Source organism: Ips typographus, linkage group LG15 (genome assembly GCF_016097725.1).
Source record: "Ips typographus isolate SLU linkage group LG15, UJ_Ityp_2.0, whole genome shotgun sequence".
Classification (NCBI taxonomy): Eukaryota; Metazoa; Arthropoda; class Insecta; order Coleoptera; family Curculionidae; genus Ips; species Ips typographus.
In genome coordinates this window covers 6,362,323-6,434,411 of record NC_138436.1, presented here as the reverse complement: position 1 = coordinate 6,434,411, position 72,089 = coordinate 6,362,323, and the positions used below count along the sequence as shown (strand labels likewise).

General features: G+C 36.0%; 1 protein-coding gene and 1 long non-coding RNA gene across 2 annotated transcripts; both read left to right on the top strand.

Moving 5' to 3' along the window:
- Positions 1-16,446: 16,446 nt before the first annotated feature.
- On the top strand, positions 16,447-17,633 carry LOC145738244 (protein 60A-like). The gene has a single exon (XM_081993086.1). The coding sequence runs from the start codon at positions 16,474-16,476 to the stop codon at positions 17,578-17,580; it is 1,107 nt and encodes a 368-aa protein (XP_081849212.1). The 5' UTR covers positions 16,447-16,473; the 3' UTR covers positions 17,581-17,633.
- Positions 17,634-34,318: 16,685 nt separating this feature from the next.
- Positions 34,319-46,582, top strand: LOC145738252 (uncharacterized). Its single transcript, XR_014180660.1, has 3 exons — positions 34,319-34,596; positions 34,734-34,936; positions 45,142-46,582. It is a non-coding gene; the product is annotated as an uncharacterized LOC145738252 (long non-coding RNA).
- Positions 46,583-72,089: the final 25,507 nt, after the last annotated feature.

The following is a 72,089-nucleotide window of genomic DNA, read 5'->3' as shown; positions in this document are numbered from 1 at the left end:
TTTGGCTGACAACGCTATTTATATTCAATTATTGACAATCACTCAAAATAGAGTTGATGACAAAATTAAGGAAATAATTCCTCATCCTAATAGGATGAAAAGAGGCTTAATTAATATGTTAGGTTCAGTCTTCAAAGCCATAAGCGGTAATCTAGACGCGTCCGATGGTGAAAGATACGACAAAATTATCAGAGAAATGCAAACCAATCAAAAAAGTTTAACAGAAAGTATGTCTAAACAAGTTTCAATTTCTCTGGGAATTGTCTCTAAATTCAATGAGACCATCAATCAGGTTGCCAAACACGAAAAAGTCTTAGAGTCTAAAATCAAACAAATCTCCTGGATTGTGCAAAAAACTACTTATACAGAGAATTCTAACTATATCAGGAATTCTTTAATTGAAATCATTGAACTTTATACTTTTCTAGATTCATTATTACAAGATATAGAGAATTCAATTACTTTTTGCAAACTAAGAACAATACATCCAAGCATAATAAAAACCGAAGACTTGTTTAAAGAGCTGAAAGCTCTAGAAAATCGCATAGGCACCGATCAAATGCCGTTAAAACCGGAACTCTATAACATCAATTTATTCCTTAATTTCATAGATATAGAATGCTTTATCTTGAATAATAGAGTGACGTATTTGTTGCATGTTCCTATAACTCTAAATGAAAAATTTGAACTTTTCCATCTATACTCTGCACCAATTTTCAAAGAGAGTCAGTTCAAGGCGATAATACCGCGAAATAGATTTTTAATTAAATCAAAATTGCACTATACATATCGAAATAAAGCTTGCCATGAGATCACAGCACAATTATATTTATGTGCTAACAAAGATTTAAAGGAAATCCATGAAGAAAGTCCTTGCGCTGTGTGCCTACTATCGCAAATTAAAGAAAGTACTGCCTGTCAACCAATCGATATCCAGCTCAACGATCCAGTGATCAATCAACTATCGAATTCTGACAAGTGGTTGCTGATAAGTCCTAAAAAGCAACTAATCAAACTACAATGCCCAACACAAATGGAAACATTGAATTTGATTGGTACTTACATCGCCGAAATTCCCAAGGGTTGTCAAATCATGATGAACGACCGAACAATTTTCAACGACCAGAAGGCAGTCAGCGCTAGTATACAGCCCATATTTTTCCCGGACAATAATGAGTTGCCAAGCTTCATTCCCTCCATGGAAATTGACTTCAAGCTAGACGATATCAAGTTAGACGGACTTCAAGATCTTCAAGGTCAAATACGATCTTCGAAACCTGCCCAAATAGTGCCTATTCCATTTGTGTTGGGCATTGTAGTTTGATTAGTTGCTTTTTAGGACTTATCAGCAACCACTTGTCAGAATTCGATAGTTGATTGATCACTGGATCGTTGAGCTGGATATCGATTGGTTGACAGCAAGTACTTTCTTTAATTTGCGATAGTAGGCACACAGCGCAAGGACTTTCTTCATGGATTTCCTTTAAATCTTTGTTAGCACATAAATATAATTGTGCTGTGATCTCATGGCAAGCTTTATTTCGATATGTATAGTGCAATTTTGATTTAATTAAAAATCTATTTCGCGGTATTATCGCCTTGAACTGACTCTCTTTGAAAATTGGTGCAGAGTATAGATAGAAAAGTTCAAATTTTTCATTTAGAGTTATAGGAACATGCAACAAATACGTCACTCTATTATTCAAGATAAAGCATTCTATATCTATGAAATTAAGGAATAAATTGATGTTATAGAGTTCCGGTTTTAACGGCATTTGATCGGTGCCTATGCGATTTTCTAGAGCTTTCAGCTCTTTAAACAAGTCTTCGGTTTTTATTATGCTTGGATGTATTGTTCTTAGTTTGCAAAAAGTAATTGAATTCTCTATATCTTGTAATAATGAATCTAGAAAAGTATAAAGTTCAATGATTTCAATTAAAGAATTCCTGATATAGTTAGAATTCTCTGTATAAGTAGTTTTTTGCACAATCCAGGAGATTTGTTTGATTTTAGACTCTAAGACTTTTTCGTGTTTGGCAACCTGATTGATGGTCTCATTGAATTTAGAGACAATTCCCAGAGAAATTGAAACTTGTTTAGACATACTTTCTGTTAAACTTTTTTGATTGGTTTGCATTTCTCTGATAATTTTGTCGTATCTTTCACCATCGGACGCGTCTAGATTACCGCTTATGGCTTTGAAGACTGAACCTAACATATTAATTAAGCCTCTTTTCATCCTATTAGGATGAGGAATTATTTCCTTAATTTTGTCATCAACTCTATTTTGAGTGATTGTCAATAATTGAATATAAATAGCGTTGTCAGCCAAATATTCACTTTTAGAATGTTCGTAATATTTGATGCTTTTAAATGCAGCTTATTTATTTCACTAATTAAAGGATTTAGGTCATAAAAATGGATTAGAGTGTATTTGTAATCAATTAATTTTGCTGGTCCTAATTTTATAGGAATTAACCCAACATTGTCAGTTAATTCTCGTAGGGCAACCTTATCCTGTAATCCGATACTGCTACGAAGCAAAATGCTGCTGGCGACCAGCCTGAAAGTAAAAATATAACTTCTGTACACCTATAATGATATTTTGTTAACTACTAAGTCAAAAACTTAATTATATACTAAAATCTAAGGTTAACTAATATTTGCAATGATAGTATTTAATCAAAGCTGTATGTGTTTCGTAAAGGTCTCTTTACGTTTGCCATATGGATTTTTCCATGGGCATTAGTCATAATAGTTTTACGTTTTTTGTTAACCCTGGTAATTTTTTCTGGCTTTGTAAACTTTTCAGCTAGTTTTTGTCTAGTATGCTTTTTTAAGTAGACATTTTGACCAGCTTCAAACAAGTCGGGATTCTCACGGTTCTGATTAATTTTGCTGACACGTTTTTCCTTACTTTGTGCAAGTTTCTCGTTAATCGTGGAATATAAGAGTTTTGTTTGTTCTTTATAGTTTGTAATATAATCCGATAGCAACAGTTGTTCTAAGTTTACATCAAACGGGTCACTGTCAGTAATATGACCGTTGATGATATCAATCGGTTTCATCTTGGTTGCGGAGTGAATTGAATGGTTATAAGCCATAATTGAATAAGTCATTTTTTGGTTAATACTTGAATTATTGAAATTTTGAGCATTCAATAGCTTTACATGTTCGCTAATCGTTGAATGTAATCTTTCAATATTTCCATTAGATTGAGGATGGTGAAATGAAATGAATTTTGACTTTATGCAATTGCAGCAGTTCAGTGACAACAGAATTTTTAAACTCAGTCCCGTTATCCAAAATTATCTGTTTTGGAACTCCGTGATGAGAGAAAAACATTAATAGATTATCAACAATTTCTGTAGCCGCTAATGATTTGAGAGGGTACGCTTGCGCGTATTTCGAAAAACTATCCAAAATAGTTAAAAATTTTGATTGTTCTAATGTGTATGTGTCCATATGTACTATTTCAAATGGCTTTGTCGCAGTTGGGGTGACATTCATTTCAATATTGACGGGATGTCTGTCATATTTTGTTCTGATACAAATATCACATTGATTGATATACGTTTGGATTGATTGTTTTTGATTAGGCCAGTAATACTTTTCTTTAATTCTTGAAAGAGTTTCATCAATTCCTCGATGGTTACTTTTACCTTGGTGGTAGCTTTCAATTATCTCTTCAATGTCCCCTTTATTTGTGACGTCAAGAAGTTTCTTTAAACACCTTTTTAGATTTAATGAAGGCCACCTAAAGTATCTTCTTACAACTTCACAAAACTCTTCGTATACACCCTGTTCCTCAAAGTATATGTGATACTGTTTTTCAGGAACTATGTTTTCTTTAATAAACTTTAAGATATCATCTTCAAAGTTATTTTGACTAAGTTGAACTATCAATCGGCGTTTCTTTTCGAATAGTAGTGTTAATTTCGGTTTTGCCGGTGAATGTAAAACTTTAGAAATAATTACCTGGTTTGCACCGTAATTGACTGGTATATCGATGATTGGTATTCCTACAATTGGGTCTTGATCATTTGTGTGAATTGTATCACTGTCGTCCTGTTCGTTGAGGTTATTTAACTCTTCAGTTTGTTTTTTATTAAAGTCAGGTTCTTCGTTGTCAGTATGAACAAACATTGAAGCTTTGTCTATATTCTCATTTTCCTGTTCTCGTGACGTCGAAGGTCGTTGTAATATTGATTCCTGTCTTGTTTCTCTCTCTAATTCTCTATTAAATTCTTCCATATATTCTTTTAGAGAAAACTCTTGATCTTCTTTTGTATGCAACTCAATGCGTGACAGTGCATCAGCATTTGTATTTGATGTCCCTTTTTTATAAAGGATTTTATAATCATACTCTTCGAGTTTGATTCGCCACCGTAATAATTTAGAACTAGGATCCTTAAGTGAAAATAGCCACTGTAAAGGCTTATGATCAGTAATAATGTAAAATTTTTGACCAAACAAATATGGACGAAAGTATTTTGTTGCCCATACAAGACAAAGGCATTCCTTCTCAATTGTGGAATAATTCCTTTCAGAATCATTTAATGAACGCGACGCGTATCATGCTCAATTTTTGCTCCTTTCTTTAGACACTTTGTGAGAGGTTTCGTAATTTTTGCAAAATTATTTATAAACCTTCTATAGTAACCTAACAATCCGAGAAAGCCTTTAATTTGTTTCGTATTAGTTGGAATAGGATATTTCTTTATGGCTGAGATTTTGTCCGGGTTTGGTTTGACACCGTCAGGGGTGACGATATGTCCCAAATAAGCAACTTCGCGGCGCAAAAATTCGCTTTTGTCCAGTTGTACTTTAAAATTGGACTCACGTAGCCGTTTGAAGACTAATTTCAAGTTTGTTATATGCTCTTGTAAAGAAGTAGAAAAAATGATTATATCATCTAAATATACTAAGCATTTTTCATTTTGAATACCTCTCAAAATTGAGTCCATGACTCGTTGAAAAGTCGCCGGTGCGTTCTTTAAACCAAATGGCATTCTTAGGTATTCAAAGTGTCCACTTTCGGTACTAAAGGCTGTTTTGGGAATAACTTCTTCTTTCATTTCGATTTGATGAAATCCTGAAGCCAGATCCAATGTCGTGAAATATTGACATTTACCTAATTTATCCGACAGATCTGTAATATTAGATAAGGGAAATTTGTCATCTATTGTTTTCTCATTCAACTTCCGGTAATCTATCACTGCACGCCATTTTTGTTTACCGGAAGCGTCCATCTTTTTAGGTACTACCCAGATAGGACTTGACCACGGACTATTTGATGGTCTGATTATATTTTGATCAAACATTTTGGCTATTTGACTTTCTACTTCCTTTTTGTGTATGAAAGGGTACCTATAAGATTTTGTATAGATTGGAACTTCATCTGTTGTTCTAATTTGATGTTTTATTTTGGTTGTAAGTGAGTGGTGTATTTTCTTGGTAAAATACGTCCGAAAATTCTTTACACAATTTTAAAATTTCTTCTTTTTCTTCTTCATTTAGGTGATTTAATCTTAATTGGTTAAAATCTAGTCTTTGTTTTGGAGAGTCGTCAAAATTATTAAGGTCTATGTTTTGAATTTCTCTGTGATTAAATTTTTCTACGGAAAGGGGTTCAGAAAAGTCGAAAGTTACAGGCGAACATGAGTTATTTAAGATAGTAGTTAATGCATATCCCTCTTTTGCTATTGTTAAACATTCGGGTATCTCACAATTATGAATTTTTTGATGTGGGATAATTATTTCACCTTTAGTGATATCAGTTTTCACTCTTATCACTTGTTCAGTGCGAGGTGAGATGGTTATGCAATTTAATACTGATTCTGTTTTGTAAAACATAAGTTTTATCTTTGCATACGGTGTAATTAAATATCCGCTGTTAAAGTCGATGTTTGCTTGTAGTAACTTGAGATTATCTAGCCCGATGAGGCCGTCGAACACGTTGTGGAACTTGAATAAGTAGAATTTAAGATTTTGCTTATTAGGAAGTTTAAAAATGCTAGATGCTGGAATTAAAGCACTGTAGCGATGTGCTGACTTTTGAAACACTGTACTAACAATGAACGGATCATCAATTATGCAGTTATTGTAGTACTTTTCAGCTAAATTAGGATTAATAAAAGATTTTGTGGAACCAGAATCGATTAGAAGTTTGATGTTAAATTCAGGCAATGAAATATAAGATAGTTCACTAGTATTGGTAGAGTTTAAAGATATGACTAAGTTTGATTGTCCTTTTGAGGCGTCATCGAAAAATTTATATTTTTCTCTTGCGAAACTGAGTCACACTCATTGTCAAAAGTAGGGTTTTCTGGTGTCTCTTGTGAATATGAATACTCAGCGTATTCTGGGTTATATTCGTAGTAATTTGTCATATTATTTATATTTGCATATTCGGGGTCAACGCACGCTTCTGGCAATGCATATTGATCAAATTGATCGTAATTTGAATTGGACTGCGTTTCAGCGCTGTACAATTCTTCAACAACGTACTTAGGTTGATTATTTTGGAAATTTCCTTGAAAGTTTTGTGAATTTCCTTGAAAATTAGGCCTTGGAAAACGATTATATTGAGACAAAGGTCCTTTTGGGCCTGAAGTGCATACACTCATCGGTTGTGGTGCTGGAAGTGATTTGTTTTGATTGGGCTTAAATACGTTTGATTGATTTGGCCTTCCAAAAACTTGAGAGTTTGTTGGAAACCGTTGCGGCATTCTATTGAAATTTGGCCTTACATTGAGGGGTTGCGAAGGAAATCTGTTGAAGTTACTCCTAGGCATAAATAAATTATGCGGTGTCTGTGCATTGAATGATGCAAAATTTTGTTGCGGTTGTGCAACAAATGGCATTCTGAATTGCTGATTAAAATGATTAGCTTGGGGTTTAGAATTTGTTTTCATAACCTGCGTGGATTGGTGTGGTAATCGGTTAGACATATTTTGGAAATAATGATTATTATATTCCTGCGTAACGTACTGAAGGGCTTCAGCTAAAGATCTGGGTTTCATACAACGAATCGTTGTCCCTATAGGTTCCTTTAACCCTGATAAGAAAGTTTTTAAAGCTAAATCGTTATATAGTGATTTCTTTAGCATTTTTCCACCATCGCTAGATTCGTGGCAATCTATATAAGAACATAGTAAGTTTAATAAGTGTAGAACTCTGTCATAAAATTGGTTTGGATTTTCATTTTGATTTTGTCTTAACATAACTAGATCCCCATTTAAGCAAGCTTCATCCCTTTGATCAGCGAAATTTCGGTGAAGAATAGATTTTAAGTCCTCCCAAGTGGATATATTTTGAATGTTTACAACAATTTTTCCGATCAAACTGTTTAACAGAAAAGTATTTTGAAAATCCACTGGATTTGATACATTATAGAAATTATCAATTAAACTTCGGAAGGTTGTCAAATACCTGTTTAAGTCCTTCCAAAATTTCATGAAAATCCATTCATTAATAACAAAGTTATGACAAATTAAAATTCAAAAATCCTCTAAGCTAACGGTCACAAAAGAACACCCTGCATCAACTGTTGCCATAGAAATGGTGTTACTATTTACTCGTTTATTATTAATTATTACTTGATTATGTATGATTATGATTAATTTCTAAAAAAAAAAAAAAAAAAATCAAAAAAAAAATCAAAAAAAAAAGAAAAAATTTTGGTCAGAGCTATTTGAAAGCACTATAGATCCAGTGGCGTAGTAATTTTTTCAATAAAAAAATCGCTAATAAAAATTATCCATTTTCTATCAAGAAAAAGTATCGTAATATGACCTGAAAACTGAAATAAATATTTAAAATTTTCTCCCGTAACAGACATTTCATTCCTAATTATTTCAAAAAAAAAATCATTGAAATCGGTTAATAACCTAAAATTTTATAGGGGTGTTTCCATTCTAAATGGGTCACACTGTATAAAACTGGGACCAGTTTTTCTGGGGCGGTAATCGACAGTAGTGCGACCAGCTGAACCAAGAGGTCGAGATGTCGACCCTCCTCGAGGAAAGAAGATCAAGTTAAGTAGTCCATTCTCCAGAATTGTTTCAACAAGAAAGTGACCAAGCCGGCCGCCAGAAAATGCTAAGTCCTTAGCGTATGAATTTATGTAAGTACAATTGTTGAATTGTTAATTTTTAGTGTGCTTATGACCGTATTGTACAGACCCATTTATGTATATTATACCAGGTGTCCAAGAGCACCCTGAACATAGGAGATTAACACGGTACGGTTCATTTAATGGAAAAACGCTTTAGATAAAAGTTGTAGAGCACCTTTTCGGCTATCAACTTGTAATTTTTTCAATACCGTAGATTTGACCGTTAAGACGAAAAACGGATCTAAAATTCGGAAATTTTAAATCTCGCGCCAAGCGGTCGTTAAGGAAAGTTTACATCCGGTCGTGCTACCAACCTTTCAAAATCATAACAAATCGTTGTCAGTCATTCTGTAATCAAAACAATGCAATTTATTGACCTATGTGAATGATAGTTTTATTGTATCCTTCTGTTCTGTAGTGTTATCAACACACCATAATGTTTAAGTGGTTTTACATTTTATGATGTTAATAAAAAGGCATTTTTTATAACTGATTGTCAATGTTTTTTCCCATCTCTACAGGGTAAGGTAAGTATTGATATTTAATTAGCTCCATTAGTTAACTTGAACATCACTCACCTACAAGGATAATTGTAAAATGTCTACTAATCAAAAATAGTTTATTTGCAAGTAATGTGTAACTCGAGTTCACATTTGATTAGTAAAGGTATGTCCTGTGAAATGGTGTATTGAATTAGAAGCAAATTGTTTCTCTTTAGAGACTTTCAATCACTACATTTCACCTACCTTTGCTAATTTGGAACTCCACTATTATCCAAACAAACATTAGGTTAGTAAGACAAAGTTGTTTTTAGCATAGCTTGTATGGTGACAGGTTCACCCACTCACACTCAATCTGTGGAACAATCACTGTTTATGTGGTAAGACCAGTTTTCTTTGCCACCTATTGTACCTAAGCTTTTCACATGAAGAAAATGTATACTGTACCTTGAACTGTGAATAAATAATTAATACAAACGTTCAGTGTACAAAGTTTTATTTGGAACAATTGAGTGTGTGGAAAAAAGAACACAATTATAATGTTAATACCTAAACCTAGAATAGAACAGCTCATGTAGATAGCTCAATTGAAAAGTTGGTTTTTCGACAATACCTACCCATATACAAAAAGTTTTGTCACCTAACTGATAATTTGACTGTGTAAGTCCATATTCTCTTCTTAGAAGGGGTTTCTCAGAGGTTTTATAGCCAGTTTAAGATTATTCACATTTCACAGGCACATCAAATTTTGAGATTTAAGTCAGATATCAACACTGAATCATTTTAAGTTTTAGTTGCAACACTGGTGAAGACCCTCGCTGATGATAGTCCATGAAGTTAAGCACATTGAAACTAAATCACACCACTTTTGAAGGAAGTATTTGGCTCCTTTGTTGTTGTCCCTGTACAGTAGGAAACTTATCTTCAAAGATCTTCATTGTCCACTGTTTTCATCACTTTAAATTGTTTGGTAGTGTTATGAAGAGGCTTGAGATAGGTGATTCGGTCATCCTCATTAAATATTTGCAAGCAAAACCAGTGTTTTCTTTAAGAATTTTGCTACAAAGTAAATAAGTTTAATAGAGACATTGAATGAGGTTATGAATGCAACTTACCAGATTTTTGGGCTGTGGCTACTGATAAAGTGTTTTTATCACGATTTATTTGTATTTTCTTCGCAGTATGTGGGTAGTAACTCAAAATTATTACTAAATAAACGTGTTTTGAATGTTTTGAATACAGAATGACTGACAGCGATTTGTTATGATTTTGAAAGGTTGGTAGCACGGCTGGATATAAACTTTCCTTAACGACCGCTTGGCGGGAGACTTAAAATTTCCGAATTTTAGATCCGTTTTTTGTCTTAATGGTCAAATCTACGGTATTGAAAAAATTACGAGTTGATAGCCGAAAATGTGCTCTACAACTTTTATCTAAAGCGTTTTTCCATTAATTGAACCGTACAGGCGCAAAAAATTCAAAACCATTTTCCCATGTTAATCTCCTATGTCCAGGGTGCTCTTGGACACCTGGTATATTATTACATATTTGGATTCCAACGCTCAACATATTTGTGTACTCTGTCAAAACCGTAATTCATTTTGCAATGAAACTTTGGGTTATTGTAAATAAAGGATCGTTTTATTAAACTGAGGGTGCGTAATGACTCATTTGTATACAGGGTCGTCAAAAAAATATCATAAATTGGTTCTAAAAAAAATGAAAAATTTCAAGTTTTTTAAATAGAAACCCACATTTTTCATGACGGAATCATTTTGAGTATTAAAAATTACTATACGTTTCAATTTACTTGCCTATACCTAAATCCAACCCATTTCGTTTTATTTGAGAATAAACATTGTGTTTGAGGGATTGACGGATTTAATAAATAGTCAACCTAAATACAAAAATTTAAACATGAGTTGCGGAAAAGATGTAAGTATTTGAAACAATTTAATTATTTTATAATTTCTTCACATCACAACTGTATTAAACCAAATTCTTATTAGATAGCAGAAGCTTGACTTTTAATAAATCATTTTTAGAAACAATACTGCTTTACAAGAGATCAAACAAAATTTATTATAGCTGCTTATGAACTAAGCCCAATCTTATATGATGTTAAACACATGGACTATAAGAATAAAGGAAAAAGGCTCCGCATTTTACAAGACATAACAAAACAGTTTAATAGCAAATTTAAAGCCACAAACCTTGAAGATATGAGCAAAAAGATCAATGGTCTAAGAACTCAATATGCCAATGAAAAAAATAAAGTAAAAAAGAGTATGGTTAGCGGAGCAGGAACAGAGGAAATATATAAACCCACTCTTTGGTGCTATTCGTTGCTGTCCTTCCTTGAGGAGAGCAACCCTGTAAGGGAAAGTCAGTCCAGTTTAATAATAGAGAACCTTGAAAGTCAGAATTCCGATTCAAACTTTGAAATTATATTTGATGGAGATATCCAAAATCTGAATGAAACACCAGCACAAGAAGCAGTACTTGTCAACTTAGACTCTCCCTTGGCTTCACCTACCACACCATCTAGAGACTCTCTACTAGTCAATCTGGTGAAATGAGGCAAACCAGAAAATCCAAGGCAGGGAAGACTTTATCTGAGTCAACAAAGATTTTGGAGAAAGCCACAAGGGCTTTAGAATTATTGAATGTTCCACAAACCACATCACCAGCTGAAGTGACACTGCTAGATGCCTTCACTTTGTAAGTAAAAAATAAATTACAAATGGAGGTAGTACTCACCTCCTTTTGAATTTTTATACCTCCACTGTGTGAATATGGACTTTAAGAAAAAACATAATGAAATTAATTTACAAGGCTCAAGGGGAAGAAGATTGAATCTAAAGAATAAATATTCGCATTTTATTTTTAATTATTACTTGGTTTAAGACTACTACTTGGTTTTAATATACGTTTAATTACCTGTTAAACTGAAAGAAAACATGTAATGCTAATTTGAATAAATAAATTTATAAATGTACATGCTTACAGTGTACTACACTAAAGGCCAGATAAGATAAGCAATAGCTTTTGCTAATGATGAGTTTCTAAGTACTCCTCCATCTGATACTCTTCCATTTACTCCTACCTCAATGTACGTAAAATTGTACTTAGCATATACTAAAGCCAGAAGGACAATGCTGTGTGATCCCTTATAATTATAATACATTGACCCTTCATTTCTAGGGGCCTGAAAAACAATGTGTTTTCCATACAAGGCACCTAACACATTTGGAATATCCCATTTATCTTCAAACTCCTTCGCAATATTGAGCCAATCAGCAGGTGTATTGGGCATCTAAAGAAACAAATAGAGTGAAAAATCAAATAAGCCTTTTATATATGATTTGAAATTACTTACCTTCAAATACTCATCCTTTAATAGGGAATAAATTGCTCTCGTTCAATTTGACCTTTCCTTCCTTCCTTTTTTGGAAAGTCGCTTTATGAATAAGTTTCTCAAACTTATTTGAATCAAATGCCCGGTGTAAAGCCCGCATTACTTATTACAAATTAACTTTATATTTCATTTATTTGTAAGAGTAACTATAGACTTATATCGTAGTAAATGTTTAAAAACAGACATTTTTTCAAAGTTATATTCAATTATGAGTTTCATTTTAAATAATAACGTTATGTCAGTTATTGAAAAAAACGTAGTGCCTTGCGAAATTGTTTGTTTCACTTCGATATTTTAATAAACAAAAAAGTTGTGAAGAGTTTTCAAAAAAGGCGAAATTCGAAAAACGCCTTCTAGCGCCGCAAACTGACAAGATATCTAATTTTTTCAAAAATTGAATATAAATTTTTAAAATTTATTTAAACTTTTAATTCTAATTTTCGCAGATTTTCAGATATATTTGTCAAAATTAGAAAATAGGTTACGTTGTAAGTCTACATCGTTTAACGTACCTAACAGTTGTCAGAATGTACGAAGTGATGTTTTTCTGACGGTAATGTTTCCTTTAACCACCGCGGACTTTTTTGTGGTTTAGAGGAAAAAAGTTGCAATGACAAAGTTCAATTAATTATTTGAATTAAATTCTATCAACAATAAAAACATAATTTTTATTATTTCCTTAAAATTGCAAGATCAAACCATACCATATGATACATCACCGTAATCAGAAAAAAAAGCACTAATTAAAAAAATCCAATAAAATGCTCATAAGAAAAATTAAAATTGATGATGATAACCAAAAACCGAAACGTCGGATCTAAAGTATGATATTGCCATGTTGTAATGGAAAAGATTGAAATGGTAAAGTATCATATTTTTTTGTTAGTTTCAATAAATCAATAAAAAATAAAAACAAATTTTGCGACGTTCGTTTTTTTCATAAGTTATATCCCGAGACGTTCAAGTCTTTTGCAAAATTTTGTTTGGAAAATGATTGAGAGTAAATAATTCGACGATTTCCAAAGAATTATTTAGTAGAAACTATTTGCCTAAAAGAAACATTTTGCAAAAAGAGTACCAATGCACATTTTACGTGACATCATAGAAACGGGGAATTTTCGTCCAATCAGAACAATTTACTACTGACAAAAGTGTTGTTGACATCGATAAAATCCCAGTTTTTTATCAGCGTTGTTATGGAAATATGAGGACTTTGTTTGATAACCGTCACCACATACTTACAAAAATTAATAAAAATAAGTTGAGATAATAGACAGTTTTTGAAAACGCACAGACAAACGATCGGTAACCATATACGTTAACATAAACGATATTTGACAAATTTCAAAATAGTTTTCGTTTTTTAGATCGATCACCGCTACCGCGTTACGAAACGAATGCCCTGGTAAGCAGGGTTAAAAACAAATAACAAAACAACCGTAAACTTTTTACTACTAACTATTTAAAATTTGTATTTAAACAAATTGGTCCAAATAGTTAATGAAAATATTGTTTTGTTTCAATCTTCAATTTTTATTACTGAAAGCTTTAAATCCCAGTGGAAATGAGATTAGGGCTGAATTGTATGCCGTCTTTGATTTAGAAAACTTATTTGACGAAGAATGTAAAAGGTATATTCGCTTTAAACAAGGTGATATTCCATCTCTCCTCATCAAAACAGCCCAAGAAGGATTCTGCATTCTCTTAAGGAGACTTGCATACCCAAACAGACTGATTTGAAACGCTTGTTTGGCAGATGTTCGGCTTTAACAAAAATAATTGATTTAGTAGTAAACCACACATAATAACTTTAGACATTTATTATAAAACTTAAGAAACCTGCAATAACTTAATCTGGAAGCTCATTTGGATGCATCTACATAGGGATTGTTTGCTACAATTTCCACTGAATGTAACTCTGCACCTTTTCGGACTGTTTAAGACGGTAGTCTTAAAAGAAGTGTGTCCAGCCATATTAAAAGTGTTTATTTATAAATTAAAAAACATATTTTGAATAAATTTTAAATATTAACAATTGGCCGCTGAAATTGACAGTCGAGCCAAGTCGTTTCCGTAACTGATTTGACTATCGTCCATAACGTACCGGGTAACGACGGATCAGAACAGATGAATCAGACTAATCTGACAATGACAAAACTTCCTTTTTAATACCAATTCACCAAATAACAATTCTACAAATAAAATTGCAATGAAATAGGGATTATTAATTTAAGGGACAATTAATCTTTGAAATACACTTTAGTGGCCAAATACTCGTAGTTATTAGCAACTTTATTAGCAGATGGAAATACCGACCTTTATAGTAATATAATATAATTATCATTTAGAGTAATATAACGGTTTTTCCAGAACCTCTTTATAGGGGCTATTGAAAATAGTACAGTAAAAAAGAAGAAAGATAAATAGAAGAAGTACAATAAAACGTCTAGCCATTTATGGAACCCAATACCTGGTCAAGTCCAGGTACTTTTTATTACCGGGACGTGCCGGTACTAGAATATAAAATCACTTGGAAGGCGTCTGAAGTCTGAACTATCTTAGTCTACGTGAAATATTGGAAGAGTAAAGTGACTTCTATCTAGTTAGTGTTTAAAACGTGTTTGTCTTTTTCCATACTATTGACTCGCCTGGTAAGTTTTTCCAACTTTTTCGCAAGCACATGAGTGCAAAAAGTTAGCACTGGTGCGGAAAAAAGTATTTTCCGCACTCATTTTTTAATTCAAGTTCAATGCAACATTCTACCAAATAGGCGTCATGTGACTTACCTACGCCGTCAGTGATGTTATGAATTTATCATAGTTAATTAACTTGTTCGTGAAACTCATCCATCCTGGCAAATTTTAAGAGAATTCTATTAAACATTTATTTTTCTACAAACATTCAATAATGATGCATTTTTCGAACGAAAAGTTACCCTTTACTGATGAGTTTGCACAATGCATGCCATTATTGGAAATGTCAGTGTCACCAGTTTGGTGTCAGTATTCAATTGTGCATAGTTTTGATCCTGTCTTTGAGAATCTACGCAGTAAGTTTAGTGGTATTAAAATATTTAGCATTGTTTGTAGAAAAAATATTGTATGTATTACGCGCACAATAGGACTTTAATGCGCTCGAATGATTGCTGCGCTCCGCTTCGCGTCGCGCGGCAAACTTCATTTTCAGCGCATTAAAAGCATATTTATTGCGCTTAATACATAAATAACTATTTCGTTTGCTGTCCAGGGAAACGACTACTATGCATGCCATTATTGAATGTTTGTAGAAAAAATTATTTTCAATATGTACCAAAAGTAAATCCTAAAAGTAAAAAAAGTATCAAACTTGCATTTTTTAAAAGGAATATTGAGTATTTTACTTTATTTAAAAAAAAAATAAGCGATAATTTTATTAAGGTTTAAATATGTCTGAACTCTAGAGTTTCTCAGATATTCGTTATTTTCTAGAACAAATTTTAAAGTTTAATCACCAAACGCCTGTATGATTTTTCACTAACGAAAATTGGCTTGGAGTCTGTTAAAAGATCAAGTTTTATGATTCAGGAGTGATAAATTGTCTAGCTCATACAGGATGTCTCACATTTTTTATTCAATAATGCAAATTTTTAAACTGTAATAACTCGACAAAATCAAATGAAACACCTCTTATCTTATGGTTACAGTAGATCCAAAATTTAAATATCTATCGAAAATTATTAAGGTCCCCTATAGCTAACTGTGCGTGTTTTCTTGAAAAATCGATATTTCTCGAATTTCAACTGATTTTTGGTGCCGTCGTAAAATAGCCCTTGTTATTTTCGAAATGCATAATTCACCTAATTTACATAATTACCATTAGAAGTAATAATATCAAGATTTGTCCAAAGACGTAAAATCATGATGTATTTAAATAAAAAATATTGTATGAATTACGAGCAAAAATAATATCACTTTACTTAAGTACTTAAAAAAACAGCAGGTTAATATTTATAAGATTTATTATTATATATATTAACTGTCATTTCAATTTAAAATAATAAGGTTAGGTAAATTTTTGAGAAAAAGGTAGACATTTCAAAATAGGCGAAATTTTAAAAACGCCCTCTAGCGCCGCGAACTGACTAGATATCGAAATACGGTTTTTGCCATTAATCTTTTCTCAAAAATCGACCTCTGGACATGTACCTATACTAGTTTTTTTTTTATCTAGCCGGGAAATGGGGTTTTCTTGTCAGATCAATCTAAATCCGGACACCCTGTATATAACGTATACTTATTAATTTCAATCTTTGAAAATCAATATTTAAAAACTTATTATATGTATTTTATTTTTGAGCGTTATATGACAAATATTTACTTCAATAGTAATTTAAAAGTAAAATTTTTTTTCATTGCAGATTACGATGAAAAACTCATTAGCAATATGGATTGTTTTAATGATGACAATTCGGCAAAGTACCAGCCATACACAGCGAGTATGCACACTCGCCTCTTTATTTACTGGGAAACATGACAACTTTGAAAAAGAGTTGATAAATGACAGCGATCCATCGGCCCAAGCCGGGAAAAAACATGTAAAGTACAGCATCAAGATCATGATGGATTTGATCAAAATTCTTAATGAGCAATCAGGAGAAACGTCCACAAGGCCAAAACGTGGCTTATATCCATTAACAAATGAACTAAGAGAAGACTCGATCCTCAAAGCTGAAATGAGTGACGATATTATATCAATGTCCTGCATCAACAGAAAGGCTGATATAGTGGGAAAAAAACAAAAACTCATATTTTCAATGAAGGAAATATCTGACAATTTTGAAGTGATTGGGGCTGAGTTGAATTTATACCAGAAAAAAGTACCTACATCGACTTCTTACTTGTTGAAAGTGTTTCAAAGACCACGGAACCCAAAAGAGGGCAACAAAATGAAGAAAGTATCTCAGAAAAACATTTCTGCAGATTTCACTGGCTGGATTTCAATTGATGTGTCGCAAGTCTTCAAGGATTGGCTTAAAAACCAGAGTAACAACCAAACGCTCTACATAACAACCCAGAGGGATGGAGAGAACTTACATCCAGCTACTACGGGCATAGTTTTTCAAAACCAAGAGCACGAACCGTTTTTACTAGCTTTCCTTCAATCAAACGAAGCAGCAAACATCAGGATTCCTAGATACTTACTAGCACCAAAAACAAAAGACCTTCTCACCGATAATAATAAAACTTCTGAAAACAAATGCATGTTACGGCCCATGGAAGTTTCATTCAAAGATTTAGGATGGCACAAATGGGTGATTGCTCCAGACAAGTTTACTACGGGATACTGCGAAGGTAGCTGCGATTTTCCTTTGAAGTCCCCTACTCAAGCTACCAATCATGCGATAATTCAGAGTATGATGGCTCTGAAATATCCGGATCAATTCCCTAAACCGTCGTGTGCCCCTTATGAAACTTCCAGCTTATCTGTATTGTTTAATGTGGACAGTAATACAATCTTGAAAACGTATAGTAAGATGATTGTGAAAAGTTGTAGTTGTCAGTGATGTGTGTGTTATTTTAATAAATTGTTTTACTGTTTCTGTGTGAGACATTATAATGCATTTTTTTTGTAATATGTGAGCTTGTGTTTAATAATGTTATTTCGATAATAAAGGGTGTCAGGTCTGACAGTTATGACAGTTAATTTGACCGGTAAAAGCAGATTTCTGATCAATTTTACTATTTCATCAAGAATCCTTTTATGCCAGAACAACGCTTGCAAATTGTGTACCTAAATATATTTTGAAAAATGTATTTATCCACGACCGGTATATTATGAAGGTTTAATACGTCTGTTTGGCGTGGATTAAAGACCTTCTAATACATGATAGTGTATTAAAGGCCTTCTAATACACTGTCGTGTATTAAACTCATAACAGTAGGTACGCTTATTTGCAATGACAGTATCTATTTTTTTCCTCCTGTGCTCACTCATCCGCTTTCACATTTCTATAATTGACCAGTTTAGGCTATAGTCGGTATCACAATAAATACCACCCAGTAGGTACTTTATTTGGAATTATTATTCATTCAGTTATTCAACATTAACATTTATGTCAAAAACAAATTTATTTTGGTCAGCAGTTTTCGAATCCATGTGGAGTTTCTGAAGAACTGGAAAGGCCAACAACTTTGCGGTCTTTAGGTAATACAATTATATAGTATATAATAATATATAATAATTATTGTATTAATACTTGATTTTTCCAGCAATTGCCATTTTGCTGCACAATGAGTTTTCAATATCTTTCCGCTACCGTACTCGACTTTCAATTTCCGTGGCGATTGAGAGTGTGATATCGCTTCCAGCATTGACCAATAATGTTGCCGAAAAGCGTCTCATTCCATGTCCGGTAAAACTTTCTAGATCAGGAAGTCCAAGAAACGAAACCACTTTTGAAAAAGCTTTCGAAATTGGGTTTACGCTTATAGGTTATGTAGTACATTTTTTATCCACATATCTCAAGAAGAACCTCCCATTGACTGAAAAGGCTTCTTCAATAATCGTCGTAAAGCTTCTTGAAATGTTTGTTTTCGTATTCGGAATGCGCACATGGAAGTAAGTTCCTTTGTCTTGGACTTGGCTGATATCCAAAAAGGTTAATTCGTTGCATCGACAAGCACCTGCGACTCCCATGATCGTTGCAACCTGTAAAAGGTTAAAAATAAAACATTTCATATGCAAATTGAAATATTAACATCGTGAACTTCCTACCTTAACTTGTAAAATTCCTGATCCAGTGCTTTTCTCAGTTCTCAATTCTTCAATTTGCTCTCTCTTCAGTATCTCTGCCCTCTTTGGTTTGTAATTTCTTGATGAGGATTTTAAATATGAAGTAAGTTTACCATACTTCAAAATATCAATACTTCTATGTACTTTTAATATAGATTTTAACATCGAATATTTTGTCCACATTGAAGCAGCAGCAAACCGTTTCTTCACATTAAAAAATAGGATAATAGAACCTCTTCTGTAATTGCTCCTTCTGCGATACCCCTTTTTTTCCCCAGTTGTTGAATTCCACCAATTCCTTCTCGTATACACTTTTACTTTTCGCTAGTAGCAGACATGAAGTTGCTTCTTGAGCTTCTTGCTGGATTTCAGCAGGAATAAGGAGATTCTCACTCATTTTTTGATGATTCCGATTTTGTAAACTGTTTCGGTCGCTTGTTGACAAGTAAACAAACACTTATTATAGAACATCGACATAATCGTCTATACGAGCAAGTTATTCATATAAAAATGGTTCTTTTTTATACGAAGGCGTAGAAGGGCCACAGACGTAATTTTTCTTAAATTCCGACTTTAAACTCTGAAGTTAGTTAAATTATGACTTTGAACTCAAACTGGCATTATTAATGTCAATTTAGACAAGTAAAATATTAAACAACACACTAGTATGTTATAATCTATAATTCACTCTTGATTTATGGATTATAACTTACGTTCATATTTAAAGTAGTATTCTATACAGTGCGTTTTTTTTAACGCGCAACATAGGATTTCACGTGTTAAATTTTTAAGCCCATGTTAGACCATGTTATTTTGGAACTACAAGTATAAAACTTGACGGGTGGCTGTTTCGTACCCTGAAGCTTAAGTAAGTTTACCAATTCGGCCTAAAAAGTGTTAAAAAGCTTGCAAAAAATCATCTTTTTTCGAAAAGGTTTTATTGTTTCATACTCCCTGTATGCATTGTTGTTCTTTGTTGTTTTTGATACTGGCACGGCAGGTAGCAGGTAAAATTTGGCGTAGAAAGTAAAACAGGGTGATCATTAACTTTATATCAAGAAAGCTAAGAACAAAAGAAGTATTTTTATAAGTGAATTGTTCAAAGTGACCTCCGTTTGAAGCCAAACAGTATTCCAAACAATCATAAAATGCCTTTTTGACGTTCAAAAGATGTCGGGTCGTGATGCAGTCAAAATATGCCACTTTACCTGCTACCTGCCCTGCCAGTATAAAAACAACAAGGAACAACAATGCATACAGGGAGTATGGAACGATAAAATCTTTTCGAAAAAAAATTATTTTTTTCCAGTTTTTAATCACTTTTTAGACCAAATTGGTAGACTTACTTAAGCTTCAGGGTACTAAAGACACACCAGTCAAGTTATAGACTTGTAGTTCCAAAATAAAATGGTCTAACATGGGCTTAAAAATTTAACACGTAAAATCCTATGTTGCGCGTTAAAAAAAACGCACTGTATATTTATTGCTATTACAAGCAGAATTCACATTGATATTAAAAGTAAAGGAAACCGCTAACGATTTATTCTATTTTGAAGTCATTGTACAATTTGTTATTGGAAGACGCCGCCGCTTTATAACCTTGTATTTTTGCAATTTATATTATGTTATGCATCTTTTAGGTATCCTTCTGCCATGGTCGAGAACTTCTATCCTTCGTGACGTTTCAATGTAGTCATGTTAGTCCCTGCATTAGCCAAAAGAGTCGCCGAAGACCTTTTCAGGCAGTGACCGTTGTAGAACGCTGGTTCCTCCAATTTCAAAAACATTACAATTCTTCAAGATATCTTCGACAACGTATTTATTTCCACACACCGGCTGGTACACCTCCCATTTTTATAAAAAAACAAAAAAGGGGATGGAACTAGTAGGTATTCTTTGGTCTCAATAACATGTATTTTTTACATAAATTGATCGGGTTGATTGGAAATACCTCAAATATGCTGAAACGTGAAAATATTTCTCTTTGTCTTGAATATTTTCTTTTTTCAAATTAACCAATTCATCGTGTTCAGGCTGAAGAGTTGAAATAAGTGTGTGTGCGTGTAGTAAAATTGGCCAATTGCCAGACTTATGCAAATGGATTTAAAAGCGTCGTGACAGTTGATAGTGTAGACAGTTGACAGAACCTTAACCTAAGAGACAGAGACAGAACGTTGCGAAGGTTTATTGAGATGCATAAAAAATATGTAATCCAATATGTACAATTCTTTTTCTTAATTTTCCATGCTAAATATTGTTACGATTTTCCCGTGGGTTTACACAAGTCCATTTAACAACAAGAAATAAATTTATTTACACTTCAAAACACTCTGTACAATAATTAATTCAGCTACAAAAAACACTACTACAATTCCACAATTATTCTACTATTTAAACTTTACCGCGTTTCCAAATCCACTACTCTTCACCGTCGAAACTTCACCGCTTCTTTTATATTCGGTAAACCACGTTCTAGAACTACTACAAAATGCTTCGCGCTTTGCGTCGAACATCGAAGATGCTTCTCGGTGCATCGCTTTCTAACGGTGGCCTACTTTAACACGCGCCCGGCCAGATATTGCGGCGCATCGAATCCATCCCGAATCGAGTGCGCGTTCAGTAAGTATCGAGCATAGTAGGCCCAAACCGTAACAATATACTTCCTATGCTTATATTCATCTAATCTGTTTCATTTGAAGTGGTACCAGCGAATTATCTATACAGGGTGTCCCACGACGAAAGACATCGATTGATATTGGAAAAAGTATAAACGGGAGAGTTTTGAAAATTTGGCAGGATACTAATGTGGGCATGCCCAATCCAACTAAAATATTTTCAAGATGGTTGCACTTCCGTTTATACCGGAAGTCGATCACAACTTTCTTATTTTAAATAGAACACCCTATATATTATTACATATTTGGATTCCTCACAAAATCTGACCAACTTTTGTATAGAATGCCCTATGCCTATCTCTAGCCGTTTTCGAAATATTTGATGTTTTTCCAAAAAAGTGACAGTTGCAACGCTCAACATATTTTTGTACTATGTTAAAACCGTATTTCATTTTGCAATGAAACAAGCGGAAGTGCAACCATCTTGAAAATATTTTAGTTGGATTGGGCATGCCCACATCAGTATCCTACCAAATTTTCAAAACTCTCCTATTTATACTTTTTCCAATATCAATCGAGGTCTTTCGTCGTGGGACACCCTGTATATACCAGGTGTCCAAGAGCACCCTGGACATAGGAGATTAACATGGGAAAACGGTTTTTATTTTTTTGCGCCTGTACGGTTGATTTGATTGAAAAATCGTATTAATGAAAGTTGTAGTACCTATCACGGATTAGTTTTCTGCATTTTTTTCAGATCTCTAACTTGAGCCTTTTCGTCGTAAAACACGAACAAAAATGAGAAAATTAAAACTTTTTACCAGCACACAAAGAACTTTTATCACTAAGAACGGTGTATGCAGATGACACTAACCTCTTAGTAAGCGGAAAAAATTTAGGGCAGTTATGTGATCGCGCTGAAAACCTTTGTTTCGTAGCAAATTCGTGGTTCAGTAAAAACAACCTATATCTAAATAGCGAAAAAACGAGTACTATTTTGTTTAGAACCAAACTAAATAGAATGGTAGTACCCGAATCTCTCAATATTAATGGAAATCAGATAGAACTTAATATTGCTACAAAGTTTCTAGGTGTCACTATTGTCGAATTCTTAGATTGGAGTGAAAATATTGAGAGATTAGGTGGGAAAAAGCACACCCTCAGAACATTGTATTTTGCAAACTTCGAAAATATAATGAGACATGGTATAATTTTCTGGGCGTCGAACAGTTCAGCACAGAGTATTTTCGTAATTCAAAAACGAACTATCAGAGTGATTTATTACATGTCTCATTTGCAATCCTGCAGAGTGTTTAAAAAGTGAGAGTGTAAAATAAAATACTAACTACTTTTGCGTTATATAGTATATTTGAGGTAATTTTGTTAACTTATAGGAACAAACATAATGTTGCAAAGCGAACTTTTGATTATTAGTTAGGATTTCTTTAGTTATTTGTTGTTACCCCTGTATGTTACGTTGCTTTGTTTACGTTCTACATTCTTTTGTCTGTGTTCTAGAAAATCCTAGCTCCGTTGCTTATATAGAGAGAGATTTATGTTATAGCTTAATGAGTGTGAGAGAGAAAGTCAATTTCATGAATATTTGGGAATTTTCTAGAAACCATGGAAGCCTATATAAGCAGCTGAACCAGGCCTGGTAGTTAGTTGTTGAGTTGATGGTTGTAGTGAAGTCGAAGTTGACAGTTAGCGAGGTTAAAAGTCAGTGTCAGTTTATTGTTTGTAAACAATATACAGTGTTGTGCAAGAAGTGTGTTATTAAGGAGTACGACGGTACATTTGGTGTCAGAAGTGGGATTGGAGAATCGAAGAAGAGATCCAGAGGAAGACAGAAGCAGAAGGTGTGTTGAATGCCTGTGAGTACACGACAACAAAGCGCCAAAATGGATGAAGGAATGAAACAACTTATGGAGATGATTCAAGCGATGAAAGCAAGTCAAGACCAAAAGTTCAAAGAAATGAAAGCGAGCCAAGACCAAAAGTTCGAAGAAATGAAAGCAAGCCAAGACCAAATTAAAGACCAGTTTCAACAATAAGATGAAAAATTAGACCGAGTAATAAATGAAATAAAAGGAGAAATGGACAACAGGATGGAAATTTTGGAAGAAAAGGTAAATGAGAGGATAAGCGGTATGGAGAGACCGTTCAGACCTTGCGAGAGGAATTTGACAAACTACAGGAAAAGTCTTCAAAGCCAACCGTAGTCGCCAGTTCTAGTGTCTGCTCAAATATTAAGCCACCAGTTTTCGATGGTAAGACCTCATGGCAGGCTTACAAAAAACAGTTTGAGGCTGCCGCAGAGGCCAACAATTGGACATCAAGTGACAAAGCCACTGCCTTGGTTTTGTCACTACGAGAAGAAGCACTGGAGGTTTTGCAGACTTTGGACGAGAGCCAGTACAAAAACTACGATGACTTAATCCAACATTTGGAGATGAGATTTGGAAATAAGCACCTAGAACAAGTATACGAAGCTCAGTTGTCTAGTAGGACCCAAAGAAGCACGGAAACACTTCAACAGTATGAAGCCGACATTGCTCGATTAGTTTGTCTGGCCTATCCAACGGCCTCTCACGACATTAGAGAGCGAATGGCAGTACGGGCCATTCGCTCGAGGTCTTAAAGATTGTGACACAGAGCAAGCAATACGATTAGCGAGATGCCAAACATTGCATGATGCTCTTGCCTACGCTTTGGAGTTTGAGGTGGTCAAGCAAGTATCACGAGGACATACTCGAGTGCGTCAAGTCAGAAGCCTTACACCGGAACCGAGAAACCGATATTCCAATTCAGATCACACAACTCAGTCAGACTTGAGTCGTCAGCTGGAGACATTTCGAAAAGAACTAATGGGAGCGTTAAATAGAAGAAGTCAGAACAACCGAAACGCTCAAACCACCACGTTTACTCGGTCATTGGAATGCTGGAACTGTGGAGAAAAGGGCACATTCAATCGCAGTGCCGCAAACCTAGAAGAATGCAGAACCAGGAAAACGAAGAGTAGCCAGTTTTCCGGGGCAAAAGCTGGCTATCCAACACTGTCAAGCCCCACCAACCATAATTAAAGTAGCCCGTCTTCAGCACGAAAACACCAGCTTAATAGTGACCGGTAAGATTTGCGGCCGGGATTGCCAAATGGTTGTTGATACCGGTTCTTGCCATACTATCGTAAGGCCGGACATGGTGAAACACTGCAGTGTTCCGTTCCCAGTGTAATCCTGCAGGATTAGCGACACTGGTACAAAGTTTATATTGGAAACTGCCGCTGGTGAGTCAATGCCTGTTCTGGGAATCCATGAAGCTGAAGTGGAGCTTGGGCGACATGTCTTCAACCATACCGTTTTTGTGGCCAACATAACTGATGACGTCTTAATGGGCTTAGATCTTATGGAGCAACACAAGTTCCAGCTGGATTTGGAGAATAGACTGATCAAGACTGGACAAGACGAGATTGTTATGATGACACCCGAACAAGATATGCGTGTGAGGAAAGTCACGTTGCAGGAAGATGTCAACTTACCTGCAAGATCAGAGACCATCGTTAAAGTTAATTTGGACAGAAAAACGGAATTGAGCAAACTTCAGCTGATAGAACCGAGTTATGAAGAGGAAGATGATGCTGTGAAGAAGGGAGTTCTTGTAGCCCGCACCCTAGTACAGCAGAAAAACGGCCAAGCATACGTAAAAGTCGCCAATTTGAAAGAATGTGGTCAAAGATTAAAAAAAGGCGATATAATAGCCAAATCCGAACCAGTACTTATGGTGACTAAGGAGTCGCACGAAACAAAACCAAACCCCGACAGTGACCTTCCTGAGTGTTTGGTGCACTTAATGAAAAAGACGAGCTCAATTTTGACTGATCAAGAAAAACAGACTTTTGGCCGTTTGCTTCACGACTACAAGGACGTGTTCGCCTTAAATGAAACGGATTTGGGAAGAACTCATTTAGTGAGGCATAAAATTGAAACAGGGGATTATTTGCCCATTAAACAAAGACCCAGACGGCTCCCATTGGCTAAGCAGACAGAAGTGGAAAATCTTATACAGGACATGGCGGATCGCAGCGTCATTGAGCCATCCACCAGCCCTTGGAGTTCTCCTGTGGTACTTGTTACTAAGAAAGATGGGTCGACAAGATTCTGCGTGGACTATAGAAGACTAAATGAAGTTACTAAGAAAGACAGTTATCCCTTGCCCATAATAGATGACACCATAGACACTCTGGCTAACGCAAAGTGGTTTTCCACCTTGGATCTAAAAAGCGGATACTGGCAAGTGGAGATGGATCAACGGGACAAAGAGAAAACTGCCTTCTCAACTGGAAATGGCTTGTGGCATTTTAACGTCATGCCTTTTGGACTTTGCAATGCTCCGGCAACCTTCGAGAGATTAATGGAAACTATTTTACGAGGATTGACTTGGAAAACCTGTCTTGTTTATTTAGACGACATCATTATTATGGGCAAAACATTTGAAGAACACCTGCAAAACGTTGAAGAAATCTTCAAGAAGTTCAGAGGGGCAAACCTGAAATTAGATCCGAAGAAGTGCAGCTTTTTCCAAGAAGAAGTCGAATACTTCGGACACATTATATCGTCAAAAGGAGTAAAAACCGACCCGAAGAAAACTGAAGCTGTAAAGAATTGGCCTGTTCCGAAAGACAAGCACGAATTGAGAAGTTTTCTGGGATTGTGTTCCTATTACAGAAGGTTTGTTCGTGGATTTGCTGATATAGCCAGACCCCTACACAAATTGACGGAGAATAACCAGCCCTTCGAATGGACTACAACATGTCAGGAAGCCATGGAAGAACTGAAAGTAACCCTTTGTTCTCCACAAGTTTTGGCTTTTCCACGACCTGGGGAAGAGTTTATTGTGGACGCAGATGCTAGTAATATTGGTTTAGGCGGAGTTTTATCTCAAATTCAAGATGGTGAAGAACGAGTGATCGCCTATTTCAGCAAATCACTATCAAAGCCAGAGAGAAATTATTGCATAACCAGGAAGGAGCTGTTAGCCGTAGTGAAAACAGTCGAGCAGTTTCACAAATACCTGTACGGACAACGATTCAGACTAAGGACGGACCATGCCTCTCTGAAATGGCTATTTCAATTCAAAAATCCAGAAGGACAAATAGCTCGATGGTTGCAAAGACTTCAAGAATATGACTTCCAGATTGAACACAGGAAGGGACGTTTGCACGGAAACGCGGACGCAGTGTCACGAAGACCTTGTGTGGAAGGTTGCAATCACTGTAAACGCCTGGAGATAGCTGAATTTGGAAAGCCTTGTCGAAGGATCGCTCTGAAAACATGACATCGCATGGGATCGGGAAAACTTGGCTGCCGATCAACGAGAAGACTCCGATTTAGGACAGATAATTAACTGGAAAGAGCGTGGAGAAAGACCAAATTGGGAGGAGATTTCCGCTAAGTCTCCAACATTAAAGGGATATTGGGCATTATGGGAGTCCCTTATTATTGATGGAGATTTACTAAAAAGAAAATGGGAAAGTCCGGATGGGAAAGAAGAACGACTACAGGTAGTTCTGCCAAGAAACCGAGTTAGTGACGTACTGAAAGAAGCCCATAATGGAATTGGTGGAGGGCACTTTGGCATCAACAAAACGTTAAATAAAGTTAGGGAAAGGTTCTATTGGCTACAAAGCCGCTCAGATGTAGAAGATTGGTGTCGGCGTTGCGCAGACTGTTTCAGTAGCAAGGGTCCCAAAACTCGGAGCCGAGGATGTATGAAGCAGTATAATGTCGGAGCTCCGTTTGAGAGGATTGCCGTTGATGTAGCTGGACCTTTTCCCAAAACTAATTCCGGAAATCGCTATGTCTTGTACCCAAGATTGATTCCGGAAATCGCTATGAAGTGTGTGACCGATTGGGAATTAAGAAAACCAGAACTACTCCATTACACCCACAGTCAGACGGAATGGTGGAACGTTTCAACCGGACACTAGACACCTACCTAAGGACAGTCGTCGATAACAATCAGACAGATTGGGATCAGCACATTCCGTTGTTCCTGATGGCTTATCGATCGGCAGTACATGATTCCACTGGCAAAACACCAGCTAGTGTTGTCTTTGGAAGGGAGCTTCGTTTGCCAATGGATCTTCTTTTTGGACGACCGGAAGAACCCCCAGCCTCTTGTGATAGCTATTCAGAAAAATTGGCGCAACGCTTGCACGTGATCCATGAGGAAGTCCGGCAGAAGTTGAAATTTGCAAGCGACCGACTAAAGACAAGATATGACAAAAGGGCCAACAGCAGCGGATTCCAAGCCGGTGCTCAGGTCTGGTTATACAATCCTGCTCGAAAGAAAGGAAAGTCACCGAAGCTACAGAGGTCATGGGAGGGACCCTACGACGTTATAAAGCGTCTGAACGACGTCGTCTACAGAATACAGCGAGGATATCGGGCGAAAATGAAAATAGTTCACCTGGATCGACTTGCACCTTACCGCCCACCCAAAGCTGGCGAAGTTGATGATCGGGACGATCAACTCTAGGAGGGGGGCAGTGTTGCGAAGCGAACTTTTGATTATTAGTTAGGATTTCTTTAGTTATTTGTTGTTACCCCTGTATATTACGTTGCTTTGTTTACGTTCTACATTCTTTTGTCTGTGTTCTAGAAAATCCTGGCTCCGTTGCTTATATAGAGAGAGATTTATGTTGTAGCTTAACGAGTGTGAGAGAGAAAGTCAATTTCATGAATATTTGGGAACTTTCTAGAAACCATGGAAGTCTATATAAGCAGCTGAACCAGGCCTGGTAGTGAGTTGTTGAGTTGAAGGTTGTAGTGAAGTCGAAGTTGTCAGATAACGAGGTTAAAAGTCAGTGTCAGTTTATTGTTTGTAAACAATATACAGTGTTGTACAAGAAGTGTGTTATTAAGGAGTACGACGGTACAATAATATACTATGCAACTGACAAGACAAAAAACACATACAGGTCACAGAACACATTTCTCTTAGACTAATAACAAAAATTAGACCCCAAAACTCGCTACACAACCCATCCAATTAATTTTTGTACGAACGAACAAAAATAATTACACACAAATGAACAAAACATAAAAATAACACAAATATTATATTAAGAAGTGTCCCCTAATAAATGATAGCAGCTTGGTAGGGCACGATTTTTTAATTTTGAATAAATGGGAGAATTTCGCCAAACTCTAGCATCATGTGCAGACCCTGGCCATCCTGTTTCGATGTCTATAAATTCCATTTGGGCATTTGCATATTCCATTTGGGCCATTGCATATTCCCTGAAAAGTATAAAGTTTATTTCAAATTCATAGTAATAAGTAAAAATTAAAATTTGCAAAATGTTCAACCTGCAAAATAACTGAATGTACTCCTTTTCGACAACAGAATGAATCACCTCTTCTTTTTCCAAGAATCTGGATATGACTTCCATCTACACATCCAACTACTTGTGGAAAACTTCTTCTTCACAATTCATCAAATTCATTAACAGTTTTATCAATATTTTGATGCCATTTGATATAACTGTCTTTTCGAGATGTTATAAACATTACTGTTTTTAAAAATATGGTGTGAGCATGACCAGGGCTAAATTGGAAGCGATCAGCTACTGTACTGAAACTCTCCTGGTTTACCAGAAGCCACAATGTCAAAAGAAAACACTGCAGCGGCTTTACAGCAGGTCTGCCCATGGGTTTAACTTCTACCAAACCATCCATTTTCTTTAAAAAGTCCTAATAGTAAACAAATTCCTAGTTTATGAATATAATAATAGCCTTTACCTCAACAAGGGTCCTTGTTAAGCGAAAATGAGCTTGAACATCGTTGTCGGAATACCTCCTAAATAACTATTAACTTTATCGTGACGCTCCCGTGTTTTATACACAATAATTATTATTTGATCCTCATCAGAGGAGCTTGAATCTTTATCAAAAAATGTAAATGAATTGTGGTGTAATTTATTGACAAAATGTAACCCTATTGCTGCTAACATTATAATATTCTCTACAAATTTGGAAATGCGTTAAATTACTTATAAATTTGAATTCAAACTAAAGGTGCGAAAAGTTTACAAATCATAACAATAAAAATCACATGTAAGTCAATACTCAGCAACAGGGCTATTTCTTTGGAGTAACCACAACATACCTATTTACGTCAATCGGTAACCACGCGTATTTCTTTGCATTTGTTGTTATAACAATGACGTCACACGTGATCACAGCGGTAACTTACTATTGAAGATAGTTAGCTGAATAGGTTAGGTTAGGTTAGGTACCGATATCTGAATAGGTTAGGTTTACCGTAATCTGTGATAATCAGATGTGACAATGCTTATTTTGAAATTAAAATACTGATCAAAAGCCTATACCAAACCTATAGACCTATAGTGCATATTGCAAATTCTGAGACGCTATGCAGGAATACCCAGTATTAATAAATAATGAAGAATTTGTAATAAATGATTCTTCTTAAATAATAGTCTTAAGTTTTCAAGTCAGTTGTCTTCCTAATTCACAATTACTATATTATTTATTTATACTTCACGCTATTCACTTCACTTTAAAATTTATCAAGTAATTTATATATTATGGGTACTTTATATTTATTTTTTTTTACTTGCTTTGGTTTATAACTTATTGTTGTAATTTGTGTAATTGGTTAATTAAACAACACGAAACGAAGATTGGTATGGGCTGCTGCAGCTCATTCTTCAGGGGAAAATATTTGGCCATAAAGGATCAGCACGGAGAAGAAACTCTTGGCTTCAAAACCTCAGACAATGGTTTGCCTTAACCACTACTGAACTGTTCCGTGCAGCAGCCAATAAGGTCAGAATAGCCATGCTAGTCGCCACGGATGCTAACCGGATAGGTACTGCAAGAAGAAGAACAAATTAAACTTTTTTAATATCATTGTTGTAGATGACCAATGACCAAGAGAAGGACCAAAAGTGAGCCCCCATGATATTGAAGGAAATTTGAACATCCAAAGACTTATTTGTCAATGATTCCGGATATTGCAAGATGGGTTCATTAATTAATAGATTTTTACAAGTTTCAAAACAAGTTATGAATTCATTATTGTGCTCGATGGTAGCATCCTTCTTTAAACATTTATTTAGTGGTTTAGTTAATTTTGCGGTATTGTTAATAAAACGCCGATAGTAACCCAAAAGTCCTAAGAAACCTTTTCGTTGTTTTGTTGTTTTAGGAGTAGGAAAATTCTTTATTGCTTTAATTTTAGCCGGATTTGGTTTTACTCACGATGGTGTTACTACATGACCTAAGAAAGCAACTCCACGTCTTAAAAACTCGCTTTTATCGAGTTGAATTTTGAAATTTGAGTCTCTTAATCTCTGGAAAACAAGCTTGAGATTTTCTATGTGTTCTTGCAAGGATGTTGAGAGTTCAATTCTATCGTCAAGATACACAAGACACTTTTCATTTTGTATACCACGCAGTATGGAATCCATGATTTGCTGAAAGGTTGCGGGCGCGTTTTTTAACCAGAAGGGATATTTTTTGACAATCGTCTTTTCATTTAACTTAATCAATAACCACTCGCCATTTTTGCTTTCCGGTAGCATCCAACTTCTTTGGTACCACCCAAATTGGTGATGACCAAGGCGAATCCGAAGGCTTAATGATCTTTTGATCTAACATTTTCTTTATTTGGTATTTGACTTATTTGGTTATTGACGTAAGTTTCTCTAGTAAAACCAGGCTCGCCATTCACAACTTTATACCACTGTCTAATTGTTTGTGGGTGAGGCAACAAATTATTAAATTTTTTACGCACATAATCGTAAGCATGCGCTGAATAAAAATGTAATGTTAATGCAAATGTTCTTATTTCCTCAGAGTATTTTCTGTTTTTTGCTACCAACTGCCTATCCATTATTTCTCTGAGGGAATCTGGAGTATTTTCCTAAAACAAAACAATTGATATTGAAACAACGGAGTTATAAAAACATGCTTATTACTAACTATTGTTGGTGCAAAACCATGAGTTTGAAAAAAAAAAACAATAAAAAGGGAAGCAAATACAAGGTGTGCCTGAACAATTAATAATGATTGTATAATCTCTTTACTCCCTAATTTATTTTTCATAACTATTATTTTATTTTCTCCCAAAGTAAAAATATGTTTGCTAACATTTTTTCTCATTTTCTGCCACTATGTACATAAAGCTAATATTTGCCCCATTTATATGTATACCAGGGGGCCTATTCTTGAACGCAGGGAGTAGAATTGCCAAGAGAAGTGTTGATAGAATGTGACAGAAGAAACTGACAATAGCGGGTTCCTGTCACATTCTACATGTCTTTCTCTTGATAATTCCCTTCCCTCGTTTCAAGAATACGCACCCTGGTGTCCAAGAGCACCCTGGACATAGGAGATTAACATGGGAAAACGGTTTTGATTTTTTTGCGCCTGTACGGTTGATTTGATTGAAAAATCGTATTAATGAAAGTTGTAGTACTTATCACGGACTAGTTTTCTATATTTTTTTCAGATTTCTAACTTAAGCCCTTTCGTCGTAAAACACGAACAAAAATTAGAAAATTTAAACTTTTTACGTGCACTGTATAAGCGGTTGTCGAGCAACGGATCAACAGATCATTGTTGCTGGTACGGTTGCTCGGCAACCGCTTAAACAGTGCACGTAAAAAGTTTAAATTTTCGCATTTTTGTTCGTGTTTTACGACGAAAGGGCTCAAGTTAGAGATCTGAAAAAAATACAGAAAACAGTCCGTAATTGGTACTACCACTTTCATTAATACAATTTTTCAATCAAAGCAACCGTACAGGAAAATGTGCGAAAAAATGAAAATTGTTTTCCCATGTTAATCTCCTATGTCCAGGGTGCTCTTGGACACCTGGTATGTTAAAGCTCACCCTGTATGGACATATTTAAGTTTGGAAAAGAAAAAAACAATGATAAATAACATTTCCAACCGAGTTTGATTTTGCATATTCAGAATTTTAATGCTGCACTCATGAAATTTAACTTCTAACTGATAAATTTTCACAATGTGTTTGTCTCAGAAGACAGTGTTCCAATTTCAAATTATTGTACAGGGTGCTGCATTTTCGACGGTTTTACGGGGTACAGAGAAAACGGTAATAGATAGAAAAAAAGTAGCGTACGAGTTCTGATGTCATTTTCCGAGCTGAGATGACTGGCGAAGAGTGCGCTGCGCAAACTTCTTTTGTTTCAAAGATACGGGGGGTTTTTGAAAAATGGTCATTTTGGAACCTCCTCTGTATTTCATTTGCTATTAAAATTATCAAAAAAGGAAAAACGGTTTCCGGTAGAAGTTTTGACGTAGAATCCAATGGCGTAGTCAGTTTTTTTCTATTATGTTTAGTTTCTGACATATGACAGTAAGTTATATTTTTTTAAATGGAACACCCTATATATTTTTATGTCATTTAATTCTGTTGATTTTTACTCTTTCACCGGTGTATTAAAACATATAAATTTGTAAATGTTAATCTTGGTAATTAGAGAAAAGGCGTTTCTTTAACAAAAACGGGCTAAATAATATGTATAAAAATACCCCCAGTCGAAATAAAATTTGGCTATGTTCATATTAATATGTTACATGTCTGGTTTATAAACCGGTTTTTTTAACTTTTTGGTACTGGCGGCTGGAACTGCCTTATGAGAAAGTTTAGTTTTTGGCCAAACACTAGTATCATAGTCTTCTTGACGAAAATGTTTTGAACATATGAGTGATTGTCCTGTAAGGTCCCTTTCTTGTATATGACAAGCTTTAATCCAAGCTTGACAAATAATCTGATTACGAGGGAATCTAAAAAAAAAACAAAATAAAATTAGGTACAGAGTAAATTACCTTTAATAGAATAAGTCTAAGAATATTGTAGTCTTATGATGAAATTATTATTTATTTCAAAATTAACTAGGTTTGCTTTGCTTAATTTTTATGAAATATTAACATTATTTTTGCCATATAGTCCTGGCCGCTTAAGGCTGTAAAACCAAAAGAAGAAGAACATTATTTTTGATGTTTTTCATTGGCAATTCCAGTGCAAAGCTATTGGATTATATTACACTCTATCAAATGCCATTGAAAATTGTTACATGGTGTAATGCACCAGTACCTACACTAGTATTGCAATTTGCGAGTGAAAAACGCCAATATGGAGAGCATACTTAAAATGCTTATAATACCTAAGTTTATCTGACATATTCACTATAAGATATACTATAAGATTTTGTGTAACGAATGAATGTTTGTAGGGCGAGCGCAGCGAGGTCCTACAAATTGAATGAGCATGTTTTAAGCGAAGTTAACTGTTTTTATTCAAACTAATATTAATACTAAAATTCCAATATTAACATTCACTGAAAAGTGAAAATCATTGCAGTTTACAGTGTTCTTTTATGTTTAACACAATATAACAATATCATCATTAGGTGATTCAGTAAACTGCATTGCTGAACCTCTAATGCTAATATGTCTTAAGAGTATATGTAGCCTTATCTAAAAGCATGCTAAGAAATAGTAGTCATATTTTTTAATAAAGTAGTTTGTTGTGAGTTTAAATATTAGTTCTAGAAACCTCTTATATGAGACAACATCTGTCTATCAAGTACTATGATTGTAAAGAAAACATATTGTGCTGCTGCAATGTTCTTTTAAAACAATAAATCCAATACTTAATGAATCTAAATTTTTAGATATTTCGTTTAGTCGAACTTACCCCTTTCCATAGATACTATCTCAGAAGGAAAGTAATGTCTCCACTCTGTGAAGATGGACTACTTTAATGAAAAGAGGGAATCAAATAGTAATACCAAACCACAGACAACGCCTGTAATCCCTTGGGTATTAAGTGCATATTGTGCACCCGAGCATCCACTGTGACGTCACCCGGCGTATCGCATTGAGAAAAGAGGTTCCGCTGATAGACCATCTTGGATCTGTGATGATGTCAAATGCCAACTTGTCACTTTGCTGTTGTTTTGTTTTTGTGTTGTGTCAAAAAAATTTACATGAAGCTGAAATAATTATTGTATTTTTATTACAATAATCCAATACTTGGCGAAGATTATTCACTAAATTCAAGTAAATGTATATTTATCAATGGTGATAATGCATACAACGCCTGCTAGCCCAGGTAAGATTACAATGGCAATTTCATACCTAACCTGAATAAATTCTGCTGATGCATCACTTGTATACATTACTAAAAATTTTTCTAGTCTGACAATTTTTTAAGGGTGGTTCAACTAACAAATTGGGCCTATTTCACAGATCTGTATCCTGTATATGCTGAATACTTCACTAATTTTCCATGTGTATGAGAAAATACAACTTTTATGAAGAAATTGACCTAAGCGAAGAACAAATTACCCACTAAGAAGATTGCAACAAATTAATCAAGTTGAAGAGTGAAATTGTGTGCAATGGGTTCAACTACTTACATTAGAACAGTGAATAAAAAAGCAAGTTTTAAGGTCAGTATATTGATTTTACTTAAATTAACATTCAAATAAAAACCAATGCAGTTTTTATTATTGTTTTATGTTTAACACAATTTGATTATTTTTTTATTTCAATATTGTTACAGCGTATAAATACATACATATAACAAAATGAAGTGAGTCAGAAAAAAAAAACAAAAATATAACAAAGGAAAATAATGTATACCTAATTACAACTTGTGGTTCAAATTTTATCCTTTATACTAGATGAGAAAAAAGCTAGATTCTATGTGTTCAAGTAATCGTCCAGATGGTAAGGTTCAAGTTCAATAAGTAGTCTTTTCAAGGCTACTTTAAACTTCTTCTGAGAAGTGATTTGTTTAATTTCAATAGGTAATTTGTTGTAGAGTTTAATACACATGTAATTAGGGCTTTTCTCTGTTATGTTCAAATGGTGTGTGGGATATACAGTTCTCGCGGAGTGAGTTTACCCGTGCGTCGCGAAGGCTACGTCATTTATAATCATATGAATCAAATCAAGTTTTCGTCAACAAACCTGTTGTGTTCATATTATAGAAAAGGGCGTGTCTAAAGCTTCGTCACGTTTAAAATTTTGCGTGTATTGTCAGTCAGAAAGTAGAGATCTTTGGCTCCAAATTTGCACTAAAACAACCTTATATCAAAGCAAATCAAAAATATCTTGACCGAAATAACATTTTTTATTTATGAAAAGTCTCCTTGAATCATAGAATTCCGTCTAAATTTGAAACCTAATTTATTTACCAAAATTCGCAGAGATGTATCACCAATATGTAGTATTTTTTTAACTTTAAGCTCTTGATTTAGGTTCTGGATGGTTACATGTTTCTCTAAAATAAATACAACAAATTAAAAATTCAATAAGACATTCTGAGTGATGCTGTAGTATCTCATATCTTATTTTCAGGTTGCAATCCACTTATTTTATTTTAAACTCGCTGGAAAACATTTTAGACGCTTATTTTATTTTTCTATGACTTTATTATTGATATGTTTCAAGAAATTTGTAAGATAAATCTATATTGCAACCCAAAAATCTCAGTCTTTGGAAACAATGAAATGTTAGTAGATGTTTCTTACAAAAGTAGATATATTTTACTATTATTAACATACTATCGTTGTACATATCATATAATGTATTTCGAACATCCATTTTAATGCTTTCAGATAAATCAGTGGTCTTGGCCCGTCGATAACATCTCGATTTACGTTTTCTAGGTGAGAAAATCATAAGATTACTTGCTTGTTTTTTCCGAATCGAATAAACAGTTTTGCGGGAAATTTTCAAAGCAGCTATAACCTTCTAGTATCAAAAAAAATACATCAGTAAAAATATGTAAGGCCTTAAAATTTCTTATTTTCTTCCTGAACAGATGATAAAGCTTCTAAAGGTCCTCCATTGGTTTTTTCCAATTCAAAATATTCACAAAGGTTAAGAATTAACCGCTGGGCTTGTCTGTGGAAAATTTTTCCAGGCATTTTCTAAAAAAATACTGTAATAGTAAGTAATTCCGAATTTAGGAAAAACCAAATGGCTAAATAAAAACCATAATAGACACTCCCACTTTTTTTTCAAAACAGGTTAGTAATTGTGCCAATTTTGGTTAGATCGTGACAGCCGACATAAAAAAAAATAAAAATATTAATAATAATATTATGAAAGTACTTACAGAATGTTAAAAGCGTAGAATCAATAGCTCTTAAAAGAACTGTGGTGGTGTGGTAAATAGAAAACTTTATAAATGATTGATTAACAACACAAAGAAACGGAAAAGCATTAATAGTAAACAAATCAAATAAATTTCGATGGTTGTCAACCTGACAATGACTGAAATAGAAGCGCTAATCAGTAAATGTTTTTTTTTTGAAAGACATTAACTTAGATATTTACCCTTTCTGAAAGTGAACAATAGACAAGGATGAAGTCAATAATGCATGTCTACTTCTAAATCACAGGGGGATGACGCACGGGTAAACTCAGTCCGCGAGAACAGTATTTGATTGTCTAACCTAAAATATTTAACTGAAGACATCCTCAATTGGTTTACTAAAAACAAATTAATAATAAATACAGATAAAACTAATGTAGTATATTTTAAAACAAAGCAATCAAGGCGAGACAGTATCAATGAAGTGGAGATCTTAAATAGTACAATCAAAACAGTGGACAATGCAAAATTTTTGGGTATTTATATCAATAAAAATATGGATTGGGCAACTCATATTGAACACTTGCTGGGAAAGCTTAGCTCGATAACTTATGGTATTAGAGTAGTAGGAAAATATCTAAACGAAAAATCATTGAAAATCCTTTATTTTGCAAATCTGGAATCTATAATGAGATATGGAATAGTTTTCTGGGGAAGGGACAGCCATGTTAGGAGCGTCTTTGTCGCACAAAAACGATGTTTACGGATAGTAAAAAGAATGGACTTTAGACAATCGTGTAGATCAGTTTTCAGAAGCAGCGGTATCATGACAGTCTATGCCTTATACATATTTGAGTGTTTGATGTTTGTCAGTAAGAATAAAAGCTTATTTGAAAAACAACATGAAACTGGATATTTTACCAGAGCGGAACATCTTACTTATGCTCAGCACAGACTCCAGCTATCAGAAAAAAACCCGGAATATATGTGCGTAAAATTGTATAATAAGTTGCCTTTAAGTATAAAAAAAATCAATGGATGTAAACGTTTTAAAAATGAAGTAAAGAAACTTTTGCTTGAATTAGAGCCATATTGTATTGAGGATTATTTAAGATAGTAGAATTTTCTTGACATTATTTCTATTTGTTATTGTAATAACCAATTGGAAATAAAGATTATTATTATTATTATTATTATTATTAACCTTGTGTTATATTTATTAGTACGAGAATCTGTAAATAGAGAAGCTCTATTATTGAAGAAAAACATTAGACACTCATATACAGGGTGTCCCGCGAGGTAAGGGACAAAATTTCAGTACGTGTTCTTTAGGTAAATTCGAGCCGAAAATGTTCTATAAACATGGGTCCGCAAATGCTTCCTTACCAAGATACGATTTTTTTAAGTTTAATAGTTTTATTGTGTTGAAAAGTACAATAACCTCACAAAAATATTTTTTTACAAAAAAAATTAATACCTCTTGGAAAATAACTGTTTATAATAATTGTTCAAAGTGTCCATTTTCCTATTGTAAGCATAGTCTAGCCCTTTTAATGATGTGGATGAGAGCCATTGTAGTTTTCGGCACAAAATCACTATTAAATTTAAAAAATCATATCTCGGTAAGGAAGCATTTGCGGACCCATGTTCATAGAACATTTTTGACTCGAATTCACCTAAAGAACACGTAGTGAAGTTTTGTCCCTTACCTCGCGGGACACCCTGTATATATAGAGGACATACACTGTCATTATCCCCATTGATTTAAAAGTATTTCTGCAGGATTGCCTGTAATCCATTTTTTTAATTATCCTTATTACACGTTTCTGTGCAACAAAGGCATTTTGAATCTTACCATGTCGACCCCAAAATATAATGCCATACCTCAATATGGATTCAAAATTTGCGCAGTATAACACCTTTAGTGAATGTTCACTTAAGTATCTCCCAGTTATTCGCATTCCGTAGCTGATGGATCCTAATCGTTTGAGCAGTCCATCCACATGAAAGCCCCAGTCAAGGTTTTCATTGACATAAACCCCCAAAAACTTTCTATTTTCGGAGATAATTATATTTTTTTCCATTAACAGTAGCTGTTCCAAATTATCAAAGTTTGATCGTTTGGTCTTAAACAGAACAATGTTAGTTTTTTCCGAGTTTAAAACTAGCCCGTTTTCCTCAAACCATTTTGCAGCTTTTGATGTCAAAGATTGGCTTTTACTTATTAGTTGCGAGCGAGTTTTATCTCCCACTAGCAAGTTGGTATCATCAGCATAATTTATGATAGATTGCCAAGAATCATCAGCCACCGAATACAAATCATTCATGAAAACTACGAATAAAGTTGGCCCCAATATACTACCCTGTGCGATACCATAGTTATTTAAGAGAGTTTGTGATTTACTGAGGTGTCCGTTTTTATTTATACCTACTAGTTTTTTTTCTGTCTTGTAAATATGATTTTACCCACTTAAGTGGTTGCCCCCTTATCCCATATCTTTCCAGTTTATTCAGTAATATATCTCGATCCAGACAGTCATATGCTTTTGAGATATCTAAAAAAATTCCAAGCGCTACTTCTTTATTTTCAAAGTGTCTAATAACTGACTGTATGAATTGATATAGAGCCGTCTGCCTTGATTTTCCTTTTATAAAGCCGTGTTGGTTTCTGCTAATTAAATGACAATAATTCATAAAATTTACTATTCGTTTGGACATAGCAAGTTCAAAGAGTTTTGAAAATCCTGGCAGAAGGCTTATGGGTCTATAACTTTTCATTATTTGCGGATCACCATTTTTATATAAGGGTTTAATTAAAGCCGTTTTCAGTTGGTTAGGAAAAATACCAAATTTAAAAGAGTTATTAATTATAAAGCACAACACGTCTCTTAGTTCACTTACTGACATTTTTATTAAGCTAGTTGGTATTTCGTCAATACCACTGCTATGCTTGTTTTTAATTTGGTCGGCCAATTCGCAAACTTCGTCTGGACTGACTGGTTCTAAAAACATTGACTCATCATTCGGAATTATACATCCATAAGAATCTCTTTGAACATTTTGCACCATGTTTGGTATTTCATTTACTAGAAAGCTATTAAAGTTATTTGCTATTATTTCAGCATTTCCCTCCAATTGAATCTCAGAACAATCTCTATTTTTTCCCGTAATTTCTTTAGTGATAGTCCACATACATTTCATTTTATTGTCCGACTTGCTAATTCTATTATCATAATCCCTAATTCTAATCCTTTTTAAAACATTATCATAGTTTTGTTTCACCGATTTATATGCCTCTTTATACCTGTCGTTGTGGCGACTCAGTGTAAGAAGCAGATCTAGTTTTTGTTTGTAGTTGATGACATCTGGGTGAATGATTTCGTTTTTTTTTGTTTTGATTTTTGTCGGAGGAAAATTCTGATTGAAGATTCTTATAAATGTACTTATAAAATTATCCCACTGTCCGTTTACATTATTACAATCTATGTTATATACATTATTCCAATTCTGATCTTTCAAAGTACGCAGGAAGCTACTTTTGTTTTCTGGAGAAAATATTCTTTTGTTAATATTGTCAGAAACTGCCATTGATTTTGTTTCAAAAGCAATTTTCTGTGCCATGTGATCTGAGATGAAGTATTCTATGACTTTACACTCTACAGTACGAAGGTTTGTGAAGACATTGTCGATACAGCTACCTGAAAATGCCGTTACTCTTGTATTTTCTGTTACAGTTTGTACTAGATTAAATGAATTAAATACCGTTATGAGTTCACAGCCTACCTTATTGTCTTTGAGTAATTCTATATTGAAGTCACCTGCGACAACTATCGCTTTATTTTCTTGGCATATATTAGCCAACAACTCTTCTAACGTGTCCATAAACAATCTTACGTTTCCTTGTGGTGGTCTATAGATGGCAATTATCACTAAACTGATTTCGCCAATCTTGCACTCTGCTGCCGCACATTCAAATATTTCGCACAATGAGAATTTGCTCAAGCCATGTCTCTGTTTTGCACTAATACTTTTATGGATATAAATAGCTGATCCCCCATGTCTTCCTTCTTCTCGGCAGAATGCTGATATAAGGTTAAAATTATTAATGCCCAAGTTGTCCAGTTGTTCTGTTGACTTCCAATGCTCAGACATGCAAAGGATCATGCACTCTGGATTCTCCTGTAGCATGTAGTTTATTTTCTCTACAGAGTTTCCTAAGGATTGTACGTTCTGATGGATTATACTTGATATTAATTTGTTTTGGTCCTTGCTGTTTTTTTTTGTTTAAGATAAAAAATTGTCAGTGTAATTAATTTGGTTCTTGTAAGCGGTTACTCGCTTTTGGTACAGAGGACAATTTGTATCTCTTGCTGAGTGCTTACATAGTTCTTCTTTATATTTCATCTTCCGACAGTTTGGACATTTTAGACCTGCTGCTGTGCAATCCTTGGCACTATGATCAGTAGCTGCACACTTGTGACAGCATGCCGAATCCTTGCAGTATTTGGCTACGTGCCCAAATCCTGAACAATTAAAACATACTTTGTTTCTAGAATCCAAAGTACAATAATAAAGAAGTGTTGCCATTTAAAAGATCAAAAATATTTTAAATACCCAGTTTTTGGACCCTGTATAATTCCAATTCATATAACACAAGCAGAAGTTAATAAAATTAAAAACATCCAAGACTTTTGGTGAAAAGTTAGTCTTTAATTTTATTGAACTTATGCAGTATGCATGTTACAAAAGCACTGTATGTAGTGTTATCTAAATGCATGTTTGAAGGAACAGTTTTTCAGATCAAATGATGGCTACGAAATTACTTATATGATACAACATTTGCTTATCTAGTACCATAATTGTAAAGCAAACATACAGGGTGTTACAAATTCGATGCATTAGCCGAGGCATTAGCATTGCTATCTCAGAACTCAAAAACTCAAATTTCTATTTTATTTTTTTACCACTTTAATCAATGGCACCTTCTGGAAGCACTTTTTTATGCTCTTCAAGAAAATAGTTTTAGTTTTCAGCTCAGATGTAACGTTTTTAGATACCAACATCAACTTCAAATTTTCAAATATGGACCTCAACTTTTTATTTCATTTTTCAGTAGCCACAGACCTTCTGAAACTAATAATGTGTCACACTTGTCAAAAAAATAAACCTAGTGTACCTACTCGTATTATGTATTTGGTATTTTAAGATTTTTTAAAAAATTAAGGGATTGAAATTGATATGTTGTCATAATGAGTAGATAATTTAGTTTTATATGATTTAATAATTAGGTTTATTACTCTTTCGAAAAAGAGAGAGAGTTTCTTATGGTACTTTTCATTTATTAAAAAAAAAAATGTTTTTGGTTAGTTTTTTTTTTCAGATACTCAAATGTTTGAATTCGAGGTTGAGTTTTGATGAAACAGCTTAATCATATCAAACTAAATTATTTACTCATTATGATAACATATGAATTTCAAATGCTTATATATAAAAAACAAATACTTAAGTACACTAGGTATAATTTTTTGACATTATTATATTCGGGAGGTTGGTAGCTACTAAAAAAACGAAATCAAAAGTCCCGGTCCGTATTTTAAAGTATTAAGTTGATGATGGTATCTAAAAAACTAAACGTTGTAGCTAAATACAAACATTATTTTCTTAAATAGCATAAATTAATGCATCCAGAAGGTGCAATTGATTTTCCAAAATAATCAATAATAAAGTAGTAAAAAAATAAAATAGAAATTTGATTAATTGTTTTTGTTGGATATCTCCGGATGTAATAAAATCAATTTTAATTTTTTTTTTACCAAATTATTTAGCAATGAAATGAGCAACTTCGCCTCTATTTAACTAAAGCTCTATCAACTATACTTTCTGAGATAGCAATGCTAATGCATCTAATTCGTAACACCCTGTATTTGTGCAGCTGCAATGTTTTTTTTTAACAATCCAATACTTAATAAAGTTCAATTTTTTGATATTTTGATTATTTGAATTTACCATTTTCTATAAATATGGTCTCAGATGGAAAGTAGTGCGTACATTCTGTGAAAGTCAAGATAGAGAGAGTAGAGATAGTAGATTTCTAGTTTCTACTGTTCAATGTAAAAAATAATATAAAAAGTTTTAAGTGCATATTGTGTGTGACGTCACGCGGCTTATCACTTCCATCTGTTGTTATGTCAACTAAAGTTCGAATTTGTCACTTTGCTTTTGTTTTTATTTTGTCAAACAGATTCTCATGCAGCTAAAATAGTTATATTTTTAATTTTAATACAATATTTCAATAATAGTTGAAAATTGTATAATTTCTAAAATCAAGTAAATGTATATTTTTTGAAGGACATAGAGACTGCTGGTCCGGGTAAGATTACAATGCCAATTTCATACTTACCCTATGTATTTAACCCTGCTGATGCATAATTACTACACATTTTTCTTGTCTGGCATTTTTTAAGTATAATTCAAGTAACAAATTAGCCCTCTTACAGATCTGTATATGGTATATGCTGAATACTTCACTACTTTTTCATGTGGGTGAGAAAGCATAACTTTTATGAACAAATTGACTTAAACAAGGCTTAAATTACCCACCAAGAAGTACTACATTAGAACAGTGCATAAAAGAGCAAGTTTTAATGTTAGTTAACTATTTTTACTGAAATTGACATTAAAATGAAAAGCATTGCAGTTTTTATTATTGTTTTATGTTAACCCAATAATCATCATTATTTAATTTGGTAAATTGCCTTTTTGAACGTGATTATATTTAGTGTTATCTAAAAGCATGTTTAAAGTAATAGTAATAATGAGGTAGTTTGCAGTGAGTACAAATGATGAACTCAAGACACCACTTGTATGAGACATCTTCTATCTTATGAGTACTATGATTTTAAAGCAAACACCTTTGTGTAGTTGCAGTGTTTTTAAAATAAGTAAATTTTTCTGAATTTTTAGATAATTTCATTATTCAAGCTATTCTTTTTCTATAAATAATATCTCAGATAGACAGGAATTAATATTAAGGTTGATTTGATTATTTTAATCAGAGTAAACTGTTTGGGTAGCTACAAAAAGTATCTTGTAAAACTGTGACAGTCCAAATTTTCTTTGTTTTATAATGTAACACCCTGTACATTATAAAACAAAGTATTATTGAATTTTTGAATTTACTCATTGATCGATTGATCAGGAAGACTTGTTACATCTAACGTGCACCGTTTTGTAATCTCTGTGTTTTATAAGCTATGTGATAATATTAGTTTTAATTTAGGCTGGGCAATTTTTTTTAAAACAAAAATTAGAAATGTTTTCTTTTTGTTTTGACTATGCAGGGTGGAGCATAAATTTGTGGCAGAAAAAATATTGGTATTTTTAAATAGAACCACATTTTTTAATACATTTTAAATTCTACACTTATTTCTTCAACTTTTACCCTATACAGGGTGTCCCATAACTATATGACAAAAACAAAATAATATGATTTATTCATATAAACATTTTTCCTAAAGTCACTCCTAAGGGAGATATCGAGCCCTAAAGAACTGCCTTCCAATTAACGTTTTTGGCCGTAACTTCTGAACTACTTTGTAATGTAAAATAATAATTAAACAATTAAATTAAATTAATAAAAAAATTAATAATTAAATGCTTATTCAATTAATGAGTATTCTTCCATATCTTTCATTATTCTACACATAAACTTTGAATACTAATTTACATAAAAAAACTAGTTTAACGAATATTTTTAATAACATTGTGGTGTAAGCAGTTCAATGAAAAATCGATTTATCTCGAAAACCGTTTATTGTATCAAAATAAAAGAAGAGTACAATTTTATTAGTATTATTTTATATATTATTTTTAATATTATTAGTATTCATTAATGGCGTTTGCAGCTGAAAATAATGGCAGCTATCAAAGTTTAAGCAAATTTTGTCTTAGGTACCAGTTAGTTCTCTTCTCTCTCCAGTCTTTCTTCTAAGACGAGATAAATGGTTTTGATGTAAAACATTAAACCCAAAAATCATTACAATATGCAAAGTAGTTCAGAAGTTACGGCCAAAAACGTTAATTGGAAGGCAGTTCTTTGGGGCTCGATATCTCCCTTAGGAGAGACTTTAGGAAAAATGTTTATATGAACAAATCGTATTATTTTGACCTCCTCTGTATGCTCCCGAGAGATTGTCATATAGTTATGGGACACCCTGTATAAAGGGTGTTACAAATTCGATGCATTAGCATTGCTATTTCAGAAACTATTGTTGATAGAGCTTTAGTTAAATGGAGACAACGTTGCGCATTTTATTGCTTAATAATTTGGTAAAAAAAAATTCAAATTTTATTACGTCTGGAGTAAATTCCAAAATAATCATTAATAAAGTGGTAAAAACCAAATAAAAATTTGACTTTTTCGGTTTTTGTCGGAAATCTCTAGATGCAATAAAAAGTTTTTGAATTTTTTGTTAGGTATTTAGCTGAAATCGGTTAAAACACGTTGACGTTTTTTATGTTCTTGTCGTAATATTATTTTTTTTGTTTCAGATATTCTCCCGGTGAAGCGAGATGCATAAAAAGTCGTACAGGGGAATGCTGGAATTCTTATTTATTTTACTAATAAACTAAAAATTGGGGGGCGGGTTGTGTGTAGTTTTATTTACTATTTCGATTTGCTGTTATGCCATATGCAGCATTTTTCTATCCACAATATTTGGCCGCATCATTTTTATTTAATGTCCGACTAAATGGGGATGTATTAAAAGAATTGTCATTCCTTTAAATGTCAATCTACGCATGGCGAACTGAGTAACTGTGCAGAAGTTGACATTGGAATTGAACCAGACCAGCAATCAGTCATTAATATCTATCAAACGTGCAATTTATTTTCCAACTGATTAACATCCTACAGCAAATATAATATTATATCGAAGAATCAAACTTTCATTACGTGTGTTCTCTAAGAACGAGCCAGAATGTTTATTATTAGAATTTAAAAAAAACGCGTTTTTTAATGTGTATACTGATATCTTTTCTTCTCCCTCGTGATGGTTAGGGGAGGCGTGTAATGCTTGCTAAACTGAACTACTGTACTGCCCCTGGTTGAAGTGGTACCTAGTTCACTTAAGGTCGGATGGTCGAAATGAAACGCTGATTTCAATAAACTTCCTTTTCCTGGCCCAAATTCAGCCCTAGGTATATGATGACGCGTTTACGCGGCGGCCATGCCAGTGGTCGTAGGTTCGGTACGAAGCTGTTCGTTCAAGCGTTATTCGAGAAGTCCCGAATCGGAGACGGTTTCCGGTTGTCAACGCCGTATTGCCAGTGTTGCCACATCACGTACGATAACAATACAAACTTAGAACGTGTTTGAAACACTCTTTGAGAAGTAAATATAAAATCAATCTTTTCACATGACTTGAGTCATGATTCGAGATATTGGTTGGGACTTTCAAACTCAAATTTTTACACTCAAAAGTATAAAAATATACACATTTTTTTATTTTGTACCTTCCTTGCGATTAATCTCTTGATTAAAACTTTTTTCCTTTTTAACTACGCCTTTTTTAAAATTTCAGTTTGATGTTTATAAGATGTCACATATTTTACTACGGATTTTTTGAAATCTGTGATCCGGATGGTTTCTTGTTCATTTTGTTTGTACAACCTATATGCATTCGCCATAGATGTGGTCAAAAGTAACTGATCAGATAGATCGACAGATTCCTTAGCCCTGATATAATCCCAAACAGCTTCAGGTTTTAGTTTTACCCCTCTTGTGCCCTCTCCTCGATCATTTTGTCCGTATGTTTACTTGACAGCATAAAAACTAGGGATGCGCCGAAGCAGACTTTTTTCGCTTCGGCCGAATACCGAATCTGCATGACTCCCAAAATACAAGTAACAAAAGTTTGAAGTTTGGTTTAAATTTTAAATGATAGTAGAGTAATGACTAATGAGCATACTTAAAACTAATTATTATATTATAGAAAAATGAAAACAGAAGCATTATCGCTATTTTGTAATACTTAAAATTCATTAAAGGCAAATTGTGGTGAATGAATAGCAATTTCTCAGCATTTTGTGGCAGTAATCTGCTTCTATCTTCATCATAAATATTTGATGCTTCTGAAAATGATCTTTCACTATAGACACTAGAAGCAGGAACTGGAAAAAATTTTAAACACATCTTTCTTAATTTAGGAAAGACTTGTTGTTTTTCTTTCCACCAAAGAGTTGGATTTTCCGTTCTGTTTATTAAAGGCAAATTTAAGTACATCTCAAATTCTTCATGGATACTACTTTCTGGTCCTTTTGTTATTTGGACTACTTTCTGACTCACGGGATGTAATTTGATCGAAACATTGCCATAATGATAATGTACCTTCAGATTTTTCTTCTGCAAAACTTTTACTTGTTGATTTACTTAATTTTGATAGAGGTACATCATCATCGTCAAGGTCAACGTCAACACTATCAATGATGTTGTAATCATTATTTTCTGGAAACAAAAGCTCGTATTCATCTGTTAAACACTTTTTAAAATTTTCTGAATTATCTTTGCTGAAAAATGCTAATTTAAATCTAGGATCTAGAATGGTTGGAATAATATAATATTTATTTTGAAATAAAACATCAAATCTCCTAGAAATGTGATCGTAAAGAATGGATTTCATTGTCCCTACACCATGAAACACAATTTCTTCAAATGGTTGTAGTAAATGTAATAATGGTTCTATTAAAGCCCACTGATTTGCAGTCAGACTATCCAGATTATTATCAGCTGCATAAACGGTTAAGGCTCTTTTCTGCTCATGTATTCTTATCTAAATAATAATAATAATAATCTATTAATAATAATCTAAAACAGGACGAAATTTAATAAAATATTTCATTAAATTAAATTAATAAAATATTTTATTAAATTTCGTCCTGTTATTAGTCAACAATCATACTGACCAAATCTGGACGATCTAAATTATACAGGGTCTCTAAAATTTACTGTCAAATCTTTGAAACTTTAAAGAGCTTTTTCATTCTTATTGTAAATAGAACGCCCTATATATTTTGATGTCATTGGATGTGGATTTAAAAAACAAAACTTTTTTCTAATTATGTCCTTACCGATATTCATAACCGTTTTAAGGATATTTGCCATAAATCAATTTAATGCCCGGTTTGATTAATATTATAATAATTATATATAAAGGTTTTGACAAAAAGCAAAAAAATATAACTAAATAAACAAACAATTTTTTATTAGAACTTATGTTCAAAATGTTTTCCATTTTCTTCCAAGCATAAACGAAGGCGTGTATTGAAAGACCTTGCCACTCTTCTCAAAATACCAGGGTAATTTCTTGAGATGCATTTTGTATTCTTTGCTGCATATCTTCAGGAGTGGTTGGAGGGTCCTGGTAAACAGTTTCTTTAACGAAACCCCATAAAAAAAGTCTAAACTATATTTAGGTCAGGTGACCGTGGCGGCCACTTAGTTGGTCCTCCTCTTCCAATCCAACGATGTCCAAAAGCTTGATTCAAAGGTCCCTAACTCGCATTGGGTAATGCGCTGGGGCTCCATCCTGTTGCAGCAACATTGCATTCCTGGTGGCTAAAGGTATATTTTGACACAAGCGGGGTAACTTATTTTGTAAGAAGTCCAGATACATTTCCCTGTTTAGATGGCCGTTAAAAAAGTGGGGCCCAAAGACAAAACCTCCAATAATTCCCCCCACACATTAATAGACCATCTATGTTGTTTATCAATTTGTCTAAATATTCTTGGATTGCGGTCCGAATAATAATGGAAATTATGTCTATTTACGAACCCGTTCTTGTGGAAGGTGGCCTCATCCGAGAACACACCGTGTCAAACAAGTTCAAGTTGAACCTTATTTTAGCCTGGGCCCAGTTACAAAATTCCATTCGTTTTTGGAAATCTTCCTCAAGAAGTTCCTGATGAAACATGATGTGATACGCGTGGAAATAGTTTTCCTTTAAAATACGTTGCACAGAGCTTTCACTAACGTTCTGCGTATCAACCACTTTCTCTTGACTTACAGAGGGGTTTTCCACGACTTGCAACATAACATCCAGTTCCTTTTCTTCTGTTCGAACCGCCCTATCTCGAACTGGTTTGGGATAATCCACTGTCCAGGTTTGTGAAAACCGTTCCAATAGATTCTGAAAGCTCTGCTTATCTGGAAGGCGTCGTTCTGGATAACGTTCTGCGTAAATCCGACTCGCCAAGAAACCAGTTTTTTTGGGACTCTATATGAAACGCACTCCCAATATGAAAATCATATCCACAAGCTCTTCTCTGCTATAATTCATTATAAAAGACGCATAAACCACTTAAGTAAGATATCAAATGTCATACAACAATTATTTCTTATTTGACAAAAAAAGCCACATGTCACTTTAACCGAACCTGTAATTAAATTGATGTAACAGAGCTATCTAAGTTTTTTTTTTAATTCAGTTGCTTTTGAAACACTGAGTAAAACGGGTTTTTAGCAAATATCTTTAAAACGGTTATGAATATCGGTAAGGATATAATTAGAAAAAAAGTTTTGTTTTTTAATTCAGCATCCAATGACCAAAATATACAGGGCGTTCTATTTACAATAAGAATGAAAAAGCTCTTTAAGAGAGATTTGACAGTAAATTTTGGACACCCTGTATAATATAGATCGTCCAAATTTGGTCAGTATGATTCTTAAGCCTGGTTATGAATAATTCTGTTTAAATCTAATAACCACCTACCAGTTTTATTTTTCGCAACTTGTATATACAGTGATGTAAAACCAATTTTTTTTTACATTTAATTTTTTTGCTCCCATCTTTGTCAACCAATTTTAATAAAATTTTAGGGTTATGTAGCAAAATAGGGGGGTTGCAATGAAGGAAAATATGTCATCATGACGTCACATTTTTGTGGGACACCCTGTATAACCAAAACTATTTTCCATAAAGGCATTTTGTTCGAAGATAATGTGTACAAAATTTGAAAGTCCTAAATTAAATAATAACTGAGCTACAAAAGACGGGAGCTGAGAAGAATCACCCTATATATGCTTAGTATTCGAATTCATTATGTTCAATTTTCAAAGTCCCTACGGCATGCAAGGACAAGTGATTGGTACCAAAATTATTGTTCTTGAAGCCATTGTAACTGTTTTGCATTTTTATGAAACGGAAGAAGATTTAACGTAAGTCCTTGAAGCCATTGTAACTGTTGAATGTACAATTTTTATGGGTCCTTTATGTTAAAATGGCTATTTCATAAAATCAAAAGATTTAAGAGGAGCTTAATTGCTCTTTAAGCCATTGCAACTTTCTTGCACAATTTTCATGGGACCCTGCTGTTACAATGGCTAATATGTAAAATAGAATTTTGCAAAATGGAGGAAAAATGAAGGACAAAAAATCTTTAAAGCCGTTATAACCATTATATGTACAATTTTTATGGGTTCCTTATCTTAAAATGGCTGACAAATATCATATTGCAGAACAACTAATTATCCTTCAAGCCATTGCAACTTTTTGCACAGTTTATTGGGACCCTCAAATTAAAATGGCTGATTTGCAAAATAATAATATTGTAAAATAAACTTGCATTGCAGTTTGACCATTGGTGCACTAGAATTAATTACCCACATGGCCATTGTAACTAGTATTATTATGGGTTGTGGTAAAATTGCTGGATTCACTAATTTCTTAAAATTTGAAGTGGTTTTAGTTTAATATCTGGCAAAAGTGATACGGAGTAGGGATGTCGAGGTCAGGTGTGCGTGGCCGCAGCGGTCGCCGGGGAACGGGTTAGTTACGTTTTACTCTGTGAGTAGCGTAGTCTCTCGTTGATATTGCCGATTGTGTCGTTGTTTTATTTTAATTACAAGTTAAAATTAGAGTCCATACGAATTACGACCTGTTCTTTATTTTACCCATAAAACCTGAGAAGGGAATCTACTGCATTGGCGCCCAACGGAGGGCAGGTTAAGTAAAGAGTATTGGAACTTGAAACTGTATACCCAGCCAGACAATCTGAAAACATCGTCTTGGGTCCGGCGACGCTTTGAATAGAGACGGCTGACAGCACGCGGTAAACGCCCGCGTGTGGGAGCGAGACAGCACTAGGGTCGAAGTGGATACCGTTTGGGTTATTTATAGACGGTGTCGACGAAGCCTGGGCGTTCGACTGCGGCGAAAATCGGATCAGCGCCACCAGCTGGTAAGAACGAACGTTGCTTGTGCATGCCTTTATGACTTGGTGCCTGGTGGAAATCCAGCGTCTTCGGAGGCGAGAAGTTACTAAGGGGACGGATATCTGCGTTCTGCGTGGTATTTTCAAGCGGAGCGATTACGAGTGAACTTTATTGCTTTTTGCTTTCAGTGTTTGATTAGTTAATGTTGCTTTGTTTAGTTGAACGTTCATTGATTAATTAGGTTCTTAAATTATAGTTCAAAATGCCTAGAGAAAAAAAAGACAAGGTCGAGGATTTGGAGACGCTAGTCGAAAATTCAGTTGAGAGTGCGTTACAAAAATTAGCTTTAGGTATGTTACAATTACAAGAGGTAGTTACCGACTTGGCTTCAAGGTCAAACAATGTAAATACTGTAGCCGATGTAGTCGCTTCAAATTCTAATTGTCTTAATACCGAGGTTTATGTGGATAAATCATATTTAAGTAATTGGCGAGAGTTAGGAGGTAGTACGCTTTATTTTAATCCAAACGCCAAGCTCCACCCAAAAGCTTTTATTAACAAAATTAAAAAAATATTTCATGAAGCTGGGGTCCCTCAAAAATCACAGGTGGGTTTAGCAATAGGTTGTCTTAGAGGAAATGCATCTGATTGGGGGGTTATAAAAGAAGCATCTTTTGAAACTTTTCAGGATTTTGAACAGGCGTTTTTAAATCGTTTTTGGGGGGTAGAAAAACAGAGAGATTTGTTTATGGATTTAAATTATGATCAGTTCAAAACAGGCAATATGGCTGATTATTTTCTGCATCTAGCGGGGCAAGCAGCTTATTCGTCGGAACCTATTCCTGAAGTTAAACTGATTTCAATGTTAACTAAACATTTTCCGGGTGATGTTCAAAGGGGCATTATTACTCAGGGTTTTTGCTTGTTAGACGAAGTTGAGGAGTATCTACGTAGGTTAGATGAAACTCCGTCTACTTGGGAAAATGACAGTCGTCGGCCTAATAGAGATAGTGAGGCTGATTCGCGATCGAATAATAATAGGCCAAATACAGGAAATAGAACTAGAAATGCAGGTGATGTGCATCATGCATCAGACCGTGCTTATAACATAAACAATATTACTACTTTTAATCAAGAATTTGATGACATTTTGAGTGATCCAGAGAGTGACAATGAGGAAACGCCTTTAAATGTGCTGCCAGTTGTTGTAGCATCAGTGTATGGGGTTTGCATTGAAATTCTTATTGACTCTGGTAGCCCAATTAATGCTATTTCGGAAAAGTTATTTGGGCATCTTTCGGGCAAGGGAACGTTGCCAATATTACCAGTCAACAAGTTAGCTGTTGGGGGTTCTCTTGGAGGAGGTAAGGAAAGGGTTCAAGGAATTCGGTTGTTGATATTATATTTTTTGTGGTTCCTAAGTTAAATAAAGATATTTTGTTAGGATATAGCTGGTTAGTCGAGAACAAAGGGTTATTGCTACCAGAGAATAAAACCTTTACTTTTTCTTATAAGGGCCGGCAATTTGAGATTCCAGTTGAGAACGGGGCGGTCGATACTAATATGACAATAAATTGTTGTCAGGTGGCTAGTGATGGTTCAGTTAAACACCAATATTCTAAGGACGAGTTTAAGGCGGTGGTTTCTAAAGCCAGTGCGACACACCAGACTAAAGATCGGCTTTTTGACCTGATATATGGATTTTCGGATATATTTTCGGAATCTCCAGGCTTAATTAAATCTTATTCATGCGATCTGCAACTGACAAATGTCGAACCATTCAATTCCGTGGTATATCCGGTACCATTTGTCTATAAACCTATTGTTAAACAAATTGATGAAATGGTAAAATGGGGGGTGATCGAACGGGCTAAGGTAGATTATGTTTCGTCTTTAGTTTGCGTTAAAAAGAAAGATAAATCCATTCGTATCTGTTTAGACGCTCGTCAATTAAATCAGCGGCTAAAGAAAGATTACGTCAATCCACCTAATCAAGACGACTTATTATTTAATTTCAAGCGTGGCCAAGTGTTTAGCACTATAGACCTTACTGCTTCATATTGGCAAATTTTAATATATCCTGCGCATCGCCAGTATATAGGTTTTTGTTATGAAGGGGAAACTTATGCTTTTTGTAGGCTTCCGTTTGGGTTGTCAATTTCCATGACATGCTTAATAAGATGTTTAAAAACGGTTTTAACGGGGTGCGAGGAATTTGTAAATATTTACGTTGATGATATTCAAGTCCATTCAGAGAGTGTCGATGAGCACTTATCGCATCTTAAAAAAATATTTGACATTTTTCGAGAGGAAGGCGTGACAGTAAAATTGCGTAAATGTCAATTTTTATGCAAAACCATATTATTTCTAGGGCACCAAATTTCTTCAGAAGGGATTCAACTGGATAATAGTCGCACGGACGCCATTTCTAAGTTTCCTGCTCCGTGAAATGTTAAGGAGCTAAGGGCATTTTTGGGCCTAGTTAATTATGAGTGGCGTTTTTGTGAAGGATTTTCAGGGATGACCGTTCCGATGCTTAAATTATTGCGCAAAAGAGAACCGTGGTGTTGGGGTTCGGAACAAAAAGAGGCATTTGACAAAATTAAGCAAGCTTTCTTAAATGCTACCATCATAATGCATCCTGATTGTAGTAAGACATTTTATATACAGTGTGATGGTTCGGATTATGCGATTGGGGGTACTTTATTCCAAAGATCTTTATCGGGAGAGCGAGAAGTTCTTGCATATACTAGCGTCACACTTAAAGGAAGTCAATTGCGGTATACAGTAACTGAGAAAGAGATGATGGCATTAGTCCATTGTTTACGTCAGTGGCGTAATTTAATTTTAGGTCGTAAATTGATAGTGATTACTGATCACAAAGCTCTTTCGTTTCTACTATCCTGTAAGCTTAAATCTTTTCGAATATCGAGATTTATTATGTTTGTCCAGGAATTTAATTTTGGTATCATCCATTGTGCCGGGAAAGATAATGTAGTTGCCGATACTTTATCGAGATTTCCAGCAGACAGGAAGTTGCAAATAACCGAGTATGAGTCCGGAGAACTAAACTTAATGTTGTTATCGTTTACTGAAGACTACAAGAAATTTAAACAGAATTTTAGCGTTTTGCGTGATGATCAGTTAGAGGATCGTTGGATTCAAGAAAAAATAAACTTTTTGGAAGGTTATTCTAAATCAGTGACCGTTTTGACCCAAAAGGAGTTGAGTAATTTAAAATGGTTCGTGGTTCACCAAGGGCTTTTATTTAAAAAGGGTGATCAATTAACTCTGGGTTATAAATTGTGTATACCAGCAACTCAAGTTAAAGAATTAGTAGTAGCTCATCACAACCAATTTGGTCATTTTGGAAAATCAAAAACTTACAATCACATGAGGGAAAAGTTTTATTGGCCTAGGATGCAGCATCATATTAGGCAAATTGTATCCACATGTGATTTGTGTCAAAAAGCGAAGTGTTCAATCATCAGTCATGGACCTCTTAACTGTGTAGTACCAGATAAACCGGGGGATCTAGTAGCTCTCGATCTTATAGGACCTTTGCCAGTTTCGCAACGCGGAGCTACACAGATCTTGGTAATTGTTGATTGCTTCAGCCGATATGTGCGTCTTTATGCTCTAAAACGAGCTACTTGCAAGTCAATTCTTAGTAGAATTTTTTTAGACTACATAGAAAAGGTACAAAAGCCGCGAGTAATTCTGAGCGACAATGGCACCCAATTCCGAAGTAAGGAGTGGTCATTAGCCCTCAGTAAGCAGGATATCAAAGCTAAGTTTTTATCCGTCTACTTCCCTGAAGAAAATATGACAGAGCGATATAATAGAGAGGTAGGAAGACTTTTGAGGACCTATTGTAACGAAAAGCATACAAGGTGGGCCACAGCTCTATCCTTCGTGGAAGACTGCCTCAACTCGTCAATTAGCGAAGTTGCAGGTTGCTCGCCCCATTATGTGCAATTTGGTACTAAATTAGAACATCCTATCCATAAACATATTTCGTTTCCGTTAGAAGTAGAGAATTTGCTGGTTCCAAAGGAACAGTCATGGGTTTGGGTAAAGGAAAGAGTCTCCAAACGAACAGCGAAGCGTATTGCTAAATTTAATGAAAAACTAAAGCCTGTTACCTTTAATCCGGGAGACCAGGTATTAATTCGTACTCACCGACAGTCTTCTCTAATGGATAAGACAATTAAAAGGTTCTTTTTACTTTATGAGGGGCCTTACCTAGTTTTACGAGTCGCAGGTCCTAATTCTTATGATATAGGTGACGCTGAAGGTCGGGAGCTTGGTAAACACAATGTTGTGAATTTAAAACCGCACAAGGCACTGCGTGAGGACTTAAAATTCTAGATTTAACTTAGTCTTTATTTTTTTTTATTTTTTTTTTCCTTTAGTGTTAAATTGTTTTGCCAATGTTCTTTATTTAAAATAAGTGTTTCTTTTGTAGTTAAGAATACTGAAATCTAGATGTAAGCACTAGATTTAAGTAGGGGGGTGATGAAGTGGTTTTAGTTTAATATCTGGTAAAAGTGATACGGAGTAGGGATGTCGAGGTCAGGTGTGCGTGGCCGCAGCGGTCGCCGGGGAACGGGTTAGTTACGTTTTACTCTGTGAGTAGCGTAGTCTCTCGTTGATATTGCCGATTGTGTCGTTGTTTTATTTTAATTACAAGTTAAAATTAGAGTCCATACGAATTACGACCTGTTCTTTATTTTACCCATAAAACCTGAGAAGGGAATCTACTGCAAATTATATGAAAAGAACAATAAATTGGATCTTTTCAAAGATTTAAATATAAACATCTTCAAATTCATTATACGTAATATGCTTTGAAACATTTTATCAGGAAAATATGTAAGTATGTAGGTACAAATACATACATACAGTTTCTACTTCTTCTTCAGATAATGGTTACACAAACTGCAGAAATCTTTAAACATCATATGTTGCTTTATTAAACAAGTTTTTCCTTCCTATCAATTTTGACCAATCGCTATCAAGAATTAGTATAACAAATGTAAATTTTAAGTGGAAAAATCACTTAACAACTTCAACTTAGCTGTCAGCAGTTTTTCCGGAAAAAAAATTCGAAAAAATTTCACACCTCTCACAGCAACATAAAGAATAGTGTTACCCTTTCTAGCTTGAAAGTTATTGTTCTTAATGTTTTAATTAAAATAAAATGTTTATTTAACTCAGGAAATAATCTTACCAAATATCCCTCGTGTATCTAATTTTTCCTGTGGAAAAATTGGAATACTCGTTTCTAAGTAATTTGTTTTAACAAATAGCGTGAGCGAGAGTGGTTTTAAAAATCATCCGAGTCGAAGACGAGTTACAGTTAAAGAGAGAAAAACAGAGTTAAAAACAAATTACTTAGAAACTCGTTTTTCCGGAAAAATTAAATGCACTAGGGATATTACCCCCGATAATTGTTTGAAAAAATAAATAATATATACACCGCAATTGTGACCATCTGTTTGAACAATGTGGTCATAAGTGCGTATTGTCAGATTTAAATCCAATGTTTTAAATTGAGCATGCTGAAAAACGGTTTTAACTTATTATAATAAATATTGCCTTGTTTCGAATCAAATGTTTTATTAGCCATCGGATCGATAAAGCTGAACGTTAACTTATCAAAATCAGCAATGGCGAGGCACCAATGATTTCTGGATACGTTCACTGGTAATACCAGTACAGGTGCAGTTATTTTAAATCTATTTAGAAACTCATGATAGAAATTTCCTTCAATTATCATTTGTACTTAAATTTGTTCAACAATTTGAAATTTTCCATTTTTATTAAATAGATGCAACCCAATAGTTACAACGTTATCGAACAACCAACCATATTCGTTGAGACTTTCAAATTCTTTGGATTCAATTTCTGAAATTGTTAGACTGAATCTTTTATATAAAGCAACGTAAAATTTAACATTGTTGAAGGGCTTGTAATATTCTGCGTCTTTTATTAAACCATTTTCTAAAAACTCAAAATGTTTAGAATCTACCTTAGTATCTATAGAATCCTCTAATAGGCTATTATCAGTGATAATTAGTTCCGACAATGGACAATTCCAATTCCTTTCTTCTGACGAATAAGTTTCATTGGAGGTAAGCATGGCGGGCAAATCATATTTAAAATAGAAATTCTTTAATAGGCTGTGCATTTTTGTATCAAAAAAGTGTTGATTACGATTTATTTTTTCTATAGTTATGTCGTATTTTTTAAAAATTACAGTCGCACCAGTTGCGATTCGTAACTTCTAACAACCCTTGCACTTGGTAATAATAAAAATTATTTCTATTTAATTGACCATTATCAGAATTGAGGGATTTAATGTTTTCAAAAACAACTTTTTCATTTCTAATATTATAAGGGCATTTGACCTCAATTAACCCGTCATTATTTATTATACCATCTGGAGAACCGGCCAAATATGGATATTTCTCGTGAATAAATAATCCACATTTTATTACATTATTTCCAGATTGCTTAGTGCATCGTTGAATTGAATTTTTTCTTCATTTATACCATACCTAACTGACTCAATGTGAGTAATGTCTTTGAAAGATAATATTCTTTCAGCTGGTTTAAGTTTGGAGGCATAATTTTTCTCTTTTGCAATTTTACCAAAATTCGAACAAGTTAAACGTTTTCATGTAAATGACAATTTACAGTTTCTAGTGGTTTTTTTGTTCTAATACATTACGTTGACAATTACTTAAACGTAGTTTGCAAAGAAAATCTTGGTTTTTTTTTCTTAAAATTATAGACTTCGTTGTATTTGTACAAAGACAATAAACATATGGCTTATTGGGGTCAAACAATTTATCGCATTGCTGATGTGTCCATCTATTGCAAACATCGCATTGACCCCAATCGAGAGTGATATCAAATATTGGATTGACATTGCATATTACGCAATGCTCATAGGAAAAACATTTTTACCATAAAAAATTGTAATGTTTTTTATATTCCTGTATTCACAGTTATATACATTGTTCGTGGGAGCATCCGTTACACATATCGCATTGAAACTACGTTGCAGTTTCATCTAAATTTGCCTGACCACAATAATTGCAACTTTCGTCATTTATTGGATAGGATGATTTACGTTTTCCTTTTTCAGGAGACAGAGAATGCCCTTGAAATTGCTTTAAATAATTTCCAGAAAAATGAGTAGAGGTAGATGGCTTCTTTCTTTTCCAAGACTCTTGACTATTTAGCTCATTGAGCAAAGATTGATCGGACGCACAAGTCCTGATTTGGAAATCCCGCACATCATTTCTTTGTGAGCAGCCAAAGTTACTTCCCTATTTTTCCTTACAAATCTACTACATTTCATGTTACGATTACTACTAAGAATATATACCAGGTGTCCAAGAGCACCCTGGACATAGGAGATTAACATGGGAAAACGGTTTTGATTTTTTTGTGCCTGTACGGTTGATTTGATTGAAAAATCGTATTAATGGAAGTTGTAGTACCTATCACGGACTAGTTTTCTGTATTTTTTTCAGATCTCTAACTTGAGCCCTTTCGTCGTAAAACACGAACAAAAATGCGAAAATTTCAACTTTTTACCTGCACTGTATAAGCGGTTGTAGAGCAACCGTATCAGCAACAATGACCTGTTTATCCGCCCGCCGACTGATCTGACCTTGACAGCTAAAAATAGATTTCTGGGAACAGGAAACTTATTTTAATATTCAGGCCAGCCGTATTTTCGTTCCATATAGGAGCCACATTAGACAGTTTTTGGTGTTCTATATTATATACTGATCGTATAGTTTCTGCTTTAGTCATTCTAATATAAGACACATGTCTGACAATAAATAACTGAATATAATGACATCAATATTTTTGTTTCTTTTTTAATACTTCATTAACTTAAGAAATTGATAAAATAAATGGCAGAACAAGTTTGGTCGAATATTGCAATATAATTATAAATCGTTTAGTAATTTATTATTTTCACTTTGACTTGTATTTCTAGACTATCTCATTTTAATTATAATACCAGTCGTTGAGTATTTACAATCAATATTGTTATTACTTTATATACGTGATTTATTCCTTAGATTAACAATGTTTATTGAGTTGGGTCATTTTTCAGTGTCCTCAATTTTTCAATAGGTCGTGAAAAAGGAAATTTTCCTATTGTTTGTTTAAAACTTTAAATTCTAGTTTTTTGGGGAAAACAAATTATAGTTTTTAGGGTGGAAAATTACAGAACGTTCTAACTTATAAAGCTTATAGATTAAAAAAGCCTGTCATTTTTGTTTGACGACCAAGTAACTTAAATTTTAGCGTAAAAAAGCCTTGCCTAAAATTTGTTCAGTCTATAAACTAAATCTTTCGTATTTTCAGTCTGTCAACTGATTTGTTACAAAAAAATCAACTTGCCACAAATATAATTTTCATAACAAAGTAAAAAAATGCTTTATTATTTGATGCTTGTAGACAAAACTATTTGCTGAGTCTAATACATATATTCATGTGCCAATATGAAGAAAAAGTTTAAAAACGTAACCTTGCCAATAACTGTCTAATATTAGGCATTATGCCTAAAAACACCATCATATAACTATAATCCGTGGAATGTGGTAAAGTTGTATTTTTTTAAATGCTTTATATTTCATTTCTTTAAATAGTTCGATTGTTTGTAAGAAAGATTTGTTAAATGAATGACACATCTAGCGAGCACCGTTTTTTCAGAAAAAAAACGTGCAAGAGTTAAAAATTTCCATGTTTGCAAATCCGAAAACCAAAGAAGAAATTAGAAGTAGTGAACGTCAAGAAATTTGACTTGAACTTATTCATTTGTCATAAACTATGTCAAAATGCCTTTTGTGATTCTTTTCGGGTAAAAAAATTTTCAACAAAATTTGGAATAAAATGTCTGCTTTAAATTTAAATTTAATAAAGCATATAACTAATCTTTCTTATAAAGAAATAAAACTATTCACAAAATGTAATAAGGTAAAACTACCAATAGATGACGACCTATAAAAAGTCTAAGAAACTTAAAAATAAACCCCCAGTCAAAGGGTCAAAATATTTGAGAAAATTTAAATCAGTATAGTTTGTCCAAAAACAAGTTATTCCCAATGAAACTGATGTACTACCTGCCATAAATGTGGACCAAAATTTATTGTTGAGTATGACAGCCGGAAATCAGTGTGAAGAGAGCGAGAATTAGCTATGTTTGGAAGAAACTGAGTACCAATGGAACTTTGCGAGGGTCAGCTATTGGCAAGATGGCCATGCCATCTTTTAGTAGAGCATGTTGTCTATTGCTTAAATCGCATGCCATCTTTTAGCAAATTGGGCATATTTATGTAAGGGATAAACACACTTCAAAATAAATAAAAGTTATAAATTTGTTGTCAAACCTTTTATAAAAAAACTACTAAATAGGTCGATAAAAAAGGCTATGGCAAATAACTAGTGCATACAATTTGTTTAAAAACATATGTTGGGTCTTGGTTCAAGTTTCAAAGTTTCAAAGATTCGATATAGTGGACTGTATTTTTATAGCACCGTTTATTTTTTAAATAAATACGGGTTGATTATAATATCAAAAACATTAATTTATCAAAGTTTTGGTTAAAGATCTCATGCAAAGCCACATGGTTTTACATGCATAATAATATTATTCACATTCTTAAAATTAGGTTATATTCTCGTCTCTTCTTAGTCTAATTGACAGTAAGTCCCGACTGACATACCGAAAAAGATTACCACCCGACCCTACACAGGGCTTTAGTCCGTCCTGTACCAACAATCCAGCAAAACCACTCTCAAGGAAACGCCATCCCATCTCCGCCTACCAACAATTCAGTAACCATGCGCACAAAGTACACATGATCACTGAATTGCGAGCTGCGGGGAAAGAAGACCTGGGGAACCTTTTATTGATTTACCAACTTAACCTAACATAATACTTAGCCTAAAAAACAAAATAATATCATGCTCAACAAAATAACCTATTCTACAAATGTACATTGACCCTTAGCCTATAAACTTAATTCTAACATTACCCTTAAAACTCTTAACTATACAAACATATTTACAATATATATATTATTAGAACGCACGTCACGTAGCCTCTTCCCCGTTCCCTTAACCCTCCATTACCTCCTCCACCATAGCCTCCTCTGCAAACTCATTTACTAGCCGTATATCTTCCAGATTCATCTTACCTTCCACTCTAAGTCGCACCTCCTTCCACTCTCTCCCATTCATCTTTTCTCTCCCCTTCAACCTGTCAACCCTAACACATTCCTCCCTAACATGTTTGGCAGTTTCCCTGCCCCCCCTACAAACACAATGATCGTCCTCCCTTTTCAAACCAAACCTTTTTAGGTAACTTTTTAGGTTACCATGTCCTGTCAACAACTGACTGCCCTTGAAGGACAATGGCAACCTATCGTGCCCTACCTCCCTACAAAACTCATATAATTCCCTCCCTTTTTCCGAACCGTCCCACTCCAATTGCCAATTACCAATTACTCAGTCTTTTTCTCTACGCCTAATCCCCTTCCTATCCCATAACTTAATATTACCTACGTCCTGCGTCTCAGCTGCCACCCTGGCACCCCTAGCAACCCTATCTGCCCTTATGATACCTTTACTTTCCCGTTGAATCCATTCAAGCGCCACTGTCTTCCCACCCATCCTACAGCTCCCCACCCTATTCCTAATCTGTTCCACCAATTTATGGATACTATCCTTTCCAAGGAATTCTACCGCCAGCCTAGAATCAGTAAGGATGAGGAAACATCCTTCATTTTCCTTCTCCACCCATGCAACTGCCTCCTTAATTGCCAATAGCTCCGCCTCCAAACTGTTCCTCTCTATCTCGTCCCACTTCTGTGCAATGATCATCTCTTCTCCGACTACACCTATTCCAGTACCCCATTCACCCACTGACGCATCTACCCAAACCTTCTTCCACCCTTCATATTCCCTGTCCCCCTTGTGCCAAAGTTCCCAACCCGGAAAAGGCCTATCACATTCACTCGCCGCATTCATAATCTTTTCATCCTTCCTTTCCACTCTGAACTTCCACACACATTCCGCCAACAAATGCCAAGGCGGCATCCCCGTTATAACCCTCAACGACTCTGTTACCACTGTCCTATAACATCTTGCAGCAGCCAAAAGAAACTTTCTCTGAGCCGCCGCAAGATGCTTGATTACCCTAGAATCCCTCGCCCTTCCTCCCCAAACCTCTGCCCCATACAGAGCTGCTGGCTGTACCACCCTCTCCGCTACCATCTTGAGCTTTTCCTTGTCTATCTTTCCCTTATTCCTACATAGACCAGCTAATTTAATCGAAGCCTCCCCCAACTTACCCCGTGCTATTGACACATGCTCGATGAAGAGAGACTTCTTGTCCCATCGGATACCCAACACCTCCACCCATTCCATGCATTCAACCCGCCATTCTCCCATTTTAACGACAGGAGGCCTAATCTTATTCTTTACCTCCACAAACATTGCTTTCGTCTTCCCCTGGTTGTACCCCATCCTGGTTTTATCCTCCCATGAGCAACATCTCCTCCAGGCCTCCTGCCATTTCCTCTCAATCTCCTTCACTGACACACCAGCCACCAAAAGCACCTGGTCATCAGCAAAGGCCTGTCCATAAACTTCTCCTCTATCATCAGCCATACTAATGTTCCGCAGCCACTCATTCATACACACTAACCACAAGGTCGGGCCCAAGCTCGATCCCTGTGGACAGCCCCTTACAATGTCCTTCGTGACCCTTCCACTCTCCACCTTTCTCCCATTCAAAAAATCCCAAACACACTCCCTCATTGTGGCCGGAACTCCGTCCACTTGCATCCTCTCATCCACATATGGAGGCCACGCCATATTGAAGGCATTCTTCAAATCAAGCGTGACCACCAACACATGCCACCCTTTTCCTTTAAACTCCGCCATTTTCTCCATAATACTCTCCCATGCCCCAACCGTGTCTCTCCCTGACCTAAACCCAAATTGTCTTTCATTGAATAACCCCATTCTCTCATACCAATTTACCATTCGCCTATTCAACAATTTGTCTAGTATCTTGTCGTATTTTTATACACCGTTGCGGACTCCGCAAGCTTTTTAATTTTCGATTTTCGGTGGTCGAAGTTTTGTTCTACGTTGCGAACTCCGCAATCTGGCAAAATTTGTGCCCGGTGTCGTTCAGCTAGCTCCACCCCTAACTGACCGTTAGTGACCGTTAGTGACCGTTGGTGTCATTAGAGGCGAAAATGGCTCAAATCAAGGAGGAGTTATGTGAACAAAACCAATTTGCAACGGTCAATTTTCGCATTTTGCATTGTCCGAATTTCCGCGTGATTTTTTTTTCGTCGAAACGAAGTGAACGGTTTTTTCGGTCATCCGCGAATAGTGAATCGAGTGCATTATATTGGCAACCGGGTTGTCGAAGATCCACGACGATATTTACAGACGGCAGCATAGAACTCCGGGAGATTTATCTGGGCGTCTGAGAGTTGATTGGTATTTTTTCTGAAGTCAGGGACTTCATAGTACGTTCAGGGAACGTACGCTCCGAGAAAACACCCTTGTTAAAACGTGCAAGGGCGGTAAGACACTTTGAAAGCGTTTTTGGAATTTTTGTGATTTTTTTCATTTTTTTGGGGTTCTGGACTTAGTCATTTTTTAGGCAGTTCAGAATTTCAAAGTCAGTTTCCAGACTTTAGAAATTTATTTTACCTAGTGAAACTTTAGGGAACAGCTTTCCTTCAGGGTTTGTTGTGTTTTCCTGATCGGGAACTCGGTAGAATTTTTTTTAGATTTTTTTATTTTCGACTTAGACTTTTTTCGGAGCTGAGATTTTCAACAGTCCTTTTCAGGATTGGGGAATTTTCTACGGCTCTGAAACTTTAGAAAACACCTTTCAGGGGTGTTTTAGACTAGATTCCCGATCGCCAGATTTTTGTAAATTTTTTTTGCATTTTTTCTCCGATTTAGGGACTTAGTTAAAATTTCAGCCAGGGATTCAGAAAGCCTTTTTAACAAGGTTAGAAAATTTTCCAGAGTCAGGGACTTTAGGAAAGGGCTTTCTGCAGGGATTTAAGTCATCCACCAGGTTGGAGACTTAATAGAATTTTTTCTCAAGCAGGGACTTAGAAACTTTTTTCAACGTAGGGACATAAAATTTTCTGACGGTCCGGAACTCCAAATTTGTTGGGGTTGTGAATTGTTGGTTTTTCCCTGTTGGTTTTGTGATTTTGGTTTTTCAGTTTTCTCTTTTTGAGGTGCATTTCATTGGCACATTTCAGCGTTGACAGACATTTATTTTTTTCAGGTTTATTTTCAGGAAAAGTGTCGGGTTAGTGCGCGTTCGGGTTTAGTGTCGGGCGTGCAAAATAATCCCTTCAACCCTTTTTCCCAAACCAAGGAAAATTAGTCCGCTAAAGTGTTTGTTTGCATTCTAAACTGAAATCAACTCATGTCGTCAGGCCTTTAGCCAGAAAATAAATCATTTGGATTTATAGTGTGTCCTAAAAACTAAGGTTTGGCTGTTTTACCAAGAAAAACAGTCTGGCATCCCGAAGTTAATTTACAAAGTCAAAATAAAGTAGAATCGTGCCTTAAAGACAGGGAAGTCGGTAGACGGTGCTAACTTTCGAAAGTAAATTGTATTTTTGTCCTAAAAGTCAAACTTAAGTCAAAATAAATACAGTTAGGCCGTAAAGGGACTTTTATGATGATCAACAGACCGAATGTTCACCCTCTAAACTGGGTTTGATACAGTCAAAAGTCGCCTTATTCTGAAATTTCCCTTTTCTTTACTTTTTTTGAGTTTTCCAGTTTGAAAACTTTAAATTTTTTAATAATGGATCGTTATAACGACATGAATTTTCCTCCTGTTTTTAACATCAGTTCCCCAACCACTGCAGCGAACCCTTCTGCAATCTACATGGACAATGTAGCCCCGTTTGTGTCCGCAAGCCTGCTGGACACGCCAGTGCCATTAGAAACGGCATCGATGGGTGATCATCGGGCTGGAGGCAACGGAGAACGCGACATATCTTTCCAAATGTAGGAAGCAGGCTGATCGACCTTACCCCACCACTACTCTTGGGCAGCCATCTGACCCTTGCCTCCTTCCATACACTCGGAAAGACACCCAACCTTAAACACGCTCCATACAAACTAACCAAATCACCCTTCCATACATCCCATACATACTTAACGCACTCATTGGGTATCCGATCGTCTCCACAAGCCTTCCTCCTCTTCAGGCTACCGATTACCCCTTCAATTTCCTGTTCTAGGAAAACCTTATCATATACCCCACATCCAGCAACTTTCCCAATCCCTGAATTTCTGTTTGCCTCATATTTTACTCTAGATTGTTCTTCTTCATCCGTAGGTACCGGATGATACTCGTCGAGCAGCGCAAGGTCCCAGTCATCACCCTCGTCCAATTCACGTCCGTCTCTCGTCATTAGTCGCTTTTCACCCCTCCTAACTCCCCATTTATTAATTGTCTCCCAAACCCTATCCCACCCTTCCTCTGTTGTGATTTCTTCTAAGTCTTTTAGTCTTGCTTCCGCTTTTTTACGTCTTATTAACTTCTTATATTTAAACTTTTCTTCTTAGTACCTAAACTTAGTCAGTCGTGAGTCGATTCCTAGTCTGTTGTTGTATTGAAACTCTCGCCTAAACCCATTCACTCTCCTCTTTACTTCCATCAATTCGTTATCCCACCAATCATTCAATTCTCTTGCAGATACTTTCACTCTCCTGATTAACCTGCAGGCTTCGCTGCATTTAGTCTGCGCCCTAACCGCTTCCAATTCTACCTGTTCTTTACTGTCCATAGTCCCCCAGTCATGTCCCTCCAGTAACCCCTTAAAATTATCCCAGTCTGTCCGCCCGAAATCATATTCCCACTTGTCCGTTGTCCTACTGTCCAGTAATCCTTTGACCGCGTAGGTGATGTACTTATGGTCACTGAGAGTCTCAATATCTTCCACTCTCCAATCAACAACTTCAACTCCCCTAGTCCATGTCACATCCACCCAACTACGCCCATTCACGCTTTCAAAAGTAGGTCCCTGCCCCGAATCATTCGCCAACTCCCACCCAAACATTATTGCCAGCTCCAACAACTCCTCGCCCCTGGGGTCGGTAATTATACCTCCCCAAGCCTCATGCTTGGCGTTGAAGTCGCCAGCAACAATGGTGGGTCCCTTATGCCTCCCCCACTCAGCCTTTCTACCTTTCACTCGTTCATTCGTCCTTCCACCCGGTTCATCATACACGGCCACCACTACCATGGCCTTTCCTCCCAACTTAACGTTTACCTTAACCACATTCTCATCCGTCTCACTAGAAATTTCCCACCCCTTAACGCCTTCTCTCACCCACACCTCGGCCTTACCATTAGCCTTTCCAAACTTCTTAAAACCCATCCATTCAGTTTCACGCACATATGGCTCAGATACCATAACTACATCCACCCCTCTCTCAGTCACGTATTTTGTCATTACGTCCGTAGCGTCTCTCCCCCGTCCCAAGTTTACTTGTAAAAATTTTGTCCCCATTTAATAGCTTGTTATGCCCCTGCGCTGCTCCACCTTTCTCCTGTACACCGGGCACCTCTTGTCTATCGCCATATGCCTCCTTTCCCCAATAGCCACCCCAGCCCTTTTACAGTTTGCGCAGTCCCACTCAACATCCTTCTCACATTCACGCCCCTCATGCTCACTTCCACATCTGTAACAACACTTCGCTTCCTTACAACGACCGCCCGTATGACCGTACCTGCTGCACCTGAAACAGACTCCAATCTCTGTGCTTTCCTCCACATAGATCACCCGCATGTCTAGGTAGATCCTTTCAGCCTTAACCATCTTCCTGAATGTTTCTCCTCTCATTTCCAAAATTATGTTTTCCTTGAACTTATTAAGGCACGGCTTCCTATACACCACTCTCATGCCTTCCTTCCAAAAAACACTCTCTCTCTCCTCAAACAGTTCCGGATTCTCATCAAGAACCGCCTGAATAATTTCCTCATCCTTATAACCTTTCTCTACTCCTGATAACTTTAACTTTGGTAGAATTCCACCCGTATTTCCCAACATTATCCCATCAACACCCTCCATAAACACCCTAACCTTTTCATAGTCCTCTAATTTTTCAAACACTATTAAAACCTTTCCCTCTTCTACCTCCTTAATAGTTCGAATTGCCCTAACTCCCAAATTCTTAATAATATCCTTTATTTCCCTTACCCATTCCAACCCCTTCTTTCCCTCTTTCTTGACCCTCAATTCATGTCCTTGCGTCGGAACTACTCGAGGTGGGGTTTTCCATCCCGGCCTTTCTTTGGCCAACCTAGCCCTCCCCAACTTAGCTACGTCCGCGAAAGTTTTCTTCTTTTTGGCAACCGTTTCCCACTCCGACTCACTCTCAGTACCCGTTTGCAACTGTTTACTAACTTTCCTATCCAAACTCCTATCTTCTACCCCAACTAGCTCTTTATTGTTCCCATTTCGACCTTCTTTAACCAACTCTCTACTTCCACGCCCCACTTTCACTCCCTCACTTTCCACTGCTCTTTTTTTATCAAACCCCTCATACTCACTCTGCCAATCCTTTCTACAGTCTTTTGCCTCAATCCTTTGCAGTGCCTCCCTCATTTTCCCTAGTTCCTTTGTAATTTCTATTTCCCTCTGTAACCTACCTATCTCATGTATAAACCTATTCCTCTCTTGCTCTTGGTAATGCTTTAACCATGCAAAATTTTTCTCTAATTTCACAAAGTCAAGAACTTTCTCCCTGTACTTGGTTTCCAGTTCCGTATGCCTTGCCATAATGACATGCATCACCCTATTCACCTCCGCCATATCCCCAGTGTTAAACCTCATTTTTCCCCCTTTTACCGCCGACGTGCGTTCTATTACTATTCCCACCAATTCATTAAAACTAATCCTAACTTCCTTATCACTAACATTTCCCACCACTTCTACAACACTATCTTTCTTTCCCCCTATCTCACAATCTCCCTCCTCCTCCGAAAAAACCTCTTCTATAGCCCTGTCTATCCGCCCCTTAAACTGCTCATCCCTCTGCCTCTGTAACTCAACCAATGATTTGTTGAGCTCCATTTCTGCCCCCGCCTTCTTCTTTCTTAAGGCCTCAATCTTCACCTCCATGCTACTGCGTGCTGTCTCCATCTTTTCCTCACTCATTACACTGTTATTTTGTTAGCTGATACCACCAGTTTACCGGTTACAAACCGGTAAATGATAAATAAATTTGAAAACTATCTACCCTTGTCGTTATTAGTCACTTGGCCCTTTTTCCCGAAAAAACTACTCCCGTTTCCCGGTTTTCCACGAGGAAATCACCTTCTTCCCCCGTAATCCCGAAAAATCAGGTTTTTTCAGAAACCCTGTAGAACCGTCACTTTTACCGTCGATAACTGTCAATAACGGAATAACTCTTATAGTCCCGACTGACATACCGAGAAAGGTTGAGCCACCTGACCCTTTTTAGGGCTTAAGCCGTGTCCATAACCCACCATCTTCACGAAACCACTCTCAAGCGAACCCACCAACCTCCACGTCTCCTAAAATTTCCGGGGAAAGCCGAACCCTGTTTCCTTTTCCTTTTCTTATTCCTTCCTTTTTTTTCTCTTTCTCTTTTTTTAATCTTCTTTTTTTTTTTTTTTTTATATTTTGCCTTCTCTTTTTTTGTTTTCTTCCATTTTTTTATTCTTTTTTTTTTTTTTTTTATATCGTTTAACTTCTCCAAAATATACATTGATCTTAACCCTAACATCTTATACTATTTACTATTTAATATTTACAATATCTACACCTAAACGTAATTTACGGATACCCTCTCGAGTCTGGTGGACCGGTTATTCCTCCCCCATGACCCCCTCCGCCCAATCATTAACCAAGGCCACATTACCCAGGTCCATCTTCCCCTCACGCCTTAACTGTACGGAGGCCCAGGCTATTCCTCTCTCTCTCATTTCCGTCCTCATCCTCACCCTATCATCCCTTTCACAGTCATTAATCACATGCTCAGTCGACTCAACCCCTCCACCGCACTCACATTCACCCGTTCCTTCCACCAACTTAAATCTCACCAAGTACTCCCCTAGGTTGCCGTGTCCTGTTAAGAGTTGGGCACCTTTAAAGGACAGCGGCAACCTATCCCTTCCAACCTCCTTACACACCTCATATACTCTTCTTCCCTTATCCGACTTATCCCACTCCTCCTGCCACTCCTTGTGTATCCACTCCTCCATTTCCTTCTTGACCCCCTTCCTATCCCAGAGTTCGCACTCCCCAAGGTCCTCCATCACCCCCTCTTCACTTGCCAACCTGTGAGCCACCTGGATCCCCTTATCCTTTCTTTCCACCCATTCAATCCCGATCTCCCATCCCCTCCGATTCAACTCCGCCGCTCGCCCCCTGATCCTCTCCACCACTCTGTGCAGGCTAAATTCCTGCACCATACCCCAGGCCGCCTGGCTGTCGGTGACTAACAAATATCCCCCCTTTTCACACTCACTCACCACATTCACCCCCTCCTCAATTGCCCTTAGTTCCGCCGTCGTGCTCCCTCTCTCCCGTCCATCAAACTTGACGACTTGCCTTCCCCTCTCCATCACCACCGCAATCCTCGTCAGTCCCTCCTTCGCGCTGGCGTCCACCCATACCCTCCTGACCTCCATCACTCTCTCATTCATCCCTCTCCATACAACCCACCCTGGGTATGCCCTATCACTCTCCTTTGCGGCGTTATCCACTTTCTCTCTCTCCCTCTCACTCCGGAACCTCGCCGCTGCCTGAGCCCTCAGGTGCCATGGCGGACAGCCGCACAGCACCCTGAGCGCATCCGTGGCCACGGTGCGGTAGCACCTTACCGCAGCCAACAGAAACTTTCTCTCAGCAGCCGCGAGGTGCCTTTTTACCCTGCTATCCCTTCCCCTTGTACCCCAAATCTCACCCCCGTATAGAGCCGCCGGTGTCCCCACACACTCCATAATCATCTTCACCTTACCCTTATCCACCCGTCCCTTATTCCTACACAACCCCGTTAATTTCGTCACTACCTCTCCTACTCTCGCCCTTACTCTCCTCGCATGCTCCACAAACAACCGTTTTCTGTCTACCCTCACCCCTAACAGATCCATCCACTCGTCACACTGCACTCTCTCTACACCCACTCTAACTACCGGAGGTCGAATCCTACCTCCAAGTTCCATAAACATTGCTTTTGTTTTACCCTCATTGTACCTCATTCTACCCTTCTCCTCCCACTCTCTACACACATCCCACGTCTCCTTCCACTTCTTCTCAATCTCCTTTACAGACACCCCCGCGACCAGGACCACCTGGTCGTCGGCGAATGCCTGTCCATACACCCCCCCCCTTTCATCTTCTTTCACTACCTTCTCCAACCACTCATTCATACACACGAGCCACAGGGTTGGTCCAAGACTCGAACCCTGTGGGCATCCCCTTTCAACTTTTCTGCTAACTCTCCCACTCACCACCTCCCTATCGCACATGAAGTCCCAGGCGATCTCCCTGATCCGCCCTGAGACTCCATCCCTCCTCATTCTCTCGTCCACGTACGGCGGCCACGCCATGTTGAAGGCGTTCCTCAAGTCCAGCGCGACCGCCAGTACGTGCCATCCTCTCTCATGAAATCCATTCACTCTATCTAACACCTCCTTGAGGGCCTCCACCGTATTCTTCGACCTCCTAAACCCATACTGCCTACTACTCGTTCTCCCCTCCCTTTCATACCAATTCATCAACCTACCATTCACCAGTCTGTCCAAAATTTTTCCCAGCGTGGGTAGCAGGCTAATTGGCCTGTACCCTCCGCCAGGTTTTGGCAGCCACCTTAGTCTACCCTTCTTCCACACCCTGGGAAATATCCCGTACTCCCAACACCTGTTAAAAATCCCACGCAAACCCTCCTTCCACTCCTCCCACACATGACTCATACATTCATTAGGAATTCGATCGTCGGCGCATGCCTTCTTTTTCTTCAAATTCCTAATGACCCTTTCAATCTCCCCTTCACCAAACTCTACATCATAACAATCACCCATGACCCCGCCGGCTCTATTTACCCTATACTGCCCCCTCTCCTCGCACTCCTCCTCATTCAGCCCAGGGTGATACTCACTTATGAGCTCATTATCCCACTCATTACCTTCACACAGCTCCCTTCCGTCTCTTGCCTTATATGTCCTTTCCCCTCTCTTGACTCCCCACTTGGCCACCATTTCCCAGATTTTGTCCCAACTGTTTTCCTCCGTAAGTTCCTCCATCTCTTTATTCCTTGCTTCCTTTTTCTTTCTACGGATTTCTTTTTTTAGTTCTCTCCTTTTCCCATAATACCTGGTCCTAAACTGTACTTCCTCGTCTTTCCCCTTATTGTTTTGATACAGCCTTCTTGCGAGCAGGACTTCCCTTTTCGTTGCCTCCAGTTCATCATCCCACCATTCATTCTCCTTTCTCTCATTCACCCTATACCTCTTAATACGTCGACACGCCTCCTTGCAGTATTCCTGCGCCCTCTCCGCCTCCCTCTCCGTGTCCTCCTTGCACTCAATCGTTCCCCATTCAAACCCCTTCAGACACTCTCGGAACCTCTCCCAGTCAGTACCCCCGAAATCATATTCACACTTGCTGATTTCCCTTGAAATCAGCCTCCCCTTGACCCTGAACGTCACATACTTGTGATCGCTCAGGGTCTCCTCCTCTTCCACATTCCACTCGTCAACTTCCAACCCCCTTGCCCACGTCACATCCACCCAACTACACCCGTTCGCGCTTTCAAATGTTGGTCCTTTTGTCCCAACATTCTGAAGTTCCCATCCATACATCACTGCCATGTCTAACAGCTCTTCTCCCCTTTCATCAGTGTTCACTCCCCCCCATGCTTCATTCTTAGCGTTGAAGTCCCCGGCGATAAGCAGGGGCCCTTCAACCGCTCTCCACAGCCACTCCCTCTCTTTCATTCTTCTGTTAGTTCTCCCCAATGGTTCGTCGTAAACCCCAAATACCCTTACCTCCCCCTCCCTTGTTCTCATAGTCACACTCACCACATTCTCGCTCGACTCACTCTCTATCTGCCACGCGCAGACTTCACTCTTGGTCCAGATTGCGGCCTTGCCGTCTTTCTGGCCATACCTTTCTGGCCATACCTTTTTTTGTGACACTTGACAGGTCCCGACTGACA

Coding starts and splice junctions, on each gene's coding strand:
- LOC145738244 (XM_081993086.1), top strand. CDS start 16,474: ATGATGACAATTCGGCAAAGTACCAGCCATACACAGCGAGTATGCACA.